Raw genomic sequence first — 68,574 nt, forward strand, 5'->3', positions numbered from 1 at the left:
ATTAACTTAATCCCCACAACAGCCCGTGAAGTAGATACTATTATCTCCTTGTCAAAGATGAGCTCTGCGTTAAGGAAGCTCAATAACTTGTGCAATTTCCTCCAACTAAAAGGAGAGGGAGTCGGGATTGAAACCCTAGTCTCCCCACTTCAAGCGCTTGCTCTGGACTTTACTAACAGCAAACAGAGGTTAAACGGAGATTTTAGATGGGCAGCTGCTATCCTTAGCTATGGACAAGAGGACCACACACGTAGAGCAGAAGCTGTGCTTAAAAAGGAAAATACGTTTTTCCCTTTAAGTTCTACTCCTAATGACCAAATGGATCTCCACGGCCAGTTTTAGCTTATATTCCTATGGGAAAGGTTTAATCAAAAAGCCTCTTCCTGTGAGAGCACTGCCTCCCTGAGCCTCTGTGGTCCCTACTGACTGGCCTTGAGCTTCGTGTGGCCGTGAGTTTCTCTGCTTTCCCCCTCTACACCAGGGAGGATGGCTTCCCTTCTACCTACCTCACTTTCCTGGTGTAAAGGAAAACCACCTCGTCTTTTTTATTCACTGTCTTATTTAGGGGATTTCTCCAGCACTAGAGTCATGGTGTTTTTGTAAGTCACACAAACAAGAACGCATTGCTTCTATTACTGTCTATGTGTGTCTGGGGATCTTCTTGATAATAGCAGGCTGGTTTGCCTGGATTAAACTGTGAAGGTCATCTCTCTGCCAGGCTCTGTCATCGGTGAGCTCTTGCTTCTTTTCCACAAATGTGTCTCTTCCAGAGCTTTTTGCAATTATGGCTCATTCCTCTACGTTTCATATGGCAGGCGTGTGAACAGAATTAAAAGCATAAGCACGTGCAAAAATAATCCACTTCCCAAGATAGTAAACGCTGAGAAGTCCTATATTAGAACACACTGGGACTGCTGACTGGCTAGAGCGTGATTAACCTAATAGGCTTAAAGTTCCACTTGCCATCCACATCTGTCAGGACACGAGCAAAACGCAGGCCCCTACTACACAACACTGAGGTCCTTTACAATTGCCCTGCTGCTCACTAACAGCAGAGGGTTCAAAACTTAGAACAACAGGACGACAGACACCATGGCGGGGCCAAAGAGGTAAAGCAAGCTCGTTCTGACTGAAGGACATTGTACCATGGACTTCAAAGGATTCTGACCTGGAAATGACCTGGATGGACTAGTAAGACTGCCTTTTGTTCCTATTTCAGATATGATTCTCTGGAAATTATGAATCTTGTGGGTGGGAGATGACTACAAGCTGAAATCATGGGGTGTACGCCTTCCCACAGTCACATTGCTAGCAGCGTGGCTAAGAGTGGCATCCAGTTTTTTAAAAAGCCCAAAGCAATTCTGCCAGCAGGTCAGGGGGGCAGTGAAAAGTGCTCCGTCCCTATGCTGGTTCAAAGCTCCACCTGCTGTGACTCTGGCGGTGACCTGTCCCAGGGACAGATGCCAGCAGAGGTGCAGTCAGGTCCCAGATGGACCCAAACTATGGCCGAAGGCTGTCAGCTCACAAGGGATTCCACTGTAGGCAAAAGGAAAGTTCTGGAAGAACTGATCACAGAAACCCAAACCACCGCATCCCAGCTGAACAAGTCACAAAGCCACATGGCGAAGGACGTTCCATTCAAGACCCACAGGTCACAAGGAGCAGCCTTTTCTGGGGAAGAGAGTGATGCCCAGGAAAACTTCAAATGGGAAAGGGAGCTGAAATGCCACAGGTCCGGCAATCAGGGCCTTCGCAGCCAAACCACCCTTCCTGCTCATGGGCCTGAGGGCAAAGTAGACTTTCCTGAGCCCTTGGTGAAAGCCCACCAGCATGCCTACACCTATCTGCACTCCTGCCTCTCCAAATACGACGCAATTCTGAGCCTCACCCATCAGGCCACCCAGACCCAGGAGCTGCTGCAGCCCATGGTCAGCTGCCTGCTGGGGTGCTTTGACAAGGTCAACCAGCTCTTGGGGGAGCTCTCCAGGGATGGAGAAGTGCTCCTCCAGGAAGTTAGGGGGGCTCCGGCATGGCAGTGGAGGAAAGGAGAGCCCCAGGAGCAGCCGGATCTCCTGCAGCAGCTTCTGCAATACACAGTCTGCCGGCTGCAGGTGCTTGGTGGCACCGTGGCCTCACTCACTGGTGGCTTCCTGGAGGGCTCCGGCAGCTACCTCCAGGCCACCGCAGGCCACTTGGGAGATAAGCTGAGCGTGAAGAGGGATGCGGATGAACGCCTCCTAAGGGCTCTGGGGCAGCTGGAGAGCTTGGCGAGTGGCCACAGCGACCCTGGGGTGCAGGGTCTCCCCTTGTGCTCCGAGGACAGTGGCATTGGTGCCGACATGGAGTCTGTGCACCTGGTGGACAGGCTGGGCCAGCAAGGCAGCCAGGACGCAGTGTCGGAGCCTGTAGAATGGAAGCCAGGGACGTCACCCACAGTGGAGGACAGGCTGTCGGGACATACCCAGCAGCAAAGTTCGTCCTGGAGGGCTTCAGACAGAGCCCAGGACTGCCCACTCTCAAGGTCTCCTACGACAAAGATTCAGCCAGCGGCACAGCATGAAGCAGGAAGCCCAGGTGCCTCCAGCACAGGCCCAGAAAATACTACCTCCAGGTCTCTGGGGCTGGGCAAGGGCACTCTGTGTGGCTCCTTTGAGACCAGGATCTCCATGGAAGTGCATCTTTCTAAAGGCTCCAGGTTGATGGATACTCCACCCCTCAGTGAAGCAGAGAACAGCAGCACAGAGGAAGACGGTTTCCATCCAAGGCCGAGGTCTTCACCTGCTGGCCCAGAAAGCCCATTCCAGCCACACCCCGGGAGGCTTAGGGATCCCCAGGCCCAGGAAATGATTCTGAAGATGAAGGAAGCAATCAGTGAAAGGATCAAGTTTGTCCCTGTGCCCTCCAGGCTCCAGGACTGGGCTGAGGAGGAGGAGAAGAGAACGGTCCCACCAAGACCGAGCACAGTCGGTGGAGGCAGGAGGACCCCTGAGAGGCAGAGGAGGTCCCAGTCAGAGGCATGTCTTAAGAGTCACATGGAGGAGCCCACCCTCCAGGAGCTGCAGAGGGTCCAGCGAGACCTCAGCCAGCGGCTGGAGGTGTTCTACGCCCTGGGCACACGTCGGCACGGGCGGAGCAGGGAGCAGGATCCACAGAGCAGAGCAGCAGCCCTGAGGCCTGACCACCGCGGCAGGGTCGGCCCGAGTAGCACCATCAGCAAGCTCAAGGCATCGCTCACCAAGGACTTCAGCATCTTGCCGAGTCAGGACAAGAGCATTTTGCAGAAATGCAGTCCCCATCCTCAGAGTGAATGGCCCCGGCAGGGGGAAACTGCGGGGCTTCCAAATGCTATCCCATCAGGGGAGAAGGCCAGGCAGGCTCCTGGCGCCAGGGACTGGGGCTTCAGGGCTCACCCCACAGGGACGTCAGTCAGGAAACTCATTGAAACGTTCAGTCCCACTGAGAGTCTGAACACACTGCGGGAGTCTAAGGACTTTGGGTCACGTCCTTGCCCCAGGAAGTGGGGGGTCCCCATCATGTCCCCCAGATTTCCCATTTACAGAGGGCTTGCCCCTTTGTATCCAAAGCCCCGAATTTCTCCAGCAGCGGACAGAGGACCTCTCACAGCAGGCCCAGGCTGGAGGCCCTTAGCTCCTATCTTTCCCGCTCTGCCGACAGCAGAGACATCCAAGAATGAGGCCCTCTGCTGTGAAATGCAGGAAGACCCAGAGCACCTCCCTCCACCACCTCTGGAAATCCTGATGGACAAATCATTCACTTCTCTGGAGCCCCCTGAAAGCAGCAACCTGGTAGGGAGCTTCCCCGAAGGGACCAATGTGCCGGGGCTGGGAGGGACTGGCCCTGCCCAGAGAACATGGGCTTCCCCAAAGCTAAGAACCTGCACGAGCCCCACTCACCTGCTGCCCAGCAGGAGCCCTGCCTCCTCCACCAGACCCCTCAGCGCAGGGCCAGGGGGCAGCAAGAGCAGCTGCAACCCTGGAAAGCTTCCCTTGGACCTCAACCACCTGCCAGCAACTAGCCGAAACGCAGAGGGGGAAGGTGGCAGAGCTCAGAGTCAGCCACAAGCAGACAGGGCCACAAGTGTCTCCAAGCAGCCCCAGAAGGCAATCCCCTGGCACCACGCCAGTCACACGTCTAGGCAGAATGGGAGCCCGGAACCCAGCCTGCCCAGACCAATTTGGGGGTCACATTCTCCCAAGGCCCCAAGGCAGAGCCAGGTGAGAAGCCCCCCCCTAGTCAGGAAGACCTCCCCCACAAGGGCACAGTGGACACCCAGAGCAGACAAGAGACACTCAAGCCTGCCCTCCTCTCGCAGACCTGCCCAGCCAAGCGGTCCCTCTTTGCACAGGTCCCCCAGCCCAACACTTAGCCCTCTGGTGAGCCCCAGGTCACTAAGCCCCCCAACAGTGAAGAAAGGTGCTTCCCCGCCACCCCAGCACAAGCTGCCCAGCCCTGTCCCAGAGAGCCCACCCGCTCAGCACGAGGCCTCCAGGCCCCCCACCCAGTGCACAGAAGCAAGTTCGCCTGCCTCTGGCCCCACCCCATCTCCCCCAGTATCCCCACCTCAGGGGCACAAGGAAACAAGAGATTCTGAAGACAGTCAGGCAGCCACCACCAAAGCATCTGGGAATACAGGTTCCATATTCTGCCCAGCCACCTCCTCCCTGTTTGAAGCTAAATCGCCATGCTCAACAACTCACCCACTCACCCCATCGCTGGCACCTGAAGAGGGGGGCCTTCATGGGACCCCTACAAGGTGCTGGAGGAGCAGCTCAGGAGCACGACTGAGGGTGGACTGCCAGCGGGGACTGGCCCTGTGTGCCCTCAACCCTCAGCCCTTCGTCAGAAGGGCAGCGTCTGACCGCCAGCCGGGACTCCGCCTCCGACTGCCTGCCTCCAGCAACGCTTGTGAACCCCAGCTTGGCCCGAGCAGGTAAGGAAAGGCCTCGTGCCCTCAGGTGCCCTCAGTTTTTGTAATAGAGCCGAGGGGTCCTTAGGATCACCTGGCTCAGTAGCTTTCAAACTGTGCTCCAAGGATCTAGGAGAGTCCAGCACCCCCCCACTGCTCCCCCAAACCCAGAACAACTGTGTTCATCTGCCACTCATTTCAAGTTCCGAGAAAGATTTTAATTGAAAAGACGTTCTACTGTGTTAAAAATAAAGTTTAAAACAGCCAAGTTAGTCCAACCACACAAACCCCTTTATTTTACAGGGAAACTGAGATAAAGTGACGTGCACCCCACTCCCACCCCCCAGTTGAGTCACAGTCACCCTATCTAGAACCAGCAGCCTGGCTTCTGTCCTTCTTGGCTTACTGCAGAGGACCAGCATCTAGGCGTGAGGTTCTCAAACGTGGTGGTCGCAGGGCTCCTTCACATGCTTCAAAATGATTGAGAACCCAAAAGAGCCTTTGTGTATAGAGGTTCCATCTATCACTCTTTACTGTATTTAAAATTAAGGAATGTTTGAAATATTTATTAATTAACTTTTAAATGACCCTATTATATGTTAACATAAATAATACATTCTTATGAAATTTAACTATATTTCCCGCAACAACAAAAATTTAGTGAAAAGAGTGGCACTGTCTTACATTTTTGCAAATCTCTGTCGTCTGTGGCTTCACAGAAAGACAGCTGGATTCTCAGATCTGCTTCTGCAGTCTGTTGTGGTATCACACATCATGTGCACAGGAAAACTCCACTCTATATTCATGAAAGAATGAGTGAAAAAAGCAAATAAGACCTTAGTGTTATCATGAAAGTAGTTTTGACCTCATAGAACCCCTGAAAGTGTTTTGGGGGTACCCAGGGCACATGCCTTGGGAATGGCTGGTCCCAGAGTATGGAATATCCCCCAAGGACCAGCCTCCACTTCTCATCCAATCCAGCCTCAACTCCACCTCTCCCTTTAGAGATGTGGAGAGGAGGAACGGGACTCTTCGTGAGCACTGAGCAGCAGAACCCAGGTGGAAGCGTTGCCATCCTCACCCTTGGCCGACTGAGTTACAAGTGTGCTTTCTCACAAAGGCAACTGACTTCCATGTCATTGGCCCAGCCACGCAGACAGCCGGGCACACGGCTGCCATGGGCCAGGAGCACAGTGCCCCAGCCTGCCTGATTATTGAAAGGACTCGTATGCTCAAGTGGTTATTTTGCAGAATAAATGGAAATGTGTCAGTCTTTTCCAGAATTGTGGCATGGGGCGGGGAACGTAAATCCTATTAGAGAGGAATTCTTATCAATGTGTCTCGATATCAGAGTAGACAGAGTTCAACCAGCACCCGTCCTTGCTCTCTTTGCATTGCCCACCATTGTGTAAATCAGCTGTTAATTTCTGCCAGAGTGTCACATGTTACAGACGTAATCTGTTGAGGCATAAATAGTAATTTTTTTTTACAAAGTACTCAGCAGTCGATTTTAAATAAAGATATTATCTGGGGAAAGTTGTGCATTATTGTAGTTATATAACCTTCCCCAGCCACTTGAAAGAAATGAAGTATTGATTATTTTTGCAAGAATCTTAATGTAACACTGCTCTTTTCTTAAATCTGAAATGAGCTTCCTACAGAACTGTGTCTTTCATCTGAGAACCTCTATAAATGTTAATGCATTATGCCTCACGCTAGCCACTTATTCAGTTATTAGATTTCTAAAACTGTGCCCTTCAGGAGAAGTGCTGGAGAGAACAGGGACAATAAAACGGCATTAATTAAAAACACTAACATTTTAAAACAGCAGGAGCAATAATAAAGCAACATAAAATTGTTCAAGAAGAAAATAATGCCCTTCTCTCAGGCTTTTCCTCAGAAGAGGGCACCCTAAAATGTTGTTTTATGTCCTGAATCTTAGTAGTTGGAGAGATTGGACTGGGGGTGGGGGGAGTACTTATAGCATGAAAGAGGAGGATTCTTAAACAGGAGCTTTCCCAAGGTCATGTGGAAGGTCACAAAATGATTCTCACCCATTCCCCCATCTCTTGGTAAGACCACTCCTCTGAGCCGTTCCCAACTATGAAACTGCATACGTGATGGATGTGATGGGAAAATGCTCATTCCCTACTCCCCACCCCTCATTCAACTCTGTAAAGTTGCCGTCTAGGAGCAGAGGCAGGTCCGCTGTAAGAGCACTGAGCATTTTTCTGCTCCGTAGATTGCAAGCATTTTTCTCTGCCCTCCCGCATACAGGAAACCATACCAGGGAACTATTCATGCAATAAGCCAACAAGCCGGTGCCAGAGAGCCAGAGACTGCTCAGAACAGGCTGTTTCTCTAAGCAAGGACACAAGTCGTATCTTGCAGCAAAGGCAGGCTTGCAGCACAAACTGGCCTGCAGCTGGATGACCGCTTCTGGTCATCCATGCTAGGCACAAGCCCCTCTTATAGGAAAAATGGTGATGTTTACATCCTCCAGATAGTGGGGCCCAGAGGACGGGGAACAGTCCATCGAGGCTTATGCGGGAAGCTCAGTTACTGAATTTCAACAGTTATTTATTTCTGTGTTGAATGCCCTGGTAGACGTGCCAGTCTCTAGGTCTCGGCATGCTGGAGCACTGCAAGCATTCAAGAAGAGTCCAGACTTTCTCCCCTAAATGCAGTGCTTTTGGTCTTTGCTAGTGCTGGACTTCCCAGGAAGAGGCTCTCTGCAGAACCTTCCCCCCCCATTTCCTGGAACAGGCTACCTGGGCAGTCTGCCCCCCAAACAGTTCTGGGAACAGTTGAAACCACAGCTACATGGTGGCAACCAGGAAAATCGACCTCCTAGCCTGAGCTCCATGCAGATGTGAAACCTAGCTGAGGTTGGGAAAGACACAGTTCTGAGACCAAACCATGAGTCAGACTTTGCAGTCAGTCTCCACTGACACCACATGACACAGCCTCTCCTCTGGATATGTCCTTTCCACGCCTGCCGGCTGCTCCAATCAGAGGACAGCAAAGGGTCATGGACAAAGTATATCCTGCATTTGCCTTCCCCTGTTCCAGGGGTACGGGGAAAAGTAAGGTGGGAACTGTGCCCATAAATCACACTGGGTCCTGCAGGGACCTGTGATGGGGCCAGAGTCCAACACAGATGAGACTGGCTCTAAGTACCACAGTGGGTGGGTCCCTTACTGCCTGAAAAGCATGTGTACCAAGTCTGACAATTAAGTTCGCGAACTCATCCTAGCCCAAGTGCTACATACCTCATTGCTGAATATCACTACGGTCACCTTCGAAGTCCTCCCCTTGGGAAGCTATGCACCGATGACAGGGCCTAGTCCAGCCTTCAAAGCAATTTTGGAACTCATTCTGGAATGGCCATCAGAGCTGTTATCATATTATCCTTGATGTCTGAATATCATCAAAATATCTTCCTTTCAATATTACCTTTATCTTCAGGTAAAGAAAGAAGTCATTGGGGGCCAGATCAGGTGAGTAGGGAGGGTGTTCCAATGCAGTTACTTGTTTACTGGCTAAAAACTCCCTCACAGACAGTGCCCTGTGAGCTGGTACATTGTCGTGATGCAAGAGCCATGAATTGTTGGTGAAAAGTTCAGGTCATCTAACTTTTTCATGCAGCCTTTTCAGCACTTCCAAATAGTAAACTTCGTTAACTGTTTGTCCAGTTGGTACAAACGCATAATGAATAATCCCTCTGATATCAGAAAAGATTAGCAACATCGTTTTGACTCTTGATTTGGACTGATGGAAATTTCTCTGTCATGGAGAATTGGCTGACTTCCATTGTGCTCTTTTACGCTTTGTTTCAGGGTTCTATTGGTACACCCATGTTTCATCACCAGTGATAACACGGCCCAAAACATCGTCTTGCCTCTCCAAAAGGTCTTGGCAAACTTCGACTCTCCTTTGCTTTTGTTCATCCCTGAGCTCCTTCGGGACCATTTTTGCACACACCTTTCTCATGCCAAGATTTTCAGTTAAGAGTTTCCGAACTGTTTATCGATGTTTACTTGGTTTGCCATGCTTCTCCATCCAATGATTTTGCTGCACAATTCAATGAATTTTTGCAATGTTTTTGTCAGTTCTGCTCGTTACAGGCCGCCTTGACCTCTCTTCATCAGTGATGTGTTCTCTCCTCTCAGAAAAACATTTAACCCATGTGTACACAGCCGTTGTCTTCATGGCATTATCCCCATAAACTTGGACTAACATGTCCCTGATGTCACTTCCACTCTTGCCAAGTTTAACAAGAAATGTAATGTTTGTTTGTTGGTTTAATTCAAGCTCAGACATTCTCGCAACGGCATACACAAACATGCAACAACAATAATGAACGCCAATCAGCAAGATACCACCACACGCTGACATGAACACAGGTGTGAGACACTGACATACCAAAGTTATGAAACCTTACCAAGCTGTTTGTACAGCGCTGCTAGTGTAAGCACATGGTGGAAAGTTCGAGAACTTAATTGTCAGACCTCATATGTGAGTCTTAGTGCCACCCCACCTCACCCCCCCATTCCTGTTACAGTAGAGCTCACGGAATAGTCAAGAACATGCTGTCACAGGCAGGGAGAAGGGCCTTCTGGTCTGTGCGTGTGGGGAGCTGGGTCTAGTCCTGACCCTAATGTGACTGACTGAGACACTCTGACCCTGAGGGGCACACCTGCAATGTGAAAGGGTGGTCTTGGGGGTCCTTCCTAGGTGTGACGTCCTAGTCATGCTACAAAGCAGCACCAGAGTGACAGCTAGCCATTTATCGAGCACTTTCCCACGCTAGCTAACATGTCACGAGTTATACATGCTTCATCCAATATTGATATTTTTGAGTGCCCTATAAGATGGGTACTAGTATTAGCTCCACTTTGCAAAGAAGGAAACTGAGAGTCAGAAAGATTAACTAACATGTACAGATCGCATAGCTGGTAAGTGGAAGAGCCAGGACTTGAACCCAGACAGCCAGACTCCAACCTCCACACTGTAATTGTAAGGCTAGCCTGCCAGCACACGGCAGTGTGGCCTTCTGAGCTGGTCCCCCTTTGGGGCCAGGCTTGCGCCATGCTTGTGACCACTCTCCACTCCGTATTCCCATGCATGGTAGGTGTCCCACCCCACTCAAAGCCCTTCTCACGGCATGACTCAGCAGTGGGGAAGGTCTGTTATACCCAAATGCCAGGCCTGGGCCAAGAACCTTCCATTTTATTCCATTCAGGAAAAGGGTGGCAACAAAGCAGGGCAGGTTTTGTGTGGGGGTTTTTTCTGTTATTGTTGGTGTTGTTTTTCGTTCAACTAGCTGAGCCTAGACTTTTATTAAAAAAACAAGTGCTTTAAAAACAAACCCAAAATAAAGGCCCAGCTCCCAGAGCTCCTGAGGGAGTGGCTTTGTTCACAGCAGCAGGATTCTGGGGGTGAAAAGAACAGGATTCAACCTGTCTGCCGAAATGCCCGGAGCTTGGCTCCCACGGCGCCGGGCCACAGCAGGCACGCAGCAGGACAGCACCAGTCAGGCAAGCCTGATACAAAAAGGCAGAGGCCTGGCACCAGGGACCATCAGGCCTGTGGGAAGGACAGACCAGGAGGGACAGAGAGGCAGGATGGAGAGCGGGGGAGCGGCTCAGAGGAATAGCAGAGGAGTGTTTGATCTGTATCTGTCCTTTCTCCCAGCAGCAGCAGTGAGGAGAGCCCCAAGAAGGACACAGAGCCATGGAACAGCCCCTGTGCCCCAGAACAGAAGGGCTGCAGCAAGGGTGCCCCAGAGCTCTGTGTGCTGGGTCACAGGCTGCAACGGGAGGACAGCCCTGGCCGCACCCAGGACAAGCCCCAGCAGAAAGAAGTAGCCTGACAGACTGGCCAACACAGCCATACTGATGCCAGTCACCCCGGAAAGCAAAGCGTGACAACCAAGCGTCAGGCAGCCCCATAGATGGTGGGCCAACCAAACTCCTCCTGAGGTGTCCAAGAAGGGCCTCCGGGCCTGGAAGCTGCGCTGCCCAGCAGGTCTGCTGAATTCTAAGCAATCCTGTTTAGAGTCCCAGCTCCTGGTTTGCCTTGGGGTTCAAAGGTTAACTATAACTTTGGACCCCACAATGACACTCTTTAATCCTTCAAGTACGAGCCTTAATTTAGGGGGAAAATGTGTTTATTGCTTGCTCGATGGGTCAGGTGTCTTACCTGGTTTACCACCGTGAAATCATTTCATCCTCACAATAAACAAAGCAGATAGCATTCTTCTGGGTTTGCAGGTAAGAAAACAAAAGCTCCCTCCCACCCAGCGACTGGCCTGAGCTCACACAGCTAGGAAGAGACAGAGCAAGACTTTGAACAGGTGTGCCAGCACTAGAACCTATTATCTTCTGTTACATTTGATTGCCCACGAGTGTTCCATCACTCCAGGTGCCTAAAGCACACAGTTGCACAAATGGTTGGAAAGCTTTGTTTTTCTAAGGTTAAATACTGGTACAACATTCAAGACCCGAGGGAGAGCTTTGTGTAGAAGCTGATTGCTCCAGAGATAAGAAGGCTGAGATGGAATTAAGACACACAATCCCACCCACCCTCCTTCTCCTCCACCCCCAGCTCAGCACCAAAACCCTAGATGCAAAGCTTCAAGCCCACTCTTGCAGCCATGCCACCTCTCAGGCTGTATGTCTCAGAGGTGCGTCTCCAAGGCTCTGGCCTACGCGTCCACATGCCTCTCAGACTGAGTGGGCACGCATGACCCAGCCTCCCAAACAAGGCAGCCTGTTCTCCATGTCCCGTAGGGTCTGGAGCTCAGGAAGACATGTGCGTAAGGTGCATGCATACATACATATGCCATCTCCCCCAGGGGCTTCTTGACCAACTTTATCCAGGTCACCTGCAGAACTTCTGCTGGAGTTGAAGTGAAGAATGAATGGTGGGTCATTCGTGCCAAAAACAGGCTTCTGTCAAGGACCTAGATATTTGCTGCAGATCTTGGAATTTTTCCATTGGAGGCTGTGGAGTGCCTTCCATTTAGAAAAGAATTTGCAGTAATTGGGTGATTCAATCCGGCTCAGTGGGTTGTCACAAGACAAGAATTCTCACCCACAGGGTACAGCTAAGAGGAAACCCTCCAGATCTGCTGCAAAGCTGATTTCTTAAGTTTGGCAATATTATAGACTTCAAGTCCTTTCTTGTTGAGAACATGTTAAACTGCATCCTGGGAACTAAGCTACCTCCTCCGGGGTAGGCCATGAGTCCAAGTCAATGAATTCCACCTTTACTTGTCCAGTTATTAAAATAGGGGTGAAAGGAACATCTCTTCAAAGGCACTCAAGGAACAGTGATTAAATTTCCAAGTTGGGCCACATCCCCCGCCACACACACACACACACACACACACACACACACACACACGCTGAGAAATGTCTGCACACCCAGCTGTATGCTCACAGTTGCTATGTAACTGCACTAATCGTCAGAGCAGAGCTCAGGCAGCAGCAAGGCTGGTTCTGGGGCCCTGCTACACCCTTGAGCAGGGGGGTGGACCCTGGGAACCGGCCTGGGCTGCAGGAAATGGGGTAAACCCAGCTGCCCAGGCAAGGCAGGGCTGAGGTAAGTGTGTGAGAACAGTAGGTTTAGGAAACCTGCTTGATATAGAGCTGCTCAGTCTCCCTACATGGTTAGGCCTGCAGCGTGGGTAGCAAGGGGAGGGGAGGGGTGGGGTGCTGGGCAGGCTGGGAACTGAGCTGAGCATGCAGGAAGCAAGCAGCGTGCAGAGACCCAGCTCCCAGGCAAAAGGACTGGTCAGAAAGCGAACCCTGCCCTGGGCTATGGTTTAGGGGCGGGCTCCCTGGAGGTCTGAAGAAACAAAGCAGAACTCCAGCTTCAGGGAGACTGGACAGGGACACAGTTGATGACACTGGGACACAGCGTGGGGACGTAACCACAGGGATGATAAAGTCTAGTAACTGGAACCAGGGTAGAAGCAAGAGTCAGGTCCACATAAAGGAGAAGTGAGGCTGAGTCTCCAGCCCAGGCTCCCCTTTAAAGGGCCTCATCTTAGAGGTTTGGAGCTGGCTTGAGCGTATAGGGGGCTGAGTGCACCCAGCTGCAGCGATGGAAGCTAAAGATGGGCAACTGGGAGCCAGGCAGCCTATTAGGTCACGGAGGGGTAGGCATCAGAGAGAACACCCTGGAGGAAGGAGTCTGGAGTGAACCACTGCTGCCCTCCATGAGTGTGCCTGGCAGGAGCCTCTCTGAGACCAAGGGTTGCCCCTTCCCCAAGCTAGGCCGGTAAGCAGCAGCCAGCTAACACCCACCCCTCCTATGCTACAAGCAGCAGTGGATGGAGACAGGGCTTCCAGGATTCATGCCATCAGCCGTGCCTCAGTGCATGACTCCTCATCCCTCTGCATTTACTGAGCACCTACTTCTGCCAGCACAGTGCTAGGCTCTGCCATGTATCCCATGTGTGATGTAATGAGGGGCCCCAAAGGTCTCCAGGCTCAGGCAGCAGGGACAACTCGCTCCTGTAGACACGTGTTGCCCCATGACCCAGAGGCTTCAAGAATCCCAAGTCGGTTTCCCTGGGGCAGATGGGGAGGGGTTGCTAAGGCCAAGGGCCTGAGTGTCAAAGAAGATCAAAGGTGAAGCGGTGCCAAGCTGGCAGAGGAGCAGATGGTCAAAGATATGCTTTTATGCTTATCAACTGCCAGATTGGGATCCCAACTGCCAGAGGTAGCCCAAATTACTTGAGCATTAGCCTTTGTACAAAAGAAAATAAATCCGCCACAACAGACCAGTTGTGTGGCATAAGGTCAGTTTCCCACCTCCTGGAGACCAGGCCTTCCTTTTCTCAAACCCACATTTTAGGTTCTGCTTTGGAAAGCACTGCTGGTGGCCCACAGGGAAGCCCAATTCCGCAGCTTCTCAGAGGGATCACTCTTACCCACCCAAGAACCTCGTCCTTGCTCAAGGGAGAAGAGAGGTTTTTGTTTTGTTCTGTCTTTTTAAGTTAATTAAGCCAATAGACCCAACCACTGAGGACTCAAGAGTCTGCTTTTGCTTCACAGGATTAGAAACCAAGAAGAAATGTTGGGTATAAAGACAAAAGGGAGATCCATTTAAGGAGTACATATTACACCCATTTTCTTATTTGTGCCAACTCTTGTCCATGGAGAACCCCAGAGCAGTGAAGAGGGAGGTGCTCAGTTGGCCCTTTATCCAACATATTAGTTACATCGCAAATAGTTCAGCCCCGGGGGAAAACACAATTTTCTGTTTCGATCAAAAGGATTCAGGGAAGAAAAAAAAGCAAATATAATATTCTGATGGAACAGTGGTAGCTTTTTGGAGGTATAAATACAATCTTCAAGATGAACTGTAACCTCCCTCCACAGTGTGGGTCTGAGGGGTTGTATACTACCGGGGGTGCCAAAACAATGTATACAAGTGGACACATTGGTCAACGTTGCTCAAGCTGTAGTTTGCCGTAATCAAAACTGTCTGGACGCTGATGGTAACCACTTTGAGCACCTCTTATAATTGCAGAAGTCAAACGTGACTTGTATTCATCTTTTGTTATCAGTATATATTGAGTATTACAACTTTAATAGTTTTTTTCTTTCTTAAAATGTATATACATTTTTTTGTCACCCTCTGTATAAGTAGTATCTATTTTCCTTCCTCAGATCATATACCCAGTTCAGAACCTAACATAATCCACGTTGATAAAAAGTTCAGGTAAAATAGATCAAAGACTTTTCTTTCATTATGAAGAGCTTACATGTGACAAGACTTGGCTCATAAACCCTACAACATTAATGAAAGGGATTTTAACAAATACATTACTTTTTTCTAAAACAAACCAGTGTTTTGCACGTATCAGGGGAGATGTTGCAGTGAATTATATGTGAATTGTTAATTGATCAATTACAAGCTGCCAACACTCACTCCATCTTCCAAAAGAAAGGTTTTCAAAGATAACACATGTGTTAAGTAGCCCCACATCGAAGTTTCTGTTGAACTGCCATAAAGTCCATGTGTTCGGAGCCTATAGTAACAAAACCTGTTATATTGTGCTGTGTTTTACTCCCTGTGCCTACCTGAAGTTTAAATAAAGCCCCATCAATCCATCCAGACATTTTTATGCAATGTAATTAAAGAAGCATTACCCACGCAGAGAAGCAAACAGCTAATTCACTCAGCACGCGAATTCACTTTTATGGAGGGCCCTGGACACTGCTGGCTTGACTTATATTCCTGGATTTCAGAGAGTAGCCTAACTGATAGTCTGTGGGCCCTGTATCAGGTGGCTATAGAATTCACCTGGTCTAGGAGCCGGAGTTCTGAATGCAGTAATTTAGAAGTCTAGTGTATGAATCAACAATCTGTTTGGGCAAGAATGATGGCACTGGCAGGATTCAGGTAATGCCCACAGACAAACCTGATGGACCTGCATTAGAGGAAGAAGAAAGAAAGGAGGAGTCCAAGGAGAAACAAGAAGGGATGTGGCATGTGTGACGGGTACTCTCAGAAGCCAGTTAGAATTAGGACCCAGGAGCTGAGGTCCAACACGCCCATCAGCCCACTCTGTGACCTGGCTTCCTTCCTAACCCATCTTTTGAGCCACCTTGGGGAACTGAACTCATAATCCCTCTGCCATTTTTGTTTTTTATGTTCATCGCAGTCTTCTTTGTACTTTAAGACTGTGATTAAGAAAAGAACTCAGTACCATGTCCCCTTCCTTTCAGATCCGCCCTTTGATTCTTGGAAAAAGTTAAAAACAGCTGCCAAACTCAGCTAGAATTGACTTCCACCTCTGAAGGAGTCCATGTCTTTCAAAGTGGAAAGACTTTAAAACATTTTGTTTGTAACCACAACTACACTTGTCAAATCGATCAAATAGAAAAAGCAAATTAAGCTTTGGGTCCCCATGTTGGGTCGTGGATGATCTGTAACTCAGATGGTGTGAATGATTTTAGTTCCTTCTCAACAGCTGGCTTTACTGGGATGAGGCTAGAGTTAAAAGTTACAACTTTTCTTTGTGTGCAACACTACTTTTTCAAAATACAATTATCTACATTATTTCATTAAATCAATCATTAGAAAGAATTTATGAACACAGCAAGTATTTCGTCAATTTCTTTTACAAATTAAAGAACAAAAGTAAGCCAAGAAATGGCTTGCTGCAAAGACACATTGCCAACAAGTGGCAGAACAGGTCCCCTAGCCCCTGGCCAGCCTTGGTTCTAACACCTTCTGAGAGCAGTACATTACTGGGGGGTGGGGGTGGGAGCAACATGAGAAGCCATAGGAAAAAATACCACAACCTTCTTTGAAAGAAATTCTCAGTTTTCTCCAACATTTACAAATAGGAAATTATCTTTCATATCTAGCCCAAGTCCAGCTGACATTTTAATCATTCCTGTTAAACTAGCTCGGATGGAAACTGAAAACAAAATATCCAAGAGAATTTTTAAAAATAATAATCCCCTTTACGTACCTTAATCACTCCCCATCCCTCCCACAAAACAATTTTTAAGAAAGAAAATCTTTAAAAAAAGAAAGAAAGAAAGAAAGAAAGAAAGAAAGAAAGAAAGAAAGAAAGAAAGAAAGAAAGAAAGAAAGAAAGAAAGAAAGAAAGAAAGCCCTTTCCAAAAATTTTTGTTCCTCATTGTCATGACCCCCCAAAGTGGGTTTCCAGGTGAAAGCCATCACAGGAGCGGATGACACTTCAGGAGACAATGATTACATTTTATTTCCAGAGCCCCAAAGCGGTAAAAACCAGTGGACGAGACAAAAAGGATATATAGACCCTGGGAAACAGATTGCCTTCAAGAAAATTATTGATCTAGCTTTTTTCTCCTTGGGAAGGAGACAGGATTGGTTGTGTTTACAAAACCTGGGGAGTTTTTAAAGCTATTGTCTAGTTAATGGCTTCTGACACCAGCTGCAGAGGTGCTGGATAACTTTCTGGATGTAAAAAATCTCCAGAAGAACCCAAGGTGACACTAATAACAGCTGTCAACCCACACAGAGGTAATTATAAAGCCGTGATTAAAACAAAGTAAAACCTTCAAATGTTAATAGCCTTCTTCACTAAAACACCAGGTGACAGGATACAGAGAAGCCATAACGTCCCCTAAATAAGCCCCAATAACGATAAGGACCAAACTAGAACCCCTGAGTGTCCCTGACTCAGAAACACCCACCTGGTGAGCAACCCACGCACAGCGGGTGACGAGGATGCCCTGCCTGTCTGCCCAAGGGACTCCTGGAGACCAGCTGGAAACAGGCAACAGCTGGCGCACTGCTTCTCCAACCTGCCTGATCTTAGGAATCATCGGACTGCTTGATAATTTGCAGACCCTTAGACCCCGCATTCCAGGAGAGGATCTACAGCTAGGATCTACAGAGACTGGGAATCTGAATTTTTAACCAACACCCATCCCTGTCTTCCTCCCTCTTCCCCAAGTAATTGTTTCCATCAGGGTGTTTGGGAAATACTGGTTTAGGGAAGCTGACTCCCAGGTGTGGGAACTGAACAACCACTGAGAGCACTGAGTCTGTGGAAGAGGTTCTTGACCTCGCGGGTATATAAGAATCACAGAGGGTTCTGATTCAGTAGGGTCTAGAGTACGGCCCGGGGTCTGTACTTTAACAAACACCAGGGGGGCTGCTCTTGCCAGCAGGCCACAGTCTGCTCTGCGCCTATAGCTTTCCCAGGCCAACAGTCTCCATCTGATCACGGGATGCGGGCAGCCTCCCATTTTTTCCGCTGTAAAGCGTTTCTACTCCTATGCCTGTCCTTGAGTCTCTGCCAGTACACAGGTAATCGTGGCTGATGCCTTTGCGATAGCAAGCTCTGAATGAAGGCTTGGCTTTTCTCATTTGGTTGATCTTTGTTTATTCCCACCAACCCTATCCCCACCAAAGGCCATGGTTGGACAGCCAAGTGTTCGCAGCATGCCCTGGTCATCAGAGAAAACCAAGCAGACCCTCTCTGCAGACCAAGCAGACTTTAGGGGCAAAACTCTGGGGCCAGACTAACTCTAGGAGACCATGGGATTTCAACTGGTCCTCTCACAGGGCTCAGACTGACGCCCTTTGGGGAGGCAAACATCTCAGAAGCACAGAGTACCCCGGAGTAGGTCAAGGACTTGGGAGTCACACAGACCTGAGCACAGATCCAAGCTCCAGCCCCTTCGTAGCTGTATCTTAAGGTCTGACCCCCACAGTGTGGTCCCTGCCAGACCAGCAGCAGTGATGTCACCTGAGGGCTTCTCGGAAATGCAGGAGCTCAGCCTCACACCAGACCTGCTGAATCAGAATTGGCACTTTCACAAGATTCCCAGTGGTTCCCATACACTGGCTGAGGTAGCTTATTAAGTGCCTCTGAGGCCCAGTTTCCTTACCAGGAAATGGAGAAAATAATATCTTCCTTATGAAACATCGAGAAAAATGAGACTGGAAACACTGCAGACATTCATTCAGTGGAGAGGTTAGCTCCTCCTCTCATCTTTCCGTCCCAGGCTCTGTTTTCCTCCCACCATTGTCAGGAGAACAGATAATCCTCTTTACTCTCATCTTCTCTCCCTTTCTTTCCCTGATGACAGAAGAGTTATAATGAAAGGAAAATGCTTTCAGCAAGAAAGTGCTTTTCCATCCTCCAATCCATTCTTCCCCCAGCTGAGTCAGGGGAGAAGGGCTGGGGGAAAAGTGAGACTGCCTAGAGCAGAGCTTCTAGATTTCACAGCCCAGGGTGGCTGTGAGGGACATGTCACGTAAGGAGAAGGGAAAGACAGTTGAGAGATGGCAACTGCCCAAACGGTGAGAACAGCCCTAACTCCCAGCAGAGAGATGAAGGTGCCCTAGCCTCTGAAACAAGCCCAGCCAGGCTGACAGTGGCTCTCAGGCTCCACAAAACTGTGAGGCACATTCTCTCTTCTTCCAACTCCAAGGGCAGCAGAAACCACAAGACCCCAATGCTAGCTGCTCCTAAAGCAATGACTCCCAAAACAAAACATAACAGCCGACGTTCAAAGGCTTCCTGGGCTCTTGGCTTTGTGTTAATTATCTCATTAATTATCACAATAGCCCAGTGAAGGTGGGCATTGCTCTCATTTCTTCCCCACCCACCTACCCCATACACAACACACAGACACACACACAGAAAGGTTGACAAATGGGTCCAAGGCCACACACGCAGCAGCGAGCAACAGTACCTGAACTTGAGTCCAGCCTCTCTGACCCCAGCACCTAGCCTGTCTCTCTTCTCAATCCCACAACACCCCCAGGCTGTCAGGTGAGGACAGTTGACATGACAGACGCCTGGAGGGCCAAAGGCATGGCCACTTTTCTACCCTTTGATTTTACTGTGGTTTCAGAATTTAGCCACCCATTGGAATTACCTGAAGAGAACAAATGAGAGAGAGAGAGAGAGAGAGAGAGAGAGAGAGAGAGAGAATCATCTAGAACTTGGAGGCTGTATTCCCACTTCTAAGAGCATCTTAGGTAAGTAGAGTTCCTGGCTTCACACCCAGCCAAGTAAAGAATGGGTGGGCTCAGCTCAAACCCACTCTGGAACCCAGGACAAGCTTTATTTCCCACCACTGGCCATCCATTAGGCCTCTTTCTTGCAGGCATTCCCAACAGGCCCAGACCCAGGTTATACTAATGCACTGACTTTGTTTTAAAAGTAACATTGTGGGAAACCTTTGGACACTGAAATTTCCTGTGGCGCCAGAACCTCCCCCTCCCGTCCCCAATGGGGTGGTACCAGGGGCAACACCCACAGTCCAGGGCTGCCTGGGACTAGATTAAAACCTGAACTAGTGAAGGAAACAAAACCAGGCAAAGATTTACTCTTTGTTTTTCCGCTGTTTTCAGTTGCTTTACACTCTTGCGCCATGAGGGTGGGTACAGAGCACAAGGGATGGAAGCTTCAGGTTTATAAACGTATGAAGGATAAGACGGGAATGCAGGAAGCCAGGACAAAGACATTGAGCTTAATTTCTGCCTTCATAATCCCTGCCAGCCTCTACATCCATAGGCTCCTACAGTTCTGGAAAAGTCCTGAAATACTCTGATTCTAGGTTCTGGGATCTTGACAAACAGGAAATACAATCTCCTTACCAAACCAAAAAAAGTTTGCTCATACTCCAAGCAAACAAAATCAATTAAATTGTGTAAAACTTAACAAACATTTAAAATCAGCCCCTTGGGCATCTTTGATGGCTCCCTCTCTAGCAGGCCTTTTAACCAACCTGGTTCCCCGTCAGAATCAACAAAGGGCAAGGTGGTTGCCAGGAAGCTCCTGCTGGGGTCACAATTAGGTGAGAAGTGCTCACACTGGGGCTAGAATTACCCAAAGTCACACTTCAGCTGCCTATTTAAAGCCCAAGTCCCACCATGCCTGCCTCATGCCCCACCTCACCCCAGGGCACTGGGCGGATGGGCAGCCTACTTACACCTGGCAACATGGGCAAGATGGAAAAGTGGCCTCCTCAGCCAGAGGCACGCACGGGGTTTGGAAATACATGGGTGAGTCAATCTGGGGCTTCCCAGCCTGCCTTGGGCTGGACTCCCCAGGAGAGCCTCAGAACAGTGACGCTCTGCTCGGGGGTGGTGACAGCTGAGAGAAAACATGTCAGCGAGAGGCTGTGACCTCAGGACTTCACAGTCAGGATCTGCCCCAGAGTGTTGCCCTGGGTCAGGGCTCCTTGGCTGGGACTGGGACACACTACCCCTTCAGCCTTCACCTTAGCCATGTGTCATGGTAATGATCGGAGCTCTGATTCAGCCTGGTCACACCGTTGTCAACCTGCCACCAGCCCTAGTGAAGGCAGAGCCACTCTGCCATGTCCAGAGCCTAAGCCCCGGATGTCCCCCTCCCACTACCAGGATGCCATTTCTCTGGCTGCCCCATCAGTGGGCAACACCTTCTTTCAACTTCCTCGTGTCCTGGCCCATCCTGCATCCAATACACCTCTCCAGCTTCATGTCTGGCCCAAATGGGGTAACCTGTGCAATTGCAGCACTTCCGCATGACACCTGCGTACCGTGTACAGCTTTACACTCTACAAAGTGCTTTCATGTATTTCAAGTGTGAAGCATCATCTACTCCTCTGTAGAACTAGCCAGGATGCCAACTTCCAGAGAAGGCCTGTAGTAATGCCGATGTCAAACTCCCCTTGCCTTTGGATAAGCCAGACAGATCTCATTAGAAGGTTTGCATAGGACCAGCTGACACTGCGCACATTTTGTAAGGCAGAAGATTCCCAGAGGTATCTGTTACACTCACCTCAACTCAGGCCAATAACAAATGCAATGGATTTAAATGACCAACTCAAGGTCTCTAGGTTTGGGGGTTTGTCCAGCTGCTCGGGGGGCAATGCCCCCAAATGGCCTGCAATATATGGATCTGTACTACACTTTTTCTCCCTTACTCTTCATCTCCGTATTATCTACAACTGGTTTTGCTACTGTCATGTTTTGTTTTGTTTGGGACAAACCTAGTTATTGGAACATTATCTGCGGTTAAAAAAGTGGAAGATAAGAAAACCTTAGAAAAATAAGTAATTCTTTTATTTCTACTTCAAAATATACTATGTACATCTGGAACTCTAAGAGAAAGTAGACCCGGAGATAATGCCATCCAAAAAATAAAATAAGATAGAAAAAGGATGACCCATTTCAGATCTGTGTCTAATCCAGCTGAAAGGGGCACGAGCTGCCAGTGGTCCTGTCAGGTGCCAGCCCTCTGATCTTGGAGCCACCTCACAGGGATTCCATGTCTAAGAGCTCCTGGAGTGTTTGGAGGACTTGCTTTGGCTGGCCTGCGGCCAAGTCCTGCAGCCGGCAGCCCATCTGCTCCTGCAGGCACCTGGACAGCCGGCACACCACTGAGCGGACGTTCCCACTGTGCCCAGGCAGGACGCCGTTCCCGATCATGTTCTTCAGGAAGTACCAGAGGACCGGAAGGACATGGCGCTCCACGGCCTGGGGCTTTCGGGGGTAAACCGAGGCCACCAGCACTGTCATGCAGAAGAGAGAAAGAGTTACTTGAGGCAGGCACTCGCTCCCTCTTCCACTGCCTCTCTTAGAACACCTACTCTGTCCCTCAAAGGGCAGGCAGCCCAGCAGGGCTGACTGATCCATTAGATATAGTACCGAGGGCTCACAACATGTTTTCATTTTTTTTTTTCAATCAGAAGAAAACAATATGAAGATATACAGTCTGGTCTATATTTGTGTTTATACCAACCAGTCCTAAAATACAATTTCTAATTTTTTTCATGGAGGAAGAGGTAGGCCAAGGTGAAAGTGCTCAGGGCCCATGACAGCTGGGATTGCAATCCAGCCTCTGCTATTGCCTGGCTGTGGGAGCTTGAGAACGCCACCCAACCTTTCCCAGCCTATTCCCCACTCACTAAAGATGATAATCCTGAACCAAACTCTTGAGATTGTTAGAGATTAGACAATAGTACGTGGGCAGGTGACAAATAGTAGCTGATATTGGTATTGCTTTAATCTGCGTTACCACCTGTGAGAGCTCATGCAAACACGAAAACGTGTACTAGGGAGAGAAGTCAAGACTCTGTCAAACGAAGTGTTCTGGACAATAAAACAGCCAGCAGGAATTAAGACCAGTGTGGCCTCCCCAGTGTCTGGATGCCAAACCACAGGATAAGACCAGCAGCCATCCAAGAGGTGTGAATGTGCTCTATAAACCATCATTCAGTGATGAATGTCCCCAAATCTGGTTACCCAAGGCTCTAACCCCAGAAAACCCAGAAGCAGGCTAAACCCTCCAACACAGAGTAAATGCAGGACTGCCCTCAATGTCAAAGCCATGCAAAGGGCTATCCCAAATTGCTTTGGGAGGTGGGGGGCGGGGCTGCTCCTGCCCTCGGCCATGGCCATTACCCTAAGTGCTTTCGTGCTAATAATGCTTGCTTTATAATCAGCACACTCCACTTGTCATCCTGCCAAAGGAAAAGTGTTGGTGAAGGCAAATGACTCTGAGAGTAGCATTTTATTTATTTATGGGGCAAAGAAACTGGAAGGTTTCCTGGGCTAAGACATGCCTGGGAAACAAGCATGGCCTACAGAGTCCTGGGTCGGGCTCAGAGCTCTGCAGCATGATTGTTTCATTCTTACAGCACTGTGAGAGGCAGGATGCTGGTCCATTTCAGGGGTCAGAAGCTGGCCCAAGACCACACAGCTAAGAAGGGCAGAGCTGAGGAGAGAGGCCAGATCTGCCTTGACTCCAAGTTCATGCTCTTTCCACCCCTCGCTGCCCCCAAACCTCTAGGGGTTCTGCATTTCAGAGGCTGGTCTGGAGTTTTATTTTTAGTGACAACCCCAATTTGTCCTTCCTTCATCAGCTTAACATCATCCAATAACTCAGGATATCTTTCAGCAGGAGTCCCACGGGGGCCCCCTCTGATTTCAGAGACAGCCGGTGATAGTGGAAAAGGGGAGACGACCTGGGGCCCTTCAGCGCTTCTTGACGCGCTCAAAGGGCCATGTCCCATGGACTGTGTACGCTGACTTTCAGACCACACACAGTGGGGCCTCCTCAGGGGTTCCCCAATATCACAGAGCCCTCAGAAGTAGAGACGGTCCCCATTCCTGGGGAAGGTAGGACTGTACCCAGTAACTCAGTCCAGCCACATCCGGATTCTCTAGGAAAGTCTTCCAGAGGAGAGGGGCCTCCAGAAGCTTCATAAATTGAGCAGGCTGAGAAGGGAGGGCACAGTGAACAGCAAAGCCGCCCCAGTCAGCCCCAAGAGTGGGGGATCAAGGGCAAGGTGGGAGGCGGACAGCATGAGGGAACCAAAAGAAAATGCTCCTGATTAGCTATTTCCTCTGAACAATGGAAAGGTTTCCTAAATCTGCATTGAATCTCACCTGCCAATGAAGGTGACAACTTTTCCCCAAACCAGACCCAGGCAGGGTTTCCCTGCTTCCACCAAAGGGTGAGGCGGGTACCTGCCCCCAGCAGAGCTCCTTCCCCCTCCTGCCACACCGGAACTCTCTCCCTGCCAACAGTGAGGCATTTACACTGCAGCCCCCAGGCAGCTTGCTCCTCAGGAAGAGCATTCATCCCACCCGCCTACAGGGTTCCACATCCCCGGCTGCACAGAGGGGAGACCACCGGCTGACAGGGGGTCTCTCAGGCTGGCAGAGGTGGCAGTGGCCTTTCTGGGTAGAATCATGAGGAAGAATATCCCTTTAAACTCAAGCTTAAAAGGCAGCTGAAGTAATTAGCAAAAGATTTACTGCTGTTAAGCTGTGCTATTATTAGTCTACACCTTGTATCAACTGAAATTGTCTTCTCTGTTCCAGGCTGGCACCTGGTTAACAGGAGCATGGCACAGAAACTCTTGCCTTTGGAGTCTCTTGGAAATAGATGGAAAATATTTACAATAAATAGATAATCTAATGTGAGGTACCCACCCAACTCTGGGCCCCATAAATTACCAAGGACATGTAGGCTTTCACCCAGAAAATGCTGATTTTGAGCATCAGAAAAGCATTCCTTGTCTGGTACCCAAGGGGGTCTCAGTTACGTGGCCCCATTCTCACCGCAGGGCACCCTCAGCATGGCACTGTGGCTGCATCGTCGCCCCCAGCCCTGCCTCCCTCACCCCACCTACTTGGGTACGGCCTGGCACCTGGACAGGAGGTAAGGGGCCACTCCAGGGATGCTGAGGGGACTGAACCAGGGCAAGAGGCAATTCCAGGAGCAAGAAATGGGGCGGTGGAGGAGCTGGAGTGATGCCCTCAGTCAGGTAACACGAGCTGAGCACCCCCTGAGGCCCCGATGCTGTGAGGCCCTGGCTGGAACCTGGTGTGGGACATGCTCTTAAGAGGCACATGAAACCAGGCAGGAGGGCTGGGGAGAAGGGAGGCAGAGGAAGTGATGCCAGAACCTTGTTCCCTAGGAGGGAAGGGTGGAGAAAGGCTTTGCAGGAGCCACATGTGGGCAAGCAAAGGTGAGAGGACGGGAAATCAGCCAGTACAAGGTGGGTGGCATGCTGGCACCTAGGAGGCAAAGGCAGGGCCTGCTGGGGAGAGGCTGAGGGCTTGGCTTGGCAGCCAGGCTCCTGGAGACAAATCCTGGATTACTTGCCCAGGACCTTGGGCACTTAACCTTTCTGAGCTCCATTTTCCTTATTTCTAAAAGGATAATCATGGAACCCACACCTTCCTTGAGGGGTTGTTATGAAGATTAATGATCCAGGGCATATAACTGGGTTTGGGGTAGGGGACAGAGCCCAGAGGGCCAGGCAACGACAGGCCCTGAGAGCCACTCCAGAGAGCCTGGTCATTTCCCTGAAGACTGCTGGGGATCCAGGCAAGGATTTAAGGGGCGGGGGGACATGAACCATCTGCATTTTAGGGGGCCATCAGGAGTCCAAAGAACAGACTGAATCCTGCCTCCTTCCTGGATGGGACCTTCCCGAGATAGGGGAGGGGGTTTTCAGCAAGGAATGATGATAAAACCAAGTTAAGTAACCTGCCCTAGGTCAGAGTAGGCAGGTGGCAAATGGGTCTGTCCACCCCAAAGCCTATGTCCTTTCCATGCTGCCACCTGAAGGGCCAACAGGAGAAGGTTTCAGCCTTGGAATGAAATTGCTTGAGACTTATCCTATAAACTCAGAGCAGACATAAGCTTGGAGCAAGCTTGAATAAGGCTCATCTCCACGTAATCCAGTCCCGGGCACCTGGCCAAGGGGTCAAGCGGGGTTGAAAGCCAGCCTGTGCTCTGCTTGCCAGGCTGTACATGCCAAAGAAGAGGCAACTTTATCTAATTGTCACACCAGTGCTGCTGCTGACCAAGCCATGCCCCCACAAGGAGGCTCTGCCTGGAAGGCGTCAGGTACCCTGCAAGCTAGCGGCAGAGAGGAAGAAAGGCACAATGGCTTCTTAAAAACTATTTTAGTTATGTCCAAACCTGCTGCGTTTTGACCAAACACAAAGATCGTCTTCTGCCAATGTGGGGATTATGTTTAAAAAGCAGATTATCAAAATTTTTAAATGGTTTGTGATGATTTTTGGTCTAATATTAGTGGGTGGTTCAACCACATGCAGGGAGAGAAGAACAGAGACTGACTGGAAGGCAGTGGGGTGGGGGGCGTGTTTAGGGGTGCTCACCTGACAGACGGTCTGTGATATCAAGCACTGCGTGGCCACTCAGGAAGCGCACCCGCCCAGCAAATGCTTGCAGGAGGCAAAGGCTGTCTAAAAGAGATAGAGAGTGTCAGTGGCCTGGGCCATGTGCAGCTGTTCAGTGCCAGGGACCCAAAACGCCTGTGTGGGAAAGAGGCCCGTTGCGGAGCTGAATTAATTTTTCCAGGGCACAATGGGGCCACTTTTAAAAAGTGAATGTACATAGGTTGTTTGAGGAAGAGTGAGTGGCCTGGAATAGTCAAATTGGTTCCAAACAGGCCTCATTTCCTCCCATGGATTTGCGTCACACTTTCTGTGCTTCTTCAAAATTGCTGTGAGCTCGCGGCGCCTGGCTGGCTCAGTCGGTAGGGCATGAGACTCTTAAAAGTGCTGTGAGCTTTGGAGATAGATAGATAGATAGATAGATAGATAGATAGATAGATAGATAGATAGATAGATAGATAGATAGATAGATGATAGATAGATAGATAGATAGAAATATAAGATTGATAGATAATTGATAGATAGTAATAGATGATTGGCAATAGATAAATATTAGGTTGGTGCAAAAGTAATTGCGGTTTTTGCAATTATTTTTAACCTTTTAAACCACAATTACTTTTGCACCAGCCTGATAGATGGATGATAGATAGATAGATAGATAGATAGATAGATAGATAGATATGTGACAGACAGATGGATGATAGAGACAGATAGCTGGAAATAAATGTGGATACATAGATAGACGTGGTTTTAGGGGAAACTGAGGCACTGAGCCATGGTCACACCAAAGGTTAATAAAAGGTTGGGGTCAGAATTCAGAAATCCTGGCTCTTAAAAGCCTGAACTTGTGTTTTAATCACTAGGACATACCCACAGCCAGGTGGTCAGATATTTCCACATTGAACATTTACTGATGTCCTCTCTGAAATAGGCAAGGAGCTAGGAACTAAAGAAGAGCCGTCCTCCTCCTGCTCCTCCTCTTCCCCCGCAAGAAGATGAGGAGACAGACACTTAAACATGAGCTCTAACACAGAGGGAAGCACCATGCGCATCTAAGAACCTGAGCTGGGGGCGGGGTGGTGTCTGGAGCTATTGGGACCAAGTCACGGTGGACTAGCAGACCTCTCCTGTGTTAGTGCTGACAGTCCCACGTCCCAGGAAACCTCCCAGCCCCTGGCAGACAAGGATGGTTGGTCACCCAATCAGGAGCAACTGGCTGTCTCTGGAGGGGTCAGAGGAGGGACGTTGTGGGTTGGGGGTGGGGGCACGTATTATGTCTCAATGGTTTACATATAATCTCTCTGTGTAAGACCCAGGCCCAGATGACATACTTGTAAAGACAGCAGAGTTTGTACTCCCTATGCCTCAGGTCACCTCAGGAGTCTAGGGAAAAGAGGGCTCTTTCATCATTTCCTAATTGTGGGTGGGGTGGGGGCAGGGATGTTTCAGGATAAAGAGGCTTTCTGCATTCTCTGATGGTGTTTCTACAGTCAATTCCAGCGCGACCCCACAGGAACTGCATTTAGAAGCTGCTCATATTCCCGGTGCTAGCTCCCATCTCCAGGTTTCCCAAACTGTTAAACTTGAAGTCCTGCATTCCTCACAAAGATAGGCAAGGTGAGGAAAGTGGCCCTTCACCTGAGGAAGGTGTGCTAATCTAGAAAATACACAAGATCAAACCAGTCTCCTTTTCCCTAACCTGGGCCATGAACCCGGGAGGCACCCAGCATGCCCAGCTCCCCGACGTTTTGCAAACATAGAAGTCACAGCATGGTTCAATGGGAGTAGGGTCAGTAACAAAATGCATTTCTCAGGGACGTGGCTGTTGGGCCTGTCTGCACTTGTCAGAGAGGTGAGGGGCATTGCCACAGCAAGCGCCAGCACATGTGTCCTGGGGTCATCTCACCTGACCATCTCAAGGCCAGATTTCTCTTTGCAGAGGACAGAGATTAGGTACCTGCCTGCGGGAATCTTTTCAGGCAAGTTGCACCTTTTCTGAGTTCCTTCAATACCACAGCATCCCCATAGATGTGCAATCTAAGCTTTGTTTTTTCATCAGGCGACCATTCTAGCTAAAAGCTAACTCCTACTTCCTTTGCTCTCCCCCTGACACCTCTAAGGGATATAAAGGAGAAAGTGTACATCTCTGCTGCTTGCAAAAGCTCCATCCATAAGGCAAGAGTCTTTAAGATAATTTGTGCTGGGAAACAAAAGAGTTGCCAACCTCTAGGATATTGCAGTTTGCAAGAAGTGGTCTCAGGGTATCTTGCTAAGGCTGCAATTGTGCAAAAATTGGTTTTTATACCATCACCTGCATTATTGTGTATAGGTGCCTCTGTTTGCCCCACCCCCATCCTCAGCCATGAGCTCACCTCTCAGGACAAGGGCTTTTCCCTCCCTGCTCTCTCCCACAACACTCAGTCCAGGACATTCTCTGGATGCAGCAGTCCCCAGCCACTGACATGGCTTCCCAGAGCAGGACAGAGGTGAAGCACTTAGGGAATACTTGAAAATGCACATCCAACAGACACCTAGGCCAGACCATGCTCCCATGGTACCTGGCACACAACAGGTACTCCACGAACGCTTGCAGAGTATAGCGGTTAAGGGTGTGAGCTTTGGGTCCAGATTGCCTTGAGTTTGAATCCTGGCTCTTCCACGTTTCACTGTGTAACATAGGACAGGTCATGCCTCCTCTCTAAGCCTCAGCTTATCCATTTATAAAATGGGGATAATATTATCATTAAAGAGCTGCTGTGAGTATTAAATGAGTTCACATAATGCTTAGGATAATGATTCAAGCATATAATTGCTAGGTAAGTACCAGCTATTGTTGCTACGTTTACTGTTATTATCCTAAAACGCTCTGAAAGCCCAGCAACCTTCATAGTGGAGAGACCACTGAAGAGGCTGGAATCTAATTCCTGAAACTTTAGAATCCATGCTGCTAGCCCTCGCTCAGCCTAGTCTGGTGTTCAGAGGCTCCTTTTGTGCACCCCAAGGAAGTCACGACGTCTTGGTGCTGCCCACACCGAAGGGCATGCACCGCCATGCATTGGAGAGAACACAACCACAGGCTGGCACCCAGACAATCCATCCGCCCCGGGCCTCGCCTCCCCTCTCTACAATGGGGCAGAGTCCAGGGGCCTCGTACCACCAGCGCCATTCAGCCAAGCCCTGAAGCCACCAGGAGGCCATATCATCCTCCAGCTACTGGAAGGCCTGAGGAGAGTTTTTAAGAAAGTATAAAAAACATGATAGTGTAGACAGTGGCAGCACAAAAACTGGAGTCAAACTGGATTCCTGACAAGAAGCTTAAGAGTTACGCTGTCACAATACAATAAGCTCAGTAAGTTATGATGTCATACAGCCAAATTCTCCGTGGCCATCAACACTAGGTCTGGTCATTAGGGGAAAAGAACTGGGAATGATCCATTAAACAAAAAAATGCAAGCTCTGGTATAGCGGGTAACATAGCTGTGACAAGTGACTCCGTGTATAATTATATGTAAATGCTCATGTCCTGCCTTTAAAAAAAATCAGGATGCAAATACAATTGTGTAATAGAATCACAACCATGCATATGAACAGGCACAGAAAAAATATCTAAAATGGAAAATGCCAAGTGTTAATAATGGTTTCTTCTAGGATTGGGGACGATAAGTGAGGTTTTTTTTCCTTCCAAATGCTCTGCATTTTCCATTTTCTCAATAATTAATAAGTATGCTTTTACAGTGGTGGAAAGTAAACTTTATATTTTTAAGTTAACTAGAAAGACTGCATAACAGCATGGGAAACTGGGTAGTGTTAAATGAAAGATACAAAAAGAAAACTGTATTTGCATTACGATTTTGAACCGGGGAACTCTGTATGCATGTACACAAGAAATAGATCAGAGACATTTTTAAGCTGTTGGGATACTAGAGGGACACCATGAATAAATCTGTAAATTCCAGTCACAATATAATGTTATAATTCTTTATATAATTTATATAAGGTTATAAGTTTAAAATCAGAAAGCAAAACAGCAAAAGTAGATTGGAGCCACCCACTTGCAAGCTTATCTGCTCTCTCCAGCACTGGCCAGGGGCTGTGATAAATTAAGGGAACTCCTTTTGGTGCTCAGAAGCCTGAATGCAGAGGTCTGACCAGGAGAATGGTGAGCTGTCACCATTAGTTAGTGAAGTTACTTCCATAACTAACCCAATGACAGAGGCCAAAGACAGAACCAGCCAGTCAGAGCAGGAACTGCCTTCATACCTGGACGAATTCCCTTAAAATCAGAAGGTTTGGGCACTAAGAAGAGAGGATGCCGCTCCAGCCTCTCCCCTGGACAGGTCCCAAGGCAGGCAGTGACAAAGGGCCGAGGTCAGAGAGCAAGGTGTCCAACATGTCTCCTTCCTCACCATCCCCCCACAATGGGACATGGGCAGAAATCCCACCTGTCCTGTCAACCGACACACCACCTGTCCCACTCACCCTAAGGAAAACCAACAAAGTAGGAGAGGTGTGGTGGCTGGTGAGTCGACTTTATCCCTGACTTCCTAAATGAAGAGGAATCCTAAGAGGTCACCCACAAAGACCAGCCTCCTGGTTTGGCTGTGTGATGTGGATTTTGTGCCAGAAGATGGCCTGGCCTGGCCTGGCTGTGTTCTTGATCTCCTTGGCCCCCCGTAGAGCAGGAAACAAATATAACATGCTGAGTTCTTGCTTTGTGACTTCACAGCATTTCACAGTTCCTGGCCAGCTTGGAGCCCAGAATCCCCTGTGGGACACAAAGCAGAAGGCTTGGGAGAAAGCTCCTTCTGCTCAGAGGTTTCCAAGCCACTTCCAGAAGGGGCCTCAGGGTGCTAAAGGTCCCCCGCCCCCCGGGAACCACTAGGGTCACCAGGCTCAGCCTGGGTGATATGGCCAGGAAGACTTACACCTCTTCTCTTCTGTCCCACCTGCCCTATCTCTGCTTCTACCACCCAATCCCCTGCATCAATGGGAAGTTTAATTACTTGCCTCCATAGTACCCTCTGCAGGCCAGACTCAGACCATTCCAGGCACATGGGAACCACCCCAGGGAAGACTTTGACTCTATCCTTGGCACACCCTGGCAGTGACGAATGCTCCTAATTGACAACCTAAGTCCCTCCAGTTCTGACCTAGGTGGATATGAAAATTGGCTCGTCACTTCATAGTGAAGAACCTTGCAAAACCAGTGTTGCTGGTGAGGCTGAAAGGGCATGGCTCGCAGCAAAGCCACGGGGCCCTGAGCGCCCCCTGCCATACCTGTTCAAAATGACATGGAGCCAAGAGTCCATGACAAGGGAGTCTTTAGCCAAGGATTTATTGGGCTCCATCCCTTTGAGGCCAACCCCATTCCATCCCAGCCTAGTGCTGCCCTAAGGAGTAGAGAGGAAGACAGGTGCCCTCACACCTGCTCCATCGTCCCTGCACCAAGTGCTCCAGCTGATGGACCAGAGGCGGCATCGTCATCCAGACTCAAGGACACCCTGTCCCAGGAAGGAAGGAGAACTCTAGGTGTCTTCCTGGAAGCTGCGACCTGCCTCAAGTTGTGGTCAGATCACAAAAGCAGACCATCCCTGGGGCCCTTTTCCAGGGTTCCCGGCCCAGGTATGTACAGCAGGACCCCAAGTAGAGGGGACCTGAGTCATGTGGCCATGTGCGACACCAGATTGGACAGCTCAAAGCTTCAGAGCTCCCATGCACTCAAGGAGGCTGGCCCAACGGCAAAAAAAAAAAAAAAAAAAAGGAAAATACCTGGAGAGGAAGAGTTAAAAGCTCCTCTCCCCAGACAAGAGTGTGTATCCTCTTCAAACAGCTAAAGCCTATTTCGCTTGGTGTAGGTTTTCCCAATAAATCCAGGGCCTGCAGTGACTCCCTAGGAGACTCGGGTATTGGCAACAGCAATCTCACTTACCCAGAGCAGCAGTGAGAACAAGCCATAATTTAAAGCTGGATTTATATTATTTGTTCTACAGCAACATACTCAGCAAATCATAAATTCCTTCTGAGATGAAGAGAGGAAATTGACAATATTTATGAACTCGAGAGGCGGAGAAGAGCCTGGCCCGGCCTTTGATTTGTAACTGAAACTTCTCCTGGAGGTTCCAGCCAAGGACACAGTGCTGTCCCAGCACCAGGGAGCTGGGCTCAAGCCAGGGTGAAGGGATGCGGGGAGGAGTAGGTGTGCCAGGCAGGGCTTCCAGCCTCTCCATGAGGATGCTGTGTGGGTACTAACAACAGGACATTGCCCTGTGCTCCTCAGGACATACAGCAGCAAGGCAAACAAAGACGGTTCTCATTCCGTAAGCTTTCTCACATCAAGGCAAAACCGGTTTGTGAAAACTCATGGTTCTACTGATTGGGGCATAAGTCTACTCATGTACTACGTCCTCACACGCGCCGGAGGTTTGAACTTGCACTTCCACCTGTGTACTAGATACCAAATATCACCTTCAAATCATCTATGGAAGGATTGGAGAACAGAAACAGGCACCAAAAATTCCAGCTAATGTTTAAGAACCAACGTGTGATCCTGCAAAAACCCATGCGGACCTGGGAACTCTCGCCTTTCCTGACATCTCTCCCACAGATCCCTCCTTTTTTTCTTTCCATTCCCCCCTAAACCCACTCCAATTTCACTCCCTACCCCTTACTCCAAATCCCTCCCACCCGAAGCTCTGGCCCCAAACAATCTTCCTAAAAGGCAACTCTCATCCATTCCACATCCAAAAAGCCGATGGGCTCCTGGCCTGACTCCTATGCCAGACCATCAAGGTGGCCTGCCACCCAGGCCCACCCACCATCAGCTATGTCCTCTTCAATAGGCTTTCCCTACAGTCTCACCGGCATCCCTCCTGGTCCCCATACAAGCTGCATTCACTACCACACAAGCTACCTATACAACTGAGAAAACTGTTGGCAGCTCTTCCCAACACCTCCCTGGCCATCAGGACCTGTTTTTCCTTCCGTGCTCTGTTGTCTCACTCACTGTGGGGCTGTGTGACCCTGGGTGAGTCATTTATGTCACGTGTACTAAAGGAGGTAAGACTACATCATCTCCACAACTCCTCTACTTCTTACCACCTAAGACACACAGCTGAATGTGACATGGAAAAGCTGCCAGCCAAGAACCTTGGAGGCTCTGGGCCACGCACCCCTGCCCTACGCAGCCTCTGGGAAAACGGTTAACCAGTGCCTTTCACCGCTCTGCTGATTCCCAAGCAGGATGGGTGGGCTCAGCCTCGGGAGGCACTAGGAAGCGAGCCAGCTGCCCACGAGAGCCACGTGAAAGGCACAGCAGCAGACTCACCTAGACTGTCAATCATTGCATCCAGCGCGGTCACAGCAGCCGTGTAAATCCCAGAGTTCTTGGAGTTGAGGTTATCTGCCACGGCAATGATAATAGAGAGCAGTATGGGGTGTAGGCTCTCTCTGACGAGGGGAACCATCTTGGCAAGGGCCTCCAGTGCCCACTGGTTCACTTTCTTGTTGGCATCCTGAAGCCTTGGGGTGAAAGCATCAAAGACCTATTGAGGGAACAGAAGCCAAGAGCCCATGGAACCCAGGCCGGGCAGGGATCCCACAGCCCAACCACCCTTGGCAGCGAGTCCTCCTACATTCCCGGCAGCGGTCTTCCAGCCTGTGCCAGAACACTCCCCGTGATGAAGGGCTCACCTCCTCAAAAGGGGGTGGGGGGCAGGAAGGAAGATTGACCACATGTTGAGCACTCATTGCGTGCAAAGTATGAGACCATCTTGTTCAGTATTCAGCACTCTCGCTTTCCTGAAATGATCTTAACAACCCACGAGGCGTGTGTTCTCATCCTCACTTTACCATTAAAAACGGAACAAAAACAGAGGCTGAAAGAGGTTAAAACTTCCCCAAATCACACAGCTAGTCAGAAACCGGGGTGGAAACACAGGTCTGCTGCTTTCCAGCCTGTGTCTGAGCTACTCTGCTGTGTAGCTAGATTGTCAGCAGCCTTGCTCCCGGAAGAAGCAGCCATCGGTTCTGGTTTCCACCCTGTGAAAGGCCTGTGCCTACTCCTAACCCACCCGCCTGGCCCACCATTTGCTCTGCCCCTCAGCATCATGCGCAGAGCTAACCAGCAGCAGCCCTCAGCCACAGCACCCTCCACCTCTGCCCTCCTCCCTATAAATCTGCTAAAGGGATAAGAGATGCCCAGTCCCCTCTGCAGTGTCCGGTGGGAGGCAGGGCCCTCACCCCCACCACGGCCAGGTAGTCTTAGAGCACTCCCAAGGCACCTGGGTAGCAAGCGCTTGTCATGCTCCCTTCACCCTGAGGGGGCTGGCACAGTGTCTAACACTATTCAGAGTTTTTCAAATTAAAGTTGCACCCACAGAAGAGAAACAGCTGTTGGGAGGGCAGGAGTGGGGCAGCGCTCACCTGGGCCAGGTTGCTGGTGATGACATCTGGCTTGGCCTTGCAGTGCTCAAGGAGCAGCCCCACGCCTTCCATCCGAGACTGGTAGTCTTTGGCCTCCAGCAGCACCATCAGCTCCCTCAGCTGCTCCACCGCTTCTGCTCCACCCTGCAGGGAGGAGCGCAGCCCCGCCAGCCTCCGGCCATTGGGGCGGAACCTACATGGAAGCAGCATCTGACCTGCGCAGCCCCCGGGGATGCGCACACCTCTTGTCCCCTGTCCCGCCCACAGACAGGTGGGGCTGAGATAAGAGTGTCACCTGCAGCTTTGTCCACCTGCAGTTTCTTCTCCACCTGCTTTTTGGGAACACTGGACTTGGGAATTCTGGAAATCCCTTTTCCTCGGGGGACAAAAATATGGTTGCCTGGAGCCCCATCCCCTTGTCAGAGGGCATAGTTCTCTCTTCCTGCCTTTTTTTTTCCTCTCTCTCTTTTTAGAAGACATGTGAAGAACGAGAGAGAAAGCTTAGAGTGAGGGATGGGAATCCATTGCTGACCAACGGGTGCACATTTAATCAAAGAGTGGGGCAAATCCTGACCCCTGCCTGTCTAGGCCCTGCTCATAGTCCTCCAGTAACTAGGGAAATTTAAGAAGCCCTGTTCTCCTATGCTGGGATCATACACCCACCATACCCCCCCTGGCCCGTTCCAGCCAGCAAGAGAGCAACCCCATAAAGACCTCTTAGCCCTACCCCAGGTCAGAGCCTGGGTCTTTGAGCTCAAGCCCTAAACCTAAGTCCCACCCAACAGAGCCCAGCATCATTCATTCCGTCACTAATTTCTACATTCCTCACTCTGCCTACCAAGTGCCAAGAGCTGTGCTGAGTACTGAGAACAAGGAGATGAGAGATGTGGTCTTTGCCCTACGGGGCCCACAGACCAACGCGAGACAACACAGGTCGGACGCCATGGGCTGACAGAGGACTAAAGAATGAGAACCCCCTGTCCCCCCAGAGGACACGGGGCACAGAGTCTCAGAGAGAACTTCTGGGGGAAGGTGACAAGTGAGCTGAATCTCGTGGAATCTCGTAGAGTAAAAAGGCATGTTCTAGGCCGGCCCGGTGGCTCAGGCGGTTGGAGCTCCATGCTCCTAACTCCGAGGGCTGCCGGTTCGATTCCCACATGGGCCAGTGGGCTCTCAACCACAAGGTTGCCAGTTCAATTCCTCGAGTCCCGCAAGGGATGGTGGGCTCCGCCCCCTGCAACTAAGATTGAACACGGCACCTTGAGCTGAGCTGCCTCCTGGATGGCTCAGTTGGTTGGAGCGCGGGCTCTCAACCACAAGGTTGCCGGTTCAAGTCCTCGAGTCCCACAAGGGATGGTGGGCTGTGCCCCCTGCAACTAAAATTAAACATGGCAACTTCATCTGTTTTTGTCCCAACTCTGCCTCTAAACTAGACCCTCGCTGGCCACCCTGAGGATGAAAGGATCTGCTGCTCTCAGAGAATGGAGAAATGCTGAGCTCACCCAGATAGCCTGACCCACAACAGGACCCACCTATACTAGTGGAATTGCACCCCCTCGGCCAAGACTGCAGGAACCCAGTTCCACTGGCAGAGGCTCCTGAACCCAGGATTTGGTGTCCCTGAAATTTGCGTGAGGGAACACATCCTGTACATTTTCCCACTAGTGCTGCAGACCCAACTAGGTCTCAGCCATAGCCCCTGTCCACACTCCCTCCCAGAGCCATCACTGGCTGCCTTCATCAGCAGTCTTGGATGTGGAGCCCCAGAGAGACAAGAGCAGCCATACCTGTCCTCACCTGGCAGCTCATTCTCACACACCACCAGACTCCTCGACACCTTGGGGCCTTTGGCAGATGGAAGTTCATCACTATCTTCTATTCCCTTGAAAATACATACAGAACTTGAGCCAAAAGGAGTACCCTCAGGGGAACTGCCAGACACTCCAGCCTAGACCATAACAAAAGAAATAACCTCTTCCACCTGGGAGAGCTTAGGAGGACACAGTCAAGTCTTCCACAGCATTAGTAGTCTGGGCCAAGTAATGGGGGTCAAGACCCCCATTTCACAGATGGAGGCATGGAGGCCCAGGGAGGCTCCAGGGAAGCAAGCAGCGAGGGGTAGGACCAGTCTGAGCACGGGGAAGGAAATTACATTTATCCCACCTGGCAGGTGTCATGGATGAAATAACAGCCTCTGGGGTACACCTCCCACCCCGACCAGCATGAGGGTTGCCAGGCTTAGTTCTGGTCCCCCACCCCTGATGACCCACTCACGCTCCAACTCACCCTCTGTTTAATGGCCGCCATGACCTTCCGCAAGTCATGGGATGGGAGTGACTGCTTCAGGAATGCATCAAACTTCAGGTTCGACATCAAGATATTCACCATCTTCCGGCCATAAAACCTGCCACAGGAAGAAGAGCAAGATGAAGAAACAGCCACAGAGATGCAGCACAAATTTGTTTTACAATTTTATGTAGTTTTCTAATTACAGTAAGTGAGTTTTTAATACTTTTTCTAATTATGACAATAATCGCTAACCAGTTAAAGACTAGATTCACCAACATCCATACACCCATTACCAAGAGAAAACCACTATTATATTGTCACATGTTCTTAGTCTTTTTTCCATGCACCTACATTTTTTAGTTGATATCAGAATGATATCAGAATATCAAAAGTTGTATCCAGCTTTTTTCACTTTATCATTAATCATCTTCCTGTGTCATCCTTTTTAATGGCTACGTAATACTGTTGAATGGCTACACCAAAATGTGCTTAATTTTTTTGTGTGTGGGAGATTTAGATATATTTAGAAGTCTGAGGAAGGGTGCAATAGGGCAGTAGAGGAGGGAGTGGTCAACGCTACCTGGTGAATAGTGGTGGGTGAGGAAGGGGATCAGGGAAGGCTTCGCAGAAAGGTGACCCTTGGGTTGGGACTCAAAAAATGAGGAAGGGGCAGGATTACGGAGTGATCCTGTCACAGCGGGACAAGATTGGGGAGTAAATGGGAGGCAGGAAGCCATTCTAGGGTCTACAAGACAATCTGACACGTCAGCATGTGTGCAGTTGGAGAACAGCGGGCAAGACTGGACTCAGAAAGAGAATAGGCAGGAGAAGAAGGTGGGACCAGGTTAGGGAGATGGGACTGAGTTGGGCTTTAGCCTGCAGGCAACGTGAAGCTGAGGAAGGAAGGATCATATTTTCACTTTAGTTAAATTGTCTCTGGCAGCAGTGTGGAGGATCTTTGGGGACAAGGCTGGGGGCCAGGAGAGCTATTGGGGGACCACTATAATAGTCCAGGCAAGAGACCATAAAGGCCTGAAGTAAGGCAACAGAGTGGGGGTGCGAAGGGATGATCAGATTCAAGAGCTGCTAAGGAAATTGAAACTGCAGGACTTGGTAGCTGATTGGAAGTAGAGCATAAAGCATCGCGAATGATCATATTTGCTTAACCTACGGCTTTATTGACGGTAAAATGCATCATTAATTTATTTTCCACTAAGGAAAAACAGAAAAAGAAAACACTGGCAATGTTCACTGCTTTCAGTGACACTGCCCCCTGTGTGAAGACGACCCTTTTCCTGCGGTCTTAGAAGCAGAAGGCAGCATTACCTGGGGGTAGTGTCCTTCCTTAGGCCGCGTAAAGTACTTGGTGGTTGCTTTGCAAGACAACGTAGAATTTGGGTCATTCCTTCAATGACGAGTGTTCACATTAATACCTAATTTATACCCCATCACTATTCCCATGCCTCTTCTCATATGCAACAACTTTTCATTTAAATGCCGAGTAAGAGTGCAATATTTCTAAGACATTTTAAACGGCAATTAAACTCAACAATTCCCCACAGAGCATCCTTGGTGACTTCTTAAAATAAATATAAAAGGCTAACAAGCAAAGAAAGGCTCACAGTGTAGTTCCTACAATGCAAAATTTAATTCAAAGATTTATACTATGAGCAACAATGACCGTGTTAGCCAATGTGCAGATAATAAAACCTAAGTCATAATTGCCGCCTGGCTAACAGCAACTGTGAGAGGCCTCTGATTATAAGATATTAACGTGTAGGGAGGAAATGTGTCTTAGAATCAATGAAGTGTGAAATTCCCCATTTTGCATCTCAGATGCCTCAGTAAATAATAGTAACTTTTAACAATAGAGAGAACACAGCTGGAGAAGCAGGTTTGGGGATAAGGCCATGAGTAATCTAGGGACAATTCACACTGAAGATGACAGCGGGGCATCCCCATGATAGGTCCTATGGCGGCATCAGTGATATGGGACTGAGAACGTGTGAGCTGGGGCAAGAGGTTGGGAAGCATCAGACTGTACTGTGGCTGCAGCCAAGGGAAGTGATGACACAGCTCAGGGAAAGCCACGGGAGCCGCAGGCAGGAGGGAGGCGGAGGGAGCAGCAGGCAGGAGAGCTGCTGGCTATGCTTGGGCTGCCTAGTGGACATGTGCCCCGACCACAATACTGCTCCTGGGCATATTTCAAAGACATTCTCCCTGGGCTCCATCGGGGGCACGTACAATGTCAGGTGCAGCACTGTTGCAGTGAAGAAGGTGGGAGAAATGGCATGCACTGCATCCCTCCAGGGCATCCCCTCAGACTGCCACCGTGAATGCCCAGCCTGGAATACAACACAGAACACAGTGTGGAGGTGCCCTCGGAGCTGCGTGGGGTATGGTGCGGTCTCCAGACAGGGTAATAACATGCTGTGCACTGAGAAGTGTGATTAACTGTACCCCAACCGGAGGTTTTAAAGACAATCAGAACCTATCACTCTCCTGCTAAAAGCCATCTAATACTGCCTCATGCTTCTACTAAAAAATCCTCCAGTGACTTCTGGTCGCACACAAACCAAAATCCTGACTCCTGACCAGGGCCCATGAGGCCCTCCCTGGGCTGGCCCCGCCCACCACTGCCATCACTCACTGTGCCCCCCCCCAGCCTATCCTTTCTCTCCTTGAACACCAAGCTTATTCCCATCCAAAGGGCCTTTGTACCATTTCCTTTGCCTGGGGCGCTCGCTCGCACCCAGATCCTCAAAGAGATGGCTCCCACCAGCTATCAGGTCTCAATTGAAATGTCACCTTTAGAAAGATCTCCCCCAACTCTCAGTCTAAAGTAGCCCCCAACCCATTCTCCATTACCTCTTTTTTCCTCTCTATCCTTTCTCTGTATCTCAAATTATCATAATTATTTATTTGTTTATTATTCGTCTACCCAATAGGAGCTAAACTCCAAGACAGCAGAAGCCTAATTTTTCATTCACTAGCATATCCAAAACAATGAAAAGAGGGCTCATTAAATGTCTATTTTTTAAAAAAATGAATAAGTGGTCTTTGCAGAGAGTGGAGCCGGGAGGGGCAAGAACAAGACCAAGACCGAAGTGGCGAGAAAGAGACTTGAAGGTGAGAAAGTGGAGGTGGGAGCGCCGACCATTCCCTGAGTGGGCCTGGCTATGAGGGTGGGGAGACATGGGACCACAGCTGCAAGGAAAGGACGTGGCTTCTGTTGATCTAGTTGTCCCCCGACACGATCCAGGGAAGCCAGGACCCTGAGGACTGGCTGGTTGCCTTCTCTGCCCAGGGCTGGCCAGGTCAGCGGCCCCAGGCCCCTGGCCTCACATTACCTGGTGTCCTGGTTGGAGTCCTGGGCCAGCCTCACCAGGTTGTGCACCAGCACTTCTGTGCTGTCCCTGGTGCCCGAGAGAAGTTTCTCGGCCCCGATGTGCTCCAGGACAGCCAACAGGTGCTTAGCAGTGCATTTCCGGACTGAGGGGTTTCGATGGCTGAAAGGAAACACAATCACGGTCAAGAGTTCAATCAAGGAATGAGGTGTGGGGGTGCCTAGACTGGCACACATGGGACCTACAATTGTGTGTCCATGTTTCATGCCTGTCGCAGCATGAATTCTATCCCATGTGGGCTAAGGGGAACCTTTGAGGAAAGAGTAGTCACTTCCAAACAATAGAAATAAGGATGATGACAGCAACAATGGGACAGGGAAGAAAGAGTGAAGCCACTTGGTGCTCCCCACAGACACCTGTGCCCACCGTTCCCTGTACCTTCCTGAACTTGGAGTCTGCCTTTGTCTAAATGCATTTCCCCATACTTTCTCCACCTGGAAAGATCCCACCTGGTCAACATTTCCTCTGTCTTCCCTAGCCCCAGGCAGACCGAGATGCTCCCTGGGGTAGCACTGTCCCTGTGCCCTGGGAGGTATAGGCTGGAGCTCCCAGGGAGTAGGCACCTAGTCTCCCTCTCAGCTGAATCCCCAGTGCTACTGGTGCCTGGCATATGCCAACCTTAGTGGAAGCTTACTGAGCACGCATCGAGCTGAATTGAGAAGGACGGAGGGACAGAGGTTGATGGGTGATTTCGTAGCTGTAACGAGGGAACCTGAAATCTTCCAAAAGAAACCCATCAGGATGTCACCTCTTCCTTTTTTGCCTATTGAAGCAGGGCCTGTGTGTCCACAGCCCATTGGTAACACCGGCCCCGCCCCCGCCCCTTCCAGTCCATCTCAGTGGAACACAAAGGGAGACCTCTGGGTTCTCCCTACTCAGTGTGGTCCAGGGAACAGCACCCGAATCAGAATCTGCATTTTAGCCAGCTCCTCAGGAAATCAAGGCTCCCCTGATACACCTGACCCTGGTTCCTGAACAATGATCAGCTGTCACAGATTGTAGTGAGCATACCCTCGGTGCCACACACCCTACCGAGCACCTTCAAACCATTATCTTTTGAACTCCATAGCTACTATTATTGTCATCTGGCAGGTAAGGAAGCTGAGGCAAAAAGGGAGGAATCCAGGAAAAAGTACAGTTAATTTCTTCCAAGTTAATAATAGCCACGGTAAGCACTTGATGAACGTTAGGTAGAGGCAGGCATTGTTCTAAATGAACCAATCCATGTACTCCTCACAACAATGTTATTATGATCCCCATTTTACAGATGAGGAAACTGAGGCACAGGGAAGTTAAGTAACAATTTGGGATGTGAACCAGGCAACCTGGTTCCAGAGCCCCTGCCCTTTGCACTGGGCTGTGGTGCCATTATCAAAAGCCTGGGGCTGCTCAACACATCCCACCCTGTGGTCTGTCTGAGAAACCTCCCTGCCCAGAGTTATGACTGGTTTACTGGGGCTGAGAGTTGTTTTGCCATGTGGGAGAAAGGGCTTGAGAAATGCTTTTGGTTTTGCTTTTGGTTTGGGTTTTTATGTAAAGGGAAAGCAAATCTGGCTGCAGAAAAGCTCCAGTAGAAGCCAGTCCCTTCCTCCTCTCCAAGGGAAGGCCAAGCTGTGCCAGCTAAAGGGTGAGATTTTGTGCCTTGCTCATCTGACAGCCCAGATTTCATCAGAAAGAAATGCCCCTCCCTTGGGAGAGGGGCAGGAGCTCCTCAGACTGCAGCCCTGTCTCCAGGGACGTCACATGGCCACTGTGAGCTCCCCAGTCTTTAGCAGAACAAAGCTAAAGAAAAATGGGGAATCTTTCCCCTACCAGCCAAGGCTCTGGGCTGCCCTTATTTCACCTCATCACCACCCCCCCGCCCCACCGCCTGGCCCAGGAAAGGAGGGAGAGAAGCCTGCCAGGAAGTAGGGGTCTTTGTCCCCCTGCTGAACTCTTGAGGAACTTGCTCCACACCCCCTCCCAACCCAGGGCCACTCCATTTGCCTCACCTACCTGGACCATTCCCACCCCTCAGACAACTGGCCACCACATACTAGATGCCTGCCGAGGTGAGGGCCACCAGGGAGCGAGCAGGTGTCACGTGCTCCACCATGGCCCCCAGGGACCGGTTGGCCGCTCTCTGGATGAACTCGCTGGTGTTCCCCATTTTCTGGAGCAGGCAGCGGGCAATTTCTTCAGCTTCCTGGTCCATGTTCTTCTTCAAGGCCCGGAAGAGGTCTCCCAGGGTGCTGATGGCCAAGCGGGACACCTTGGAGCGGAGGTTGGTGACCTTGGAGAGAGATGAGAGAGGGACCCTCCAGGACGGCTGGATCTTGCCAAAGGCTCCAGAATATGCCAAGAATGGGGCACTATACCACCCTCTTCTGCCGCCTCCACCCTAGCACCAGGCCTAGGCCTGACCAGGCTAAAACGAAAACCTTACAGCAGCTCTGGGCAAAACAGCCCCATTTAAAAATATATATTATGGCTGCTGCTGTTATATCATAATTACTAATTCCATCATTATCATCTGAAATTTGTACAACACTTTGTCTTCAGAGTACTTTCACAAATAATGTTCAGTTTGATTTTCACAAGCCCCCTCACTAGAACAGTCTATTCCCAAGGGGTGGGGGGACCATGCACCCCACCTGTAATAAGATGTACCTTATTGCCCCTTTGGGCTCCGCCGAGGCCGAGCCCCAGCCCCCTGGGATAAAGCACTTAGGAAATGCTACAACTGGCCTGGCATTTTGAGTACAGAGGACAATGCAGGGCTGTGACATAGAAATAAGGAAACCCCAGGATTCAATCTTCCAATCTGAGAAATGGGTGGCTACTTCCCACCTCACTGGCTGAAGTCTGAAAAACAAGCTAAGGATTCACATGTTCCAGGGAACCATGGGTCCCTCTGTGGCTGCTGTGTGGCCTGCACTGACCAGCAGCCCCACGGAAGGGGGACTGGCTGGAGGCTGGGGCAGACTACATACCATGTGTCCCCGAAAAGAAGACCTCACCGGACCATCAGCTCTAAGCATCTTTTGGAGCAAAACTTAATATAAGACCCGGTATCGTATATTATATTATATTATATTATATTATATTATATTATATTATATTATATTATATTATATTATATTATATTATACCAGGTCTTATATTAAAATAAGACCAGGTCTTACATTAATTTTTGCTCCAAAAAGCTCATTAGAGCTGATGGTCTGGCTAGGTCTTATTTTCGGAGACACAATGGAACGCGATCTGTTTGGGAGGCCTTACCTCTCCAGTCACGGCCAAGGACACATCGTGTAGCCTCCCAGTGAGGACGTCCGAGTGACAGGCCGCCAGGCGCCGGATACTCACCAGGCCCTTCTCTTTCATCTGCCTGAAAAGCAAGGCCAGGCCCTGTCATGGGCAGGCGGGAGGGAGGAGCCCTGCTCTCTCTGTAAACCAGGGGCACCCACACCACCACCCTCCCCCTCCCCACAGCAGGGTGGGATTCAATGGCCCTGAAGGCAGGGTTTCCTGGTTTAACACCCAGCCTGAAATTCTAACAGTCCAGCAAAAGCCATTTTATGGCTCACCCTCACCAAGAGGGAAACCCACCCCCATGACCTGGGCCCACGCCTGACACAAAGCCAGTGCCTTCAACAGAAGGTACTTGAATGTGAGGCCTGCAGACGGGAGGGCTTCCTGCAAGTGTTCTGGCCCCCGGTCATTGTGTTGCCCACGACTAGATTGCGTGTCAGCTAGTAGAGTGGTAGGAACACTGGGGGCAGATTGAACTTGATCTAGAGAAATGAAGGGCTGTGACCATCCCAAGACACCCTAAGGAAATGTTGTGGAGCCAAATTTCCACTTGCCCCTCTTGGCTCTGGTGTGCCACAGAGCAGTGCACAGGGATGTTGGAGGTCGCAGGGCAGACACAGGAGGCTGGACTCTCACACACACACAAATACACACACACACACTCCTCCTTCCATGGGGCCAGTCCTAACAGTGGGAGAGAAGGGCAGCTGGGGGGGTAGGAGCTATTCTGAGCTCTCCCCCGGCCACAGCATATGAAGGGGAAGGTGTCAGCTCACCAGTCGCTACGGTTGAGGCACTGGAGGGCATCCATCAACCCCAGTTCTGGGTTTGAGAAAGGCCTCAACTCCTTAAAGCCTCGAAGATCCATCTCCTCGTCCTCTTCTTCCCACTCGGGAGACACCAAAGTAAGCACTGCAGGTAATGAGTTAGCTGCAGTCACAGAAAAAGAAAAGAAACATGGTAGCTTTCACCAGGAGAACCCAAGGCTTGGTCAGCAGCTCGGAGCCCACCATACAGGGCATCAGGGAGAAGGGACTGGTGACAGCTGAAAAGCCAGCTCCTGAGCTCTGCTCCCTGGGGAGCCATGGAGACCACCTCACTCTACCTTTTGTTGACATTTCGCACTTCTGCCTTTGCCCACCTTATTATTATAAACAAACAAGCCTGTGATCTGCTGCTTGGTGTCACGTGACCTAGCCCACTGAGCCAGTGATGCAGTCCAACCCAGCCCTATCTGTGGTTGGGGTCTGCCCAGGAATGACTTTCCTACTCACTTTGGTGGCCCTCTAACCTCATCCCCACCCAGGAGCCTGTGGTATTAGCTTCTCTTTCCATCCTTTTGTGAAGTTGCCCCCAGGCAGGTAAGCAATACAAAGGCCAACGGCCAGAGGAAGCAGGGGACAATGAAAGCAGCGAGGAGACAATGTAGCTTACTGGCACCCAAGTGGTCAAGATGTGGCCACACTTGTAGGGACTGACAATAAGCAGGGATATTCAAAAACCAGATCATGTTTTCTAGGCCCTCCTTCCTTGGGGACAGATGCTAGAATCAGAAAATCCCTGAACAGGAAGTCAGTTTAGAGGCTGTCTATCTCATCTAATGCCCGAATCACACAGTTGAAGCATCAGAGGCCCAGAGAAACTAGCTCCGCCACCCCCCAACAGTCCCTCAGTTCCTTTGGCAGCACAGCCAGGACAAGAAGGTCTCCTCTCAATCCAGAGCTCTCACTGCCACCTCTCACTTCATCTCCACTGGCACGGTTTTCACTCTGGCGTACCCAGGAGGAGGTCCTGGGAAAATCTGAGTTGATGGGCAGTCCTTTTACTTAAAGCCAAACACAAAGATCTCATCCCTGCATTCTCTCCTCAGCGCTGCCATTGGAGCAAGAGTCACTAGCCAGTCTTTGTCCCTATAGGCCATCATCACCTTGTGTGACCTTGGGTGACCTTGAGTCTCTGGGTCTCAATTCTTCCGTTTAAAATGAGTGGGGTGGATTAGATAGGTCAATATTTCCCAAGTATCAACCATTCAATTACCAGTTTCACGGTTTTTTGCCGTATCTCTTAATTACCTGTGCTTTTATTTATATGATGTTTCTCTCGAAATCAAACCACTTTTTAAAGCCTATATAAGTTTATTTTAAAGGGAAACTTTTGCAACTACCATAATCAATTGGTAAGCTAATATTATTTGTCATAGAATATGATATTTACGGTAAATATTTACAGTAAAAGAACATGAGAAACTCTAGCTATAAAATTACAGCCAGCTTCTGATGGCTCAGACCTGAAGGAAGATCTCTTTGTTTAAAAAGGATATTCACAAGTCTTAAAGAGGTGGTAAAGACTAACAGCAAATGAAGACTTTCTACCTGATGGAGTCAGAAGGATAGAAAGAGGATGGAAAAGGAGGTGAGTCGATATTATTCCCGGCACAACAAACAAGACTCTGTTCTACCATTATTGTCCTACCACATCCTACACTTAAACTTGGAACCACGTTGGTGGTTTTCAAATGTTCCTTAGTAGCAAAATCTTTTTAAATGAAATCTCGCAGGGACACCCGGTGTACAAAAAGGTGAGGCAAAATAGACGTTCCTCTGGGAGAATGGGGACAGCGCCTCCATTGTCCCTCGACACCTTTCTGAGCGTCCCACAGGAGCTTTGGGTCCTCGGACCCTAGTCTGTACCCAGGACTATCCAGCCCCCACATTTTATGAGGCAACATGCAGGAACCCAGGGCCTTCCCAGAATCCCCTCTTCCTCCTCCCGGTGTTTCCAGCTACTGCCATGGATGCTATTTCCCAGCATCTGTGGTCCTGGTGCACTGGACAGGTCTAGTGCTCTAGGACAGGTCACACAGGCTGGACACAGCTGCCCAGCCATCCACAATTCCCGTTGTGATGCCCTGGGTTCCCAGCCCGGCCCACAGGTGCTTTTGACTCCCAGACTCTGTTCCTCTTTCTGGCGAGGTAACCACACCCCAGGCTGCATCAGGCAGAAGCAGAGCAGCCGAGCTCACCTTTGCCAGGCCCCAAAGCATCCAGAGGCAGCACAGTGAGAGGGACACGTACCCCGTGCCAGCTGGCCCGGGACCCACCTGAAGCATGGCGGACAAAGCTGGGCTCCTGCTTGCTGACGGGGATGCTGGGCAGTGAGGCCCGGGTGGCCCGCTTCCTCAGGATGACGCCCGTGTTGTTTCTGCGGGGGCTGCTCAGCCTGGTGGGTACAGACAGGGCCCTGCTGCCCCGGAGAGGAAGGAGGCCTGTGGAGGCAGAGGAAGCCATAGCATGGAATCTGTTTTGTCTGTCCCCGGCCCGTGTCCTCCTTTGGTCATGGGCCCAAGAGCGGGCTGTGACAGAGCAGGCATGGCTCCCTGTCCAGTCTCAGGGTGGGCAGGGGGCGAGCTGTGGCAGCCTCTCTTTTGGCCAAGGTGTTGGCCAAGAAATCTCCCCAGCCTGCGGGAATTCTGCCCCAAGCACCCAGTACCTTCCTTCATCACAGTCCCCCGGGTGGCCAGGCTCTGGGACGCAAGCTCCCTCTCCCTCTCTGGCTCCTTCGCCCTCCGGAACAACTCCATCTCCTTCGTCTGCTTCAGCCGCATCTTCTCCTGGGCAGACTTGGAGATGGTGACCGGGACCTGCCACATGGTCAAGGCAAAGTCCATTACCCTTGGGGACCCAACTTTCTGTACTGTCATTCAGTGGCTCAGACATGTGAAGGTCTCCTATGTGCCAGTCGCCATTCTGGGAGTGAACAAAAATGACAAAGTCCTTGCTCCCAAAGAGCTGCCATGGAATGGAGACACCGGGACAGAGAACAAACTGACCCGTCTCCAACATCGGGTGATATGTGCCAGAAGGAAAGTAAGGGACAGAGAGCGACAGGGCTCCTGCTTTAGGTAGGAGGGCCCCGGGGAACTGGCCAAGGGTGTGAGGGTAGGTAGACACATAAATGAAGGGAGGGAGCGGCTACGCAGCTTTCGAGAAGTGTTCTAAGCAGAGGGAACAGCGAAGGCAGAGGCCCTGAGCCTGGAGTGAGCTGGGCAGAGAGCAGGACCCTGGCTGGAGCGCCCCAAGTCAGGATGGTAGGACACAAGGTCGGAGGCGGCGGGGTAGGGGCAGGAGCAACCGTCCGCTGGGCCCTGGGGTCCATGGTGAGGACTCGGGCTTTTCCTCAGAAAGACAACAAGCCACTGACGGTTTGGAGCGGAGGAGTGACATGATCTGACTTCCATCTGGGGAGGGGACTTTCTAGGTATCATGTTTTATAACTTATTTTGAAAACATTTAAGACTCACAAGAAGTTGCGAAAATAGAACCAAGGGTTCCCACGTGATGGGGTGAGGGGATTTGCACTAGGAGAGCGGGAATGGGGACGGTAGAATGGTCATTCATGAAATGTGTCAAAGGAGAGCCCACTGCTTTGTTAACGTGTGAGGTGTGGGGGCAAGCATGGGCCCAATAATTTTGGCCGGAGCAGCTGGAAGGCTGGAGTTGCCTTTTTTTGCCACTCACTGAGAGGGGACACTGGGGAAAGAGGTGTTGGGGGAGTACGGTGTCAACAGTTGAGTTTTTGACAAGGTAAGTTTGAAAGATAATTAGATACCTAAACTGAATGGTGAGTACTAATATATATATATATATATATATATATATATATATATATATACGTATGTATGTATGTATGTATATTTACATATTTATATAATTCAACTGGTTCTTGAGGTCAAGGGAAGGCCTGGGCTGGAGAGGGACACTTAGGGGTCCTTGGCGTATAGATGGCACTTAATGCCATGGATCAGGTCACAGGCGTCAGTAGGAATGGACAAGAGCCCAGAGGTCTGAGCCCTGGGGGTCTCTGGTGTGCAGAGATCAGGAAGATGAGGAGGGGCCAGCGAAGAAGGACTAGGAAGGAGCGGCCCCTGATGTAGGCTGAGAACCAAGAAAGAAACCATCCCCTAGCAGGTGAGGAATTCAAGGAGGACGTGCCACAAAAGTGGCTGATGGGTCAAGTTAGAAGAGGACTGAGATAGGCTGTGCCTGGCAGGTGGCGGTCATCAGCGACCTCAATGTGGGCAGTTGCAGTGGACGGTGGGGACCAAAGCCTGACTGCAGTGGACTCAGGAAAGAATGGGTTCTGGTTTTTCAGACAATTGTTCTGGTTTTGTTTTCTTAACATGAAAGAAAGAACAGAGCTAAGAAGCTGATAGGAACCATCCAGTTTCAAGGAGAAGACCACTGATGCAAGAGAAGGAACACGTGCTGGAGCTGAGACATTAGACGGATGGAGCTAGAACCATAGGAGATGGTCTGAACGAATGGGATGCTTGAACTTGAGATGCGGGTGGGGGGGAAGTTACTAGGCAGTGCCAGGGTCTGGGGTCTGACCATGGAACTGAGGGGCCAAGGGGAGGTGGAGACTCATTTCACAGCACTAAGTCCTTCTTCCTCACTTTCATGCTCTGTCACACTCACTGCAGTGGGAGGACTGTGGGCCTGGACCTATTACCATCATCAGGATGCCAGTCCTAATAGGACACGTACATAGCAGGCCTTCAAGATGTTTACTGCACTTTTATATCTCTGTTTCAAAGAAAGAGCAATAAGTCCCCATAACAGTGACTCTCCCAGCTTTCCTGAATTCATCCAGACCAGGGAAGAGAATCATCTGCGCCAAGGTCACCTTAGAAGTACGAGCTGTTTGTCAGCCTGTCAAGCAGAGCCTTTGGCTGATCTGTCTCTGAGTCAGCTGCCTCCCGGTTGCTATATTGGGTGTTGGCTCAAATTACTCGGCTTGGTTCACCTAAGCCCCTCTGCTCTCTCCCCCACATCCTGCTTCCTTCCGAACCTAACCACTTGTGACCTCCTTCTGCCCTCCCTTCCTCCCTCATCTCTGCCCTCAGCTCCTCACTGCACTCTTCCCTCCACTTAGTCCCCCTCACCCTCATCTTTCCCCTTCTCTCTGTTATTTCTCTTCTTTTCTTCAGCCTTCTCCCCAAGGCCATCTATGGGTTCTAGCCTTATGTACTAGGGGAGCTGCCTTGGGCCTCTTCCTTGCTTTCCTCAAGTTGAACCCACACTTGTACATTTTCAAAAAACAGGCTTGTGTTCAGCCAGTGGTCCACTCTGACCCCGGCTTCCTCTTCCCCTCGCGTTCCAGATACCTTGGTGCTGCTCTCCTGTTGGTCCTCTGCTTTTTGCAAGGAATGGGCTTCTTTGGCTTGGCCGAAGGAAAAGGCTGTCAGTGTAGGAGCAGACTGAGATGCAAGCAGAGCAGGCTTCTCAGGGGCAGCAGATCTGTCTCTGACGGGTGGGGCCAAAGGTTTTGGTTCTGAGGAGTCAAGGACAAGAATGGAGCTGAGGATACCCAGCAGCCTGAAGCAGCAGCCATCCCTTTGGGCTGTCCCTGAAGCTCTGTGACCCTGTGGTTGGTATCACGTTTTACTGCCTAAGCCCTCTACCCTCAATTCTTCTGCCCAATGCTTCCTGAATGGAGAAAGACATAAGTTAAATTTACTCTATAGAGGTGCACTGGCAGGCACAGAATGGGCTGCCCAAGGACCAATATCCTCCTCCTTTCATTCATCCATCCATCCGTCTATCCATCCATTCTACAGTTACTGCACATCTTATTCTAATATAGGGAAGGGGAGGGGGAGAAGCTGAGCAAGAAACAGGGTCAGATCTGTTATCTAAGATATTTCCTGGAAATATAAATTTATCTTACCTGGGAGGCACCTCAGGAAACAAAAATAAATAAAATGAACCCACTGACTAATTTTTTAGCCCCATGCACCTGTCTGAGATTATGACACAGCATGAAGGCACTAGAGAACTAACTAACGCTAATCTACTCCTCTCATTTTGCAGGCAGGGGCAGGAAAGCTGAGATCCAATGACCCTCAGAGGCTCTTGTGATTGATAAAATATAACTTCATTCCCAAATTGCATCAAATCCATAGTATTTCTTTGTCATTCTATATTTTCCCAATCAAATGACTTTAAAAATCCATGTCTGATTATGGAAGCAGAGTAGGGATAGGTTCATTAGGGTTTTTTTCATTAAAGAAATGTTAGCCAGGTTCTCCTGCTCACAAAGTTTGGAGTTCATCATCCTTGGATGGACCTAAAAATTGGGTCCACTGGGATGGGGGCCACCATCAAGGGCTGCCTGCGGCTGGAAAGGGCATCTGAGGCTGGGCCCCTGGCAGGGCTCCCAGGTCACACTGGTCCTCTGCCCAGCCGATGCCTTCTGTGAAGGTCTCCTCTACTTGGTGCTGGGAGCACCCAAGGCCCTGGAGAAGGTTCAAGAGCCAAGGAGGAGGAGGATATAGAGAAGTTTCCATCTGCCCAAAAGTAAGAGGTGGGGCAGAGGGCACAGGTGTCCAGGTGCCAGCTGACCTGTGCAAGGACTGCAGGAATGCCACAAGGTTTGGGGAAGCCCTCAGCTTCAGACAAGACCACATCAGCCCCCTGCATACCAGATGCAATACACGTAGAAGGCAATGTTACCCCCGGCTGACAGCGACAGGGTCAGGGATTCCTGTAAGGACTTTACTATTTTGTATCCTCCCCCCTCGTCACCTACACCTCTAAGACACACCCTAGAAAACCTTGTTGGAGCAGAGCCTGCCCAACCAGCATCAACTAGTCAGGCAGACGAGGGAGAGGTTGCGGACTGGATGTCCTGCCTCAAACCCCCACGCCGGCATTCTCAGGGGTGGCTATTAAGGAACTCTCAGGGTGCCAGCGTGCGTCACCCCGCGGTAGCTCAGCCTGGGATGTGAGGGAGACACAGTTGCCACAGAGGTTTCTGTGCCGGGCCTGCCTCTCAGGCTCAGCTGCACATCCTGATCCTGGGGCCTCTTGGGCAATAGCCGCCCCTCGCTGACTGACCCGCCTGCTGAGCTGATTACAGAGTGGCCTGCGGGAAGCGGGGAAGCGGGACTAGGAGTCTGCCCCTCTTGCTGGTTAGCACACGGCAGCTGCCTCCAACCCCCACAGCCTGCAGCCAGACACAAGGTGCTCTGCCCAGGTCCCCTCACCTATCCTGCCCCGGGCTCAGCTTCCAGTCAGCCGACCAGCCTCTCCACAGTGAGGTCACCAGGCCCAAGCGCCTCCTCCTCCCTCTTCTGAAGCCTCTCTGTGCCTCGGCCCCCTGCCTGGCCCCTGCCTCACTTCCAGCCCTGTTGTCTCTATTTCCTGACACTGAAATCTTCCGGGACCGGTGACTTAGGGATTTGTGGGATATGATTTAACTTCTCTCTCTGTCTGGCAAGGAATACTCTCCTCTACTTGCTTAAAATAGTGCAGAAGCAGCCGCACTACTCTGTGGAGAGCGCCAGCTCTGGAGCCATGTGGGCCTGAGGGCAGAGGTGATGGGGCTGGCTGCCTTCCACACTCTGTGACCAGGAGAAGGTCCAGCTCTGAGCCTCAGTCATCCCTTTGTCAGTCCAATGGGGACAGTGCCTTCTCTCTCGGATAGGTCGTGGTGAAGCTACACACACTGGTGCCCATCAACATGCACAGGTACAGGCCACTAGCGTGGCACCACAGGTGGCACCAGCCTTCCTGGTGTAAAATGAGGTGCTTGGGTCGGAGAGCTCTCAGGTCTCCTCTGGCCCTAATTCTGATCCCATGACCCAGCCCAGGAACCCAAGAGTTGAATGACAAATGAGGGTGCGTATAGAGAGTACATACCAAGAGATTTAGGGGTCTTCTCCCGAGGCCCATTCTCACGAACCAATCTTAAAAGAATGGAGAAGAAAAAGCACCATGAGAGATGGCAAGGGAGACATGCTGCTGTGAAGAGCCCAGGGTAGGTCACTCAAGGATGGGGTGATGGCCGAGGTGCAGGACACGGCGGAGGGCGCTGTGGGTGGCCCTGTAAAGAGGCTCTTGGCCAGGGGTTCAAAGCTGCAGGAAATGCAGCTCCTTCTGCAAACTCAGGGGCAGGCGGCGTGTCCAGACACAGCTCTGAGCCCCATTTTCTGGCTGCATAGCCCCTTGATTCCGGGGAAGCTGGTCTCCACATGGAAACTGTTATCTTGAAGGAAGCCCTGTCTCCTGCTGTGCCCTGCAGCAGATAAGTGGTAAATATCCCCCCCAGCTCAGAGCAGACTGAGTTCAAGTCCTCCAAACTGCCCCAGCCCTGGAGAGCTCTAAGACCCCTAAGTCCCTTCTCCTCTCATTAGTAACCCCCTCTCCTCTGCACCCCCTCCCCTACCTCCAGGGAGTCTAGACGAATTGACCCCCTTTGCTGCTGATGGGAAATCCCTGCTGTGTGTTCTAGAGCTTCAAACCTAAACTACCCATAGGAAGGGAAGATGGGCATTCCTGCATTGGTGTTTTCTTTCTTGTTTTCAATTTAATTTTGTTTTTTAAATTTTTTTCTTTTGTTTGTTTGTTTGTTATTTATAAAATAGGTAGCACCATTTACTCATTGAACAGTTATTTCTTAAGGGCCTACTATGTGCCGACACTGTTCTCGATGCTGGAAGGCAAGCATCCATAGTACAGACGACAATCCCTGCCCTCGTGGAGCTTGTACTTCCGTGAAGACCAGTTATGCATTATCCAACATGGATTTTCTCTTCTCAGTGGGAAATGCATAGACATCAGAAGCGACTGGGGGCTGATAGAGTAAGAAGCCACAACAAAAGGAATGGGACACAACATCCTGTGCTCTGGCCTCAGAGGATTCATTCAGCAGAATGACTCAGGCCGGGGTGGCCGGAGAATAGGCAATAGGAGAGCCCACTTCAGTAACTGCCCAGATCCCCCTATGCCAGGGGACAGTGGAGGTCAGGGGGGCCCCTCTGGCTCCCTAAATGTCTCAGTCTCTCCTCCTTCACATCTCTCCCTCTTCTCTATCTCGAAATGTCTCCCACAGCCTTCAAAACTCAGCTCAGCCCTCACCTCCACCAGGAAGTCTTCCCGGCCTTGAGGTCATTTTCCACTGGAACCCCCAGAATGACGGGCAGTCTTCTATCTTAGCACTTACCTCACTGGACTCTGATTCAATGGTTACCTTGTAAATCTCTCTCGTGAGTACCTAGAAGAGACACTGTCTGGACTGGCTTTGTTTCTGCAGCCCCTGGCAAAATGCCTGGCACATAGTAGGTGCTTAAAGCTGTTAAGTGAGTAAATGAAGGAATAGATGGATGGATGGATGAATGAAGTGGTAATGGAGTCTTCTTTCCATGTATGCTTTAACATTCCAAGTTAAAAACTAGAATGAGGTTTATATAAAAGTTAAACAAAGCAGTAAAAGGGGTGGCCAGGCAGTCCACGGAGGCCATGTAGGCGGCACAGAGAAGGCGCTTCAGTCCCTGCCACCCTGAGGAGTGAGGGCAGACATAGAGCTGGGGCTGGTGGTACTGAAGGGTGAATGGCTGGTGCTGGGGCTGCAGGGACACAGGAGGGGAGGTGCCCCATGGCTTGGCACATGCACAGGATGTCTGGAGCAGTGGCAAGGTTCCTACAGAGCAACACAGGAGGAAGAATGTGGAGTGGGGAGCTGGGGCACGTTGAAGGTCAGACCAAGGAGACTCATTTTTAAGTTGCTGGCTCCAGGAAGTCAATTAAGGTGACGTGTGTGGGTGAGGTGTATGGGGCAGGGGAATGGAGGAGTGAAAACGAAACATTAGAATTCAGGGCCAAGGGCTGCAAGGAGGCAGGGTAAGAGCTATGGGGGAGACCAAGAGGGAGCTAGTAAGTGCAAACTGAGAGGAAAGACAAGGGCAAGAGAAGGGTGGGAGCTTTTGTCTTTTTCTTATTTTTTTTAAGAAAGACCTGATAGGATGTACAGATCTGTTAGAAAAAGGAGCAAGAGTCCAAGATGATCAAAGAAATTTGAAGATCAAAGAGAACGCCGGCACTGTGGTAGAAATCAGGAGGTCATGGGAAGGAGGCAGCTTGGGAAACAGGTGCTCCGTGGTGCTGCCCTGATGGTGGCCCATCCCGCTCCCTGTGACACTGGAGCTGCACCAGCCATGAGGACACTGGGGATGCATGGAGCTTGAGTCTGGGGAGACCTCGGGGCACAGCAGGGGATGTGGAAGTCTCCCCTCCCCATGTGATCTTGGAAGCCAGCTGCACAGCTAAGATCCAAGGGGAGGACAAAAATATGGAAGCAAAGGGCCCTGGAACAAATTTCAGGAATGGCCACGTGTAAGAGATGGATAAAAGAGGGTGTACAGGAAACTGCCTGGAAGGTGGAGAAGCAGGTATAAAGTCAGGAAGGCGAGGAAGGAGAAGAGTTCAAGGGCATCAACAGCTCAAACAATGCAAAGAACTTAAGAGCAGTGAGATGGGAGGAAAGGCCACTGGTCTGGGATCAGAGTCATTCCAGCCACTGAGAGCGCCTCTCAGAGGGGAGGATGAGGCAGCCGTCTGAGCAGGAAAGGAGGAGGGAGTGTTCAACGGTGAGGAAGTAGAGTTGGTGGAGCAGGCCACTGAGAATCGAGCAGAGTTCAAACTCAGGAGCGGGTCCACCGACAGGTTCCCGTGCTCCAAAAGGGTTGGGAAAAATGCAGAGCTGGGTGCAGAGGGAAGGCAGCATGGGAGGCAGAGAGCACGAAGAGCTTGCGAGAAATGGAAGAATCCACTACTTCCGGCCCCAATGAAACGAGAGAGAAATAAGTCCCAGCAGGAAATCGACCCTAAGCTGTGCTGGGTGAGCCAGGCCCACAGGCTGTGAGCTAGCATAGCACATTCTCTCTCTCTCTCTCTCTCTCTCTCTCTCTCTCTCTCTCTCTCTCTCTCTCTCTCTCTCTCTCTCTCTCACACACACACACACACACACTTGCTCAGACATCAGTCTACACTGACCACAGAGCTGTGCTTGCCATCTGCAGAGAGCCTTCTGTCCCACTTACACGCCATAAACCCAGATCCATTACAACACAGCAATCCTCTAGCCCACTGGTTTTCCAACCTTCTCTCTCTTTTTTTTTTTTTCTTTGGATATGAAGACCTTTTTTAAGTTCGTGGACTACTTCTCCTCCCACCTCAAACATACATGATAATGCTTGTATTTTTAGCATCCATTCATCAAGAGAATATATAATAACAAAGAGCTATCTATCATGAATTCAATAGAGTTTAAAATACTTTGTATTTTATTCATCACTGCAACAACCACACACCAGGAAATTGGTAGATGATAGAGGCGGAGGCCTTGGGGGGAGTTAGGGATGAGAGCAAGGCCGCAATGCTGCAGCCTTCCTGGGTCTGTGGCTTACGGGTGAGGATCCTGCCTGTCACGCGCCCAGGCCCCCAAAGCCCTGCCCCAGCACTGAGGTGCAGCCATGGGGATGCCAAGTACATCTTGGGGGGACAGAAGGAGAGAGGACTGTAAAGTGGTTGGCTTAGGGCTGCTTACCGTGTTAGGGGGGCTCTCAGGCCCATGAGGACATCCTGGTCTGGGGGCAAGAGGCTGGGAAGGGAGCCAGGTGTGCAGGAGGAGGTCCCAGTGGGCAACCTGGCCTTTGGGATGGGTGGGATCACAATGCCCCCCAGTGACTTTTGCATCTTCTGGTCACTGCAGTGCAGGTATTGACGTGAGATCTGCACCTGGGAAGGGAGTTGGGGGAAGAGTTCTGGTCCAGGTAAACACTCCCCCCGATGCTCACCTCCCAGGCCCCTCACAAAGGGTGGTCCCTTCTATCAGGAGCCACTCGGTCAGCAGTGCTGAGAAGTATCTCTTCCCAGCCACACAAAGTTCATTGTTTCCTCATCACTCCAGGTGACAAGACAGGTATGGGGTCCCTTCACCTCCTCTCCAACCCCCTTTGCTGTTATTATTATTTGTTTCTGTTCTTCTCCTTTCAGAAAAATCCTAGAACATCAGAGCTGGAAGGAATCTTCAAAAACATCTGGTCCAATCCGCTCTTTTTATAGATGTGCAAACTGGAGCCCAGAGAGAGGAGTGACAGCCAAGGTCACACAGCCAGTGAGAGACAGAGTGGAAACCACAGCCCAAATCTCCTGAGTCTTCACCCAGCATTCTTTCCGCCTGCCACACTCCCTTGCCTAAAATGGAGACGGTCAGAAGCGTGAGGAATTCTGGAACATTTAGACCAGAGAAGGCCAGATGGCCACCACAGACTCTGCTTGAGCAGGAGCACAGCACCTCTGAGATGAGATGAGGGCCCTGAGCCCCTCCCAATGCCATCCCTGAGGGCAGCGCCTGAGACACCTGTGGAGAAGCTCAGGGCTCAGGAACAGGGGCTGATAAAGGATGGAAGGATGACAGGGAGGCCAGGCTCAGAGCAGCAGAGCCTCCTTACCTCCTGGGCTCTGGGTCTCCTGTCCTGAGGCCCCTGAATGCTTCCTGGAGGACCCTGGCTCTTCTCCTTGGCTCCACTGGCCTCGGGGGTGGTGGGCATGCTCTGGATGGCAGACATCGGCCTGGGAAACCTCAGCAGCCTCTGAGAGGTGGCCCGGGGGATGGAACTCCTCAGGGCAACTCCTTTGGGGCCTCCCCCAGGATCCAGACAGGCTGCATGAGGTGGGGATGGGGAATAAGTTAGTTTCAGGAGCTTGGGGAGTGGGAGGTAATTCAGAGGCTGGCCTGGGGTGGGCAGGGCCCAGGGCTTACCTCGGGAGGATGCTGTCATGCCTTCTGACAGCCTCCTTTTCTTCAGCTTGTCCTTGATCTGGGTGGTGTCCCGGGCCACACTGCTGGCCTCTGACTCTAGCGAGGGGAGGGGCACCAGGGGCTGGGACCCCTCAGCCAGGGCCCCAAGGTTTCTGGGATGGCCATTCCTGGCCTGCCAGTCCTTCAGGGGAACATCCAGCTTGAGGCTGTCAGGGTTCCCATGTGCACTCGAGAGCTGTGACGGCTTCTCCAGCAGGACATTCGGTGTTGGCTGAAGGGGGGCTGAGGGAGACAGAGGCAAGAGCGGCTTGGCACACAGAGCCCAGGGTGGCACCAGGCACCAGCAAACTCTTTGGCACTGTCTCCTTGTAACAGTCAGCCGCTTGCAGGGTGAATCCCAGTCATTCATTTCTTCAGTCACTCCTTGGGTCGATTCCTTCATTCAACAGCACCTAGGAAGCACCTGATCTGAACAAGGTACTCAGCGGGTGAAAAGGGGAATCGATATGCAGCTCCATCACAGCACAGAGGAGAGGCCACAAATACTTAGGGAAGGCTTTCTGCCCAGGGACCACCCTCCACCAATCTCCAGCATCCAACCAATTCATTCCTGTTACTGAGCATCTGACATGTACCAAACGCAGACGGGAAAGAGAAGCTCAGGTGGTCCAGTATACATTCCACTCCCGTGTAGACACCGGTTTGTCAATTACTCCTTCAACAAACACTCAGTGAATGCCGAAAATGTGCCAAGCACCACTCAGGCAGTTGGAGATACACAGTTGTGTTTTTCTTTTATTTTTTAATGGCTCTTTTTTAACATAATAAGTTACCTTAGAACAAATTCTTTGAAGATAATTTATGAAATTACCGTGAGAACACATATATAAACTAGACCAAAACCTTTGTAAGACTTTAAAAATCTTCTGAATCTTTTTCTTTCTTAAATATTAAAACATGTTAACAATGTTGTTCCAAAATAGAATTGTGACCTAGTAACTCCCGAGTTTTGGGGTTTTTTTAGGATCTTAGGGTGCATGTTATCCCGTCTTAAGACTCCATCAAACATATCCCTTTTGATGGTTTCTTTAGAAACAAGACACTGTGTAGAACTGCATCTAAATTGTATTCCACTGGTGTGAGCCACGGTCGGTCATTAAAGGGCTTTCAATCTATTCGAGAAATAAGATACAAGGTGTGATTAAAAAAATATGGTGAATGTTTAAATTTTAAAAAATTTATTACAGTAAAAGACACATTGCCATTAATCCCTGTCAAAATACTCCCCCTCGCTTCAAACACTTATCCCATCGTTCTTGCCACTTTCTGAAGCAGTTCTGGAAGTCCTCCTCCACCATGACAACGCTCCATGTCACACATCGCTTCTGGTGCAGCAATTTCTGTCAAATAAAAACACTACGGTGTGTCCTCATCTACCTTATTCACCGGATCTGGCACCATGCAACTTCTGGCTCTTCCCCAAAGTCAAAATGACAATGAAAGGAAAATGTTTTCAATCGATTCAGAACATTGAGGCAGCCCCGAAAGAGCAACTAAAGACATTCACAAAAGAGGAGTCGAAGAACTGCTTCAGAAGATGGGATAGGCAAGAACGATGGGATAGGTGTGTTTGAAGTGAAGGGAAATACTTTGAGGGAGATTATGACAATGTGTCTTTTACTCTAATGATTTTTTTTTATTTAAACTTTCACCGTATTTTTTGATCACACCTTGTATGTTCCTACATGGGTTCCTTATAAGGTAAGATGTGAGACATGCCATAGAGATAGCAATAAGATGCTTCATATGCATAGAGGAGAAAGAAAAAGGTCTGGCAAACCTTCCAGAAGTGAAATGTTTGCACTGGGCCCTGAGGGAGCCTGGACCATGGCCGGTGGGAGGGCAGGAAGTGTACAAACAGACCAGCTTCCAGAATCCCTGTCACACTCACACCTCTTCTTGGAGAGCCTTGACGTAAGCCATCAGACCCTGATGCTCAGGCCAAAGTCCTGGTACCCGGACGAGGGCTGGTACCAGACCCAAGGAGAGCCGAACTCAGTGCCAGCCACAGGCCTGGAAGGGGACTGGCCTGAAAAAGGACAAGTAGCCAGGTCGGATTCTCCATCCAAAACACTGGGGCTCTGTGGAGAAAATCGTCTGCAGCTGGAAGCTAAAGCCGAAAGTCACAGAGCAGACCGTGGCAGAGAAGCTGAGAGGGTCTCCTGAAAATCACCACTCTGGCTGCCATCATGACACAGGTGTGACTTCCTCACCACCGGCCTGGAGGCTGAACGCTCACCAGGGCCGCTGCACGAGGGACAGCCGATCCTCTGTCTCCCTGCGGCTCTTGGGAGCTTCCACTGGATTCCTAGGGGAGCCAGGTGCATGCTGAGATCCCCACTTCCCTGTTCTGAAGGTCCCCCTCTGTAGACCTCTATCTAGGCACACAATTGAAAGCACCCACTTAAAACCAAAGGGCACTATCAGCAGGGATCACAGTAAAAAGCATACCCGCTGGTAGCTTGAGGCCACTGCCAGGCATCTAAACACACTCCTCCTCCCACCAGAAGGAGGCCCAAGCTCTGCTCTGGGGTCACAGGCCCTGACTGGGCAGCTGCCTGGTAGAATCCCCATTCTCTGCCCAAAGTCCCCAGAGAGGCTGCCCAGGGCACTTGAAAGCCATTTGGTGTGACTGAGTCTCACCTTCTCCAGAAGCTCGCAGGCTGGACTCGCTGCTTCCGCCTGGGAGAGCCTGGGGCCCAGCACTGGTCCGAGGGATGGTCCCACAGCACCTGGCCACTGGCACCTGGGCTGGGGACACAACTGCGGGGGGAGTAGCACCTCAGAATTCTCTTAGAGGCAAGGACTGAGGAGCACACTGCCCCAAACACTCTGCCCTTCGGGGTCTCTGCAGCCCGTCCCCCCCAAACAAGAGCCTGGCCCTCAGGTGGGGGCCTGCCACCCCAAGCACGGCAGCCAGGGCACCGTGATCCCCCCAAAGCCTATGACCCTACTCTTCTCAGCCCTCCTGGCCTCACACTCCACCTGCCTTCTCCCTCCTGGCTTTGCTCCGACCTGCCACCTCCCACCACGTCTTCTCAGCCTCCCTCAGTCCTGGGCTCCCCTCCCCCATCACCGCCAGTCTCCACCTTTGTCCACTGCATGTCTCACACCATCTGCTCTCACTGGACCACCACCACTGCCATGCCTGTCATTGCCACCCCCATGCGGTAACCCCCTAACCTGTGGCTTAGATCCTGACCCCTCCCCCTATGGCAGAGCAGAGCGCCCCATTACCTGCTCGGCTCGCTCCCCCTGGGCGTCCTTAAGCACCTCATCAGCGGAGCACACTGACCCTCACCTTCCTTCCTAAACTCCCTAGGTTGGCAAATGGCCCCACTGGCCGGACTGCGAATGTTGACTACGTGCTTCTGTGTAGGGACTCTGCCCTTCACAGTCCCTGATGACACAGCCACAGGCGAGGCTGTCTCAGTCCTCAGTGGGACCTGAAGTCTGGGGGGGACACTGAGTAACCAGCAATAACAGGGTGGGGGCTGTGAACCCCGCGGGGGCGGGGCCAGACAGGGCTTCCCAGGGGAAGAGGCCCCTGAGCTGAGAGTCGGAAAAAGAGGAGAGACTCAGCTAAGCATTTGCTCCTTTAAGAAGCCTGGCTCTTCTCTGTGATCCCACAGCACCCCAGGCACCCTTCCTCTTACACTCTCCTCTCCTGGCCCTGAGACATGCGAGGGCAGGGAACAGTCTCATTCACCTTTGTAGTACCTGAGCTCAGTGGGCACTTAAATGTTTGAAAGCTGAACCAACGGTCCTACACCTTCGCGGCTCACACCCCCTTGGGACCATCCGTGGGGCCCTAACACACCACATGGAGAAGCCCCCACAAAGGTGGAAACCCAGCACACCCACCCTGAGGGTGGGAGGTCCTTAGTCCAGAAGTCAGGAGTCTGGGTTCCCGTCCTGTTTCTGTCACCTGTGTGACCTCGAGGAAATAAGTTAACTTCTCTGAGTCTCAGTTCCCATATCATTAAAACAAAAAGCGTCGGACAGGACCAGGGGTTCATACGATCACATCTTCATTTGATTTCTAGATTTCAAGGTTTTCCTGAAGCCTGCAGCACCTCCCAACTGTCTACTATAATCTAATGTCAGGCAGGATCTGAAGTTGCACTAAATCGTGCGGCTGTTTTCACATTAATATAGCAAAGCCCCAGGGTGCTGTGCCCTGAGCATAAGGAGCTATTCCCCGAACCCTGAACCGCTCTGGCATTCCAGGTTCTCTGCATTCCTCCCAAGTGGTCACCTGGCCTCTGCTCCAGCCTCCCCAGGGAACAGCAACTCCCCACCTCACAAGCACCCATCCCATCTGGGGTAGGACCCATCAACCCCCTCACTCTCCAAAGGAAACTACTGGTTCCCAGAGGCAGCACCAGGCCTGCCACCCCATCTCCTGACACTGAGCCCGCCACATAGCACCCACTCTCCTGCCTTGTCAGCTGAGGAGACAGAGACATACAACCCTCCCTGAGGCCCTGGGCCCACATCCTCTGCCGTCTTCATTCTCCCACTACAGAACAGGGCAGTCCCTCAGCCAGCCCACCAGCTCAGAGTGTGGAGGCAAAGTTCAGGCAGAGTCACTAGAACACTCTGAGCCCCTCCCCAAGGCAGGGAGCCCCAGACAGCAAGTGAGCAGGGAGGCGCAGCCTCAGCCCACAGAGAGCTGGGCCAGGATGGAAGGACCACCGCCTGGCTGCGTCTCCCAGGCAGAGCCCAGTCCCCAGGTGAGTCCAAGGAAGAGCCTACCGCCATGGCCTCTCTTGGTGTCCCTTACCTGGGAGGACAGTGTCACGGGTGCCCATGCCCTGGGTACAGAAGGTGCCTGGGAGGTTGTCCAGAGGCAGCAGCTACTTCTCGGGGTGTGAGTACAGTCCTAGGGTGTCCGAGGTCCCCAACTTATAAACATCCAGGGACCTCTGATAGGAGGGGCAGAGAGAAGTTAGTTCACACAAATGACAAATACTTTTCCCACACTTCACAGGAAGCCTGTCAGGAGCAAAATACAGCATTCTATAGTGAGGAAACCTGCCATTGGACCACAGGACACTTCTTTTCTGATGTTTGGACTTTCTCGGACACTTTATATTTTCCAGGTGCCAAGGCCATGTGCCTGTGACCCAGTTCATTATAAAGAGTGTCAGTGAAACCCACAAACGTGGCTTCACTGCTGGCTTTGACATGGACAGCCTAGGGCCGGAGGGATGGTGGAATTTATCAAGGGGGAGCCTGACACTGGTTCTCCATCAGTGTCTATGTTCTTCACAACCCTGTTCCTCCACTGGCTGCCCTGGAAGCGCATGGCGAACACCGAGCTGTGTGACCCGCGTGTCACTCGGGTATTGGGTGGCATCTCCCAGGAACCAGCTCTCTTGTTTTCTTTCAGGACGCACCCGTGTCTACCTGCCCGATGCCCTTGGCCCTCATTCTCACCTCTCTGACCAAGCCAAACCTGTGACCCTCTCAGTCATTTCATTGTCTGTGGCTGACCGCTTGACTACTCCATGCCTTCTCTAAGCCTTCCTTAAACCTCTGGGGACAGTCACTGGCTATTGCCCTCGACCTAACTTCATTCTCTTTCAATGCGACAAGGGTCTCACCACAGACTCTAATTTTACACAGCTCGTTCAGTTCTTTGCTGAGGTAATGGTGACCCACTTTTACCCTGACAGGTAGGGAGATGGACGGCCAGAGCCGATCGGTGATGGAATCAGAGGAAAAGGCCACCAATTTCTACTCAAGAGTAGCTCCCTCGAGATATCATCTGGGTACAGGGTGGGACGCAGTGCCAACTCCCTGTGGCTAAGCAAGAAATCCCAACTCAGGAACTGAAAGAACCCGCCTTCCTTCTGGAAACCAGCCCGCCACCGTCCCCACCCAGGCCTCAGAAGGCAGAGCAGCTCCTAGCAACACTTCTGGCCAAACAGAGAGTCCATTGCAGCCTTTGCCTGGTTTCACTGCTTCAATCTCAAGCCGCTCGGTTCTCTGTCTGAGGAGAGTTTTCCTCACAACCAAGGGAGAAGACAACAACCTGTCTGCTGACCTCGGGGATAAGGATTTGCCCACGTGGTAAGGCCAAGCAGCCAGGACTGTCCATGAGACGTAGCACTTCCCCTGAGCACGGTGGCAGAAGCTTCTACTCCACAGGTTCCAACACCCCACCCCTCGTCCTAGTGAGCAGGAAAAGAGACCAGAGAGAGGCAAGGTGGCTGCTTCCGGCAAAGCCCAGCAGGAGTGTTCCAGGAGGGGACAAACCCTCCACGGCTGAATTAAAGCAAACAAGCTGGAGTCCTGTGGGGACAGTGACAGCTGAGGGCCCCACAAACTCTTGCTATGCATAACTAACCAGAGTATAGACTTTCTAGGCAAATTATATGTAGACAAGCGATATTTAGCTACAGCTCTTGTTCTCAACCTCAGCTACGACTCAGATAAGTCCCCACCTCAGGCCCCCACTGAATTAGTCTTTTAGGGAGTAGGCCACAAGGGTCTTTTAGGTTTTGTTTCTTCTTTTCCTTCACTCCTGAGTGATTCTGATGGTCAAACAGGACTGAGAACTCTTGGGCCATATAGTTCAGATTCACTTTATAATAAGATCCCAGCCCTATTGCTCACCTTTGGCTGTCAAAGGGGCTATTGCTACCTCAGTTTCCCCAAAGCTCACTCTCCAGGGGTCTAAAGAGAAGATTCTGAGCTGCCTGAGAATACAGATAGCATAAGTTTCAGGGGTCACCTCTATTGCAAAGGGCCTTCTGAACAAGCCTGCCCCCGCCCACCAGAAACTCGTGCACAGGCAGAGTGGCCACCTGCCAAGACAGCCCACAGGACTCCGTGCCCTGAGGAGCACCGGCGGTGCAGACAGGCAGCCTGGATCTGCTGCGTAGCCTTCTAAGGCATCCTGGCAAGCAGAGCCCCTTTTAGGTCTGCCCCTGCCTGCATCTACACCTGTGACCTCTCAGGCCTGAGGGTCTCCCGTGTCAGATCTCCTAGTCACCTGCCCAAGGACAAACAACCATGTCTTACGTGACAGCAATGGACGGCACCGCCCCAGGAAAATCTCTTAGCCCCAGGATCTGGTGGGAACTTAAAGATTCATGTCCAGACTATAAAAACTAGAATCAGAAATTCCAGCCCAAATGTAGACAAAGTTTTGGGGTTTAGTATGACAGTACTTAGCCCCTAGCCCCCGAGGCACAATTCACTGAGCCCCTGTTTGTACCTAGCACTTTCTGGGCACCCAGAAGACACTGTCCCCTATGGGGACTAGGAGTCTACCCTCTCCCTGATGCTATGCATTACCCCAGTTGGTTAGCTCCTCCACCCGCAGCCTCAGTTTCCCAGCTCAGGGAATGGGCAGTCTGTAGTAACTGACTGTTGTCCACTCCTTCCACTAAAGTTATGACTACGAGGTCCCATGGTGACCGGCACCACAGGAATGAAGAAAGGTGACAGAGGGGACTCTGGTTTCAAGTGGAAAGAAACAAAAGTTAAGACTGGCCCAGTACAGAATGTCACCCCTAAGGCCAAATCCCAACCGCCCCAGTGCCTCGCACAGCCTATAGGGAGTCAGTGCCCTCTCCACGTAGACCTTGCTTCCATGGGAGCTGGACAGAAACCAGTCCTGAGAGAACAGCCCTCGGACAGGAGAGCCAGGGAGAGGCCCTGAGGAGGGAGGAAGGATCAGAGCAGGGAGAGCAGGAAGGAGATGGGCCTCAATCCTGAGACGTAGCCCCGTCCACCCTCCCAGGGGCTGCTGCATTCGAAGCTTCTTTCCATGTGGGTGTGACACTGTCCACTTCTCCTTTAAAAGACATCTGAAAGATGTGGGTTCCAGTAATTCCAAGTTCTCGTCCCCTCAGACGCGTTTGGTGGAAACAATAGTGCCCACATCAAGGTGAGAAGAGAAAGGAAGGAGGGGAAAGTGAGCAGAGCTAACAAACTTTGTTTCTGAACTCAAAAATATGTCTCCCGTGGAAACACTCCCACTCTGAAGAGAGGCTCAGATCTAGGCACTCCTGCCATCCCCACGCCCCAGGGGGATATCCATCCCCACGCCCCCCTCAGGGCTCCTAGAACTTTGGCTTTAGGGTCAGACAGCTGGGTTAGTGACTTAACCTTGACCCTCTTGTATGAACTTGGGAAACTTATTTAATTTCTCTGAACTTTGGTTTCTTCATCTGAAAAAAAAAATAACCTAATAAAGGATATTGTTAGAATTAAATGAGGTCCTGTATAAAAATAATTTAGAACCATTGCTGGTACAAAGCAATTGCTCAGTGATGTCAGGTCTGAACTCTTCCGCCTCCTTCTCCCCACACATGCTCACACAGGCCCCCCCAAACGATCTTTGGAGCTAAGACAGGCTGGTCCCCCATTCCTACAAGACAGACCCAGGTAACAAAGACAGCCCTCATGAGGAGGAGTCAGATGTGTCTATGCAGTAAGAAGGGCAAACTCGATGGACCTTTGGCCGCCTGCAGTTCTCACCCATAATTCTGTGCTGCTAAGTAAATGATCACTGCAATGCCTGACAGAACGCACGCAGTCAGTCCTGGCAGAGATGGGCACACAGGGAGATTGGCAGCGCTGCCCGATGAGTCACCTGGAGACCCTACACAGAAAAGCTGCAACCTCACTGGGCCTGGAAGGAAGCAGGATTTATGTGGGTAGGGAAGTGGGAAAGGCATTCCAGGCTGAGGAAACTGATCAAGGCATGAGGGAATGAGCAGCTGAGTCTGGGTAGACGGTCGAGGGCCAGGGAACTCTAAAGACTTTTCAAGGAAAGGAGTGACATTATCTGACCTATGTTTCCACATAGACCCCTCGCGTGGGACCCAGGAGGGACTTCCTAGGGAAGGAGGGCCTTTAACAAAATTTTAGGACTGAAAATTAGATACCACTAGCCCAGCCTCTGGACTAGGCACAGAAAAAAAATGTGATGTAACAAACATTTGCCACCAGTCCCTGGCAGAGTTCAGACTGGATAGCACACTCCTTCCTGTACCCCAAGCTGTCTCCCTGAAGGTAAAGAGTCACCACCGGCCCCTCTGCTCATCATACGTATACCTCACCCCTCCACGTAGCTGAGCCAGCCATCCTGTAGTCCTCCAGGGAAAACTCTTGATGTTCTCAGGTGACCTAGTAGCCTCCAACCTCCTGGCTTCCATCTATAACTAAAAATCTGACATCCATTCACTCATTCAACTATATGCTAGGTACTAGGATACAAAGGTGATTAAGACTAAATTCCAGGGCCAGTGAGCTATGTGACCACAGGCATGTTACCAAACATCTCTGAGCCCCAGTTTTTTTAACTGCAAAAAATAGAGATAACGTCCATCCCTCTTCAATACTGTATTCAATAAAATACAAAAATCACCTCATACTGAGTCTGGCCCCTACAAGTCACCGTAACCCAGTGGCATTAGTATTCTTGCAATGAACAAAGCTCACAGCAGCTGCAGGTGGAGGACAGGTTTGGGTGGATGCGGTAAGAGGCAGTGGAAATAATCCTGGAGAAAGAGGGCAAGAGTGTGATTCAGGACAGAGGTGGTTCAAATTGGGGGAAGGAGCAGGTCTGAGAAATATTTAGGAGGCAAGTCAACAGGATTTACAGACTGATTCGATAAGAAGAGTTAGGGGGATTCTAGACTGGGTCTGTGCTCTGCTGTGGGGACCTAGAGGACAGGGCAGTGAACAGGAGGAGGAGCCCGTCTGGGAGAGACAGAGTCCTGGTTTGGGCAGGTCGGTGTGTGGCTACTCCAGGACACCCAGGTGAAGGAATCCAGAAGGCAGCAGGTCTGAAGCTCGAGAGCGGTTGGGGGTCTGGACTAGAGTCACATGCCTCGAAATCCCCAGTAATCAGACAGCGATTGACGCCATGAACATAAACACTGTCAGTGGGAAGACCTGGCCACAAGAGAATGCCCAAAGCAATGAGGCCGAGTCAGGGAGGCCAGGGACCGGGTGCCAGGAAAGCCAGGAGAGTAGAGAGTGAGCAGAAGTGTCAACTCAGCAGAAAGGTCAGGTGGGTAAGAACTGGAAAGAACACATTGGCTGTGAACATTAGGGACTGAATCATCCAGAAGGTTAGTGAGAGCCATTTCTGTGCACGTGGGGACCCGGAGGTCACTCTGGAAATGGTGGATGAGAAAGGGAAGAGAAAGATTGGGTGTTGGCTAGAGAGGAACAAAGGGTCGATAAAGTTTGTGTTGTTTGCTTGTTCGTTCTCTGTGTTTTTAAGGGTAGGAATTACTAGAGCGTATTCATAGGAGGAGGGAAATAGCCAGGAGAAGGGGAACGGCTGGAGATGTGGAAGGAGGAATGGGAACTGTCGGAGCAGGATCCCGGAGCTGACTGGATGGGGAGGGGAGCAGCCGACAGGGGACCAGGGAGAGGAGGCAGGAAGGTGGGAAAGGCCAGGATGGAAGGTCTTACTATTGTCCGTGAAGTAGGAAGTAAGACGGCTGGCGTGAGAGCTGGACTCAGGAGAACACAGTGTATTCTGAACCCAGAATGTAACAACTCTACTCCTTTCCTACCCAGCCCCAGCCACATGCTTCCATCTTTGGTAGCCTGGACCAGGGCTGATTTGCTCTCATCTTCTGCATAAGGACTTGGCCACTCCTGGAGCTGGCAGTCCCCAGAGCCACCTCTACCCAAACTGGGAGGGTCCCCCAGACCCACTGTGAGGGGTACCCAAGAGCTCCCCACCCAGGCTCCTGGCTCCAGCTGTGACTGGTACATGGGCCAGCAGGAAGGCAGTGCACGGAGATTCACACCCCACCCCCTCCCCATAACTGGCCTTTCCTGAGCCCCTTAAGCAGCTTTGGAGACACGTCCACTGGTGGCTGCAGGTACCATCTCCCCTGCCATGGCATCGGATGGCATCAATACTCCTGTAAGCCATCTGTCCTCCAGACAGCAAGATGTCAGTTCCCAGGCCCATGGGAATTTATAGAAATGCAGACAACAGGCCAAACACAGTGCCTGGCACATAGTAATAACTCAATAACTGTTGTGTAGCATGCATGAAGAAATCAAAATTAAAGCAAGTCTTTCCAGACAGTCTTGTTGAGAAGAAACTAAGTGAAGGAAACTACCATTTCTTAGTTCCTTGCTGCTGTGCAGGCCCTGGACTAGGTGCCACCAAATACTATGCCATTTGACTTTGGCATAGAGTAACAAGACAGCTGTCGTCACCCTCATTTTATAGACAAGAAGATTGAGGCTCAGAGAGGTTAAGTAACTAGATCAAGGCCACCGAGCTACTGTGCTCTTGGCCGTGGTAGAACGCAGCATTTCAGAGCGTGCACGTGAGTCAACGGACTCGGACTAAATTCTTCCACCTGCTGGCTGTGTGCGCAGCACAGCCAGGCTTCTCGG

The 68,574-nt window shown here is 50.7% G+C and overlaps 3 protein-coding genes across 3 annotated transcripts in view; 1 reads left to right on the plus strand and 2 right to left on the minus strand.

The window, feature by feature from the left end:
- CLIP4 (CAP-Gly domain containing linker protein family member 4) overlaps positions 1-5,623 on the minus strand; it is an 81,104-nt gene extending 75,481 nt beyond the window's left edge. Inside the window, exon 1 of the mRNA XM_081068077.1 lies at positions 5,612-5,623. The gene's annotated coding sequence lies outside the window, so the exon portion shown is untranslated. The remainder of the gene's footprint in view (positions 1-5,611) is intronic.
- Positions 1,278-10,802, plus strand: PCARE (photoreceptor cilium actin regulator; the record flags this gene model as incomplete). Its single annotated transcript, XM_081068073.1, has 2 exons — positions 1,278-4,951; positions 10,628-10,802. The coding sequence occupies 2 exons, from the start codon at positions 1,278-1,280 to the stop codon at positions 10,800-10,802; spliced, it is 3,849 nt and encodes a 1,282-aa protein (XP_080924199.1).
- Positions 10,803-21,491: 10,689 nt separating this feature from the next.
- TOGARAM2 (TOG array regulator of axonemal microtubules 2) lies at positions 21,492-60,347 on the minus strand (the record flags this gene model as incomplete). Its single annotated transcript, XM_081068850.1, has 21 exons — positions 21,492-21,960; positions 26,090-26,176; positions 33,432-33,648; positions 34,529-34,721; positions 36,316-36,410; positions 36,815-36,932; positions 40,168-40,326; positions 42,261-42,496; positions 43,486-43,591; positions 44,292-44,445; positions 46,616-46,780; positions 47,005-47,155; positions 49,682-49,848; positions 52,218-52,264; positions 55,903-56,093; positions 56,810-57,021; positions 57,121-57,391; positions 59,109-59,193; positions 59,420-59,488; positions 59,824-59,943; positions 60,307-60,347. The coding sequence occupies 21 exons, from the start codon at positions 60,345-60,347 to the stop codon at positions 21,704-21,706; spliced, it is 3,141 nt and encodes a 1,046-aa protein (XP_080924976.1). The 3' UTR covers positions 21,492-21,703.
- Between the last annotated feature and the right edge of the window lie 8,227 nt (positions 60,348-68,574).

The sequence above is a fragment of the Rhinolophus hipposideros genome (assembly GCF_964194185.1).
Source record: "Rhinolophus hipposideros genome assembly, chromosome: 12".
Lineage (NCBI taxonomy): Eukaryota > Metazoa > Chordata > Mammalia > Chiroptera > Rhinolophidae > Rhinolophus > Rhinolophus hipposideros.